This window comes from Falco cherrug, chromosome 1 (assembly GCF_023634085.1).
Source record: "Falco cherrug isolate bFalChe1 chromosome 1, bFalChe1.pri, whole genome shotgun sequence".
NCBI classification, from domain to species: Eukaryota; Metazoa; Chordata; class Aves; order Falconiformes; family Falconidae; genus Falco; species Falco cherrug.
Window position 1 is genome coordinate 35,872,054 of NC_073697.1, and position 72,089 is coordinate 35,944,142.

General features: G+C 37.5%; 1 protein-coding gene across 2 annotated transcripts; it reads left to right on the plus strand.

The window, feature by feature from the left end:
* The first annotated feature begins 7,276 nt into the window (after nt 1–7,276).
* HPGD (15-hydroxyprostaglandin dehydrogenase) lies at nt 7,277–33,926 on the plus strand. Of its 2 annotated transcripts, none has more exons than XM_055725264.1 (7): nt 7,277–7,441; nt 7,567–7,690; nt 11,795–11,901; nt 21,426–21,522; nt 29,616–29,692; nt 31,638–31,801; nt 32,902–33,926. In XM_055725264.1, exons 1-7 carry the CDS (start codon nt 7,349–7,351, stop codon nt 33,038–33,040), a joined length of 801 nt encoding a protein of 266 aa, XP_055581239.1. In that variant the 5' UTR covers nt 7,277–7,348; the 3' UTR covers nt 33,041–33,926. The 2 variants fall into 2 exon arrangements, with proteins under 2 accessions (XP_055581239.1, XP_055581242.1); XM_055725267.1 differs by having other exon boundaries at nt 7,297–7,427.
* Nucleotides 33,927–72,089: the final 38,163 nt, after the last annotated feature.

The window sequence follows — 72,089 nt, forward strand, 5'->3', positions numbered from 1 at the left end:
GATGATGCCTCCACATAGATTTGTACTAAATATTTTGTTTAGAGCTTTTAATATGGACAGAAGGATGAATGTGGCTGCGTTTATAAAAAATAAAGGCACTTATACAGCATGACATGATCCTTTTACCAAGCTGCATAGACAAGTTTCTTAAAACCCTGAATGTTCCTTTGTAAGTCAAAATTCATCTAAGGATCTCAACTAGAAAGCCCATAATACATCATTCTCAATTGACTAGCAAATGCAGTTTATTTTCTAGTTGTAAACATTTTAAATTCTCAGAAACATCCAGTAATTGACTGTGAATTTCTAATAGCTAAAATACTTCACAGATTACTGGCTTAAATTTTAAGTATTAGCTATGGTCTTCCCTCTGACCTAGAATAACTTTATTAAAATATTTAATAATTTTTTTTAATAACTGCTGTTATTTTTAAGATCTACATTTAAGGTTACATGGACCATTCCTGAAATAAAGATTTATGCATTGTTTTTCTTCTTCACCAACTAATATAAGCAGTTACATTTCCTTAAGAAACTGAGAACTTGATTCTGGTAGTTTTATATTTTTTTGTTCTTGTTCTTGTTACTCAGTTTCTCATTTAATTTAATAAAAAATAATTTAAAGGCATGAACTTATAAGCAAAAGTGTCATGGTGTTGACATTTGAAATTTTCAACTCATCTTAATTTCACCTTAACTGATAAGTGTCATTTCTAGTAAGTACATCACTCATCATTTCTTTTGCTTCCCTTTTCATACCTTTTCTTTGAGGTTTGGTTCACTTTTCCATATTATTTCTGAATGCCACCACAGCCTTCTTTTGACCAGGTGGTAATCTATAGTACATTATAAGCATTCTGTAGCACTTCCAGGTTTTTGCACACAAGATAATTATGGCAGTTCTCTGAATTCCCTGAAACATACATATGACAACCACTTGGCAGCAAAAAATACTCTGCCCCACCCCAAAAAGGCTCTGTATGTGATATTTTTTTTCTAAAACAGAACATCCAGAAACTAATCTACCTAGACAGTGATTAGGTGTAGAAGAAAAAAAAAAAAAAAAAAAAAAAAAAAAAAGAGGGAGCCAAAACATTAACCTGAAAGATAACTATCATTGTCAGACCCTACAGAAATTGAAGAGCAGAATAAGGAGGATCACTGTATTCATGTATCCCTGATAACTCCTTATTTTTCAAAGTCAGAATGAAGGTTTTCTGGGATTTCTCTCTCTCTCTCTCTCTCTTTCTAGGTTCTTACTTTTTAAAAGTTACAACATAATAAAAAAACATATTCCCTCTCTCTTCAACTGGATATTTGTCAAAGAAAGTACATTAGTAGTATTTATCAAAGAAGATCATTAATAAGATTCCAGCATTTCAACAAATATCAAAAAGCGTGAGTTTTATCTGTGTAGTTATAATCCTTTAAGGAAGTAGACAACAATTCAGTTGCACTAGAATTGTATGGTTCTAAGAAACACAAGTGACTTTACTTTTGGGTGTCTGGTCTCATTTTAACTGCTCACACCAGCTTTTAAGAAGCCTTTTACAGTTTGAGCGTAAGCCTACAACAATTTTTTCCAAAGGTATAGATATTTGTACTGCTTGATGAGTTGATAATCAAATGAATAGGGTAGACAGTCAGTCCTTCATATAGTGTCTTGCCAAAGTTGCAAGAGGCATGGGAGGGGTTCACATATTTTTGTTTTGTTTTTACTGCCAGCTGCCATACTGCTGTGGTGTTTAAAGACAGTGCCAAATACAGGGTTTTAAAGGTTCTCCTATAATTATATCAGATAGAGAGAAAGGGCAGGGCATGCTTTAACACTGAATCCTTCCTTATTCATTTAGAGCCTGGCTCAAGCCTTGGGAAGTTAAACACCTTGCAGAACTGCCTTCCTAGCAAGGCCTGTAGTGCCCTGGCTGTACACGTTCAAGCTCATGTTCTCATTCTTCCAGTAGACTATAACTTTTTAAAATGTGTTATTGGTTCTTAGGTATGGAATTAACCCCATATTCCCTAAATTATCTAGTGACTTTTAAAAAGTGATTTAAATAATAATACTCATATCATCATTGAGCACCCTGTTGCCTTAACTGCTTTTGGTTTGTTTTTTTCTTTAAAAGCATTAAGTATCTAAGATGAAACGCTAGCAGCTTATCGTTTCCCAGTTCTTTGACCTATATGCAGGACAATGGCTTGAAAAATTTACCATTGTGATGCCTAAGATACAGGCTGTGGTAATGTTCAGCACGACAGTAGGAATTTGATCAAGGAAAGGCATGCAGGAAAGCTAGAATGCCTCTCTGAACAGGTATCCAGGACTGGATTCCTAAATCCCCTTGTCTGTAACTCGCTAGGCAGCTATTTCCTACCCCTCTTCACTAGTTTTTTTTTTTTACTCCAAAACCTTTTTCTCAGTCATAGATGTTTCCAAAGTAGCAGAAAGCTCTCTCACTCTTGGCATTCCTTCTCTAATGCCAGCTAAAGGCAATCTAAAACCCAGTCATCACCTCTCTTACCTCCCATTTACTGTAACATCCTCCCACATGCTCTGACAAATCTTTTCACAAAAACTGCATACTTTCTAGGCATTCTTACAATTCAGGAAATTGCACCCTACAAGTTTCTAATTCCCTTTTTGAATGTCTCCAGTGACTTCCCTTTTCTACTTTATAAAGCAAAGTGATCTAGTCTTCACTTTTCGATCCTCCTTAAGCTACTAAACCAGGCCTTTTTATTCTGGTATACTGCTAAGGCATTAACTTCCAGTTCTATTCTGACATTACTACTAACTTCAATTGCGATTTCTCGTATTTTCAAAAAGCACATTATGCGTTCTCCTACCCTGCCTGCTATTTTTGAAAAGACAGGCAACCACAGGGCTGTTTGTTTTAATGGATTCCTCTAAATCTCACCATGGAAGTCTTGACATCTTGCACAACTCATATAGTATGAGTATGCTCTGATAATAGATTTTTTGTAACTATTTTCTTATACTCTGCTTTTAGGCATCCTGTGTTCTCTTATTTTCCCCAAGTACATGATATTTTTGTGCACGTACTGCTGGTGTCCTGGATGAGCAAAATAATCTAGCCACTGACCTAGCACAAGCTGATATGATGTTGTGCTGTAAAAATGCATTTTGGCAAATCTCAAGCCTGTTGTTCATTCAGTTTCTTGCCCTCTAAGTTAGTTTGACGTTTCTGGCAGCCAGTCTATCTGTCTTGAATTATTTTGTATACACAGCTAGGTATAATATCTGAAATAAAGCATAGCTGCATAACCTCATCTTCTTATGCAGTAATTGCTGTTTTTCTAACAGTGCATACAAAGAGATCACACAGAAATCACATTATGAAAAAAAATCCTGAACACAGAAGACTGTCTTGTATTTGCTGAACACTTAACTTTCTTACTAAGGAAGGTTGGGTCACACCACATTAACTATGTGACCTGAAATCTGTCTTTCAGCTACCCTACACAAAGCTAGGCATTTGGGGCATTTCTCTAGCTTTTTTTTCCTACTCATTCTTTCTCAGCAGAAGTTGGAGAAATACACTAAACTACATACCAAAGCATACGTGCTGCATAACTGTGTTTGGATGCTCTCCTAAATGCATTGCCTGATAATCCATTCACAGAGGTGATACAGTTTATTTAGGTTTCACAGTAACTTGAGTAACACCTTGCAGAATATGAAGAGATGATAACAAAAATGAGGCATGGGTTGCTTTTTGAAAAACTATTTTTGAACTAATAGGGTGACATATGTCTGAGAGAGATCATAGTCCTGTTTCCTTTTCAGAAACAGATTAAAACCATCTGGATCTCTTCATGCTTTGATGCCACTGTGGTCTATGCAGAACAGTGGAGCATAGGCTATGGGCCATGGAAAAGAATAAATGTAAGTAAATGGAGGGAAATGGAAGAGGAAGCACCACAGCCATAAAATGAAAGCAGAAAGACATTGTATCACTAGCCAAAAGATCTACTGGAAAACAGTAGATGAAATCACATTCTGCATACAAATAGCATGCAAATGTTAATATGTAGTCGGCATTGCACTGTTAGCAGGGGTGCGTATGAAAGTTTTACTCTGAACAGCCTCAGCATCTAAGGGTTTATTTAGTATAATGGTTATTTCTTAACTTTTAGCAGAATGTGCAGATTGCCTATATGGAATTACTTCTCTCTCAAAGCACCCAAATCAAACATGCGTGGACTCATTTAGTATCTTTTCATACCTTTGATTTTAGGTAGTAGTTTTTTGTCATATTTTTGACTCTAGCTAACATGTTGGATAACAATCCCCTAGGGTGAGTGTTAGTGCACCTTTCAGCGAAAAAAAATCATAAATATGATACGATTTGGTTTGACTCTACCATTGAATAATGCAACATCATTTTTAACTGTCTCACATTTTCTTAAATTAGTATATCAGCCTCTCTCACAGACAGAATAAGGTACCCAAAGCATATACTCAGTCTTCTGTAAGCTGACTACTTAGGAATATAGATCCTTTACAGTACGTTACTGCCTATTGTGACAGCTCTTCCAACTTTTTATGTGAAGTCAGGTACTGGTTTTTCTTAAGGATAGATTATCTGAAAAGATAGACCACCGAAACATTGAGAAGTGGAAGTCCTAACGCTTCTGTGAAAGCTTTAATGAAAATTGAAGGCAAGATTCAAAAACAGTCAATTTTGAATCACTAAGAAAAAATGTTTCATAACTACCCACCCAAGTGTCAGCAAGAAGACTGAGATGCTAACTCAGGATTTCTAACAAAGTAAATGTCTACAAAGACCTTTTTTATTATGGGCAACATTTTATCTTTTATGCGGTTGGTCATATTACAAGTCCAGGGTAGTAAAGGAAAATCCTGCAACAAATTTCTTCAGAGCACCTGTAGCGAGTTAGTAGCAAAGCCAGTGCGGATCGAAGTAGCAGAGCACACACACCCCTTACAGCCAAGCCATCTCTGCTGGCTCCAGGGGTAAATCACAGAACATTTCTATTACTTCCTCCTGGACCTGGAGGACTGACACATACTGTTCTAGTAGGAACACTGGCTCTAATTTCAAATATACTTCGCCAAAGTTATGGGTATTGACATGGAACCTTTCCTGCCATCTTGCAAGACTTGTCATTTAGGTGCTTGAATGGAATAATGGGAAGAGTCTATTCAGCCAACAAAACCAGAGTTAGAAACCCTGGGTTAGTTTATCACAATACTTTTAAACAATTTCAACCTATGATACCCAGGATTATATTCAACCAAGCTGATCTTTGGGACACAGACTTATAAGATTTGTTTTATGGAAACAGTGTGTGCACTCAGATCTTAAAGCATTCCAGCATCTCTGAAGAGTCCAGATTGTTCTTAACATTCATGCCAAGTTATCAACAGTTTAGAAAACAGTTGCCAAAGGTCATTCAAACTACAGCTGTTTGGAAATACAGAGGAGTTTATTGATCTTTTCCTTTGCATAACACTTTAAAACAATATTACTACATTTTGGAAATAAAGAAAGACCATGACAGATATTAATCACGGCTTGGCCGAAAGTTGGAGGGAGGGGGTGTTATGAGGGTTGGGTTGCGGGTGAAGGACTCCACTGCAATGCTATTGTTAGGTCTCTGCATGGTAATACTGTTCTCACAATGTGACTTTGACCTGGCAGCGCACTAGTCTCTCAAGAAATTAGGGAAGCTGGCTCAGCTGGTTGAGAAATAGCTCATTAGGCATGGGACTTTAGGTGGCACAAATTTCACAGCTCCAAAGCAATCTGGAGCCCTCCCAGAAGTACAGGTATCATACTCAGACAAATCACTAATCCCAGAGGCCAGCTCCAACTGCTTTTATGAAGTACTGTGAATCATGATCTTTAGGAAAACTAAATGGCTGCTATCCAATTTAGCAGCTGGATTATATTAGTTCACATTTTTAAGGACAAAGGTTATAATAACAAGATCTTGTGTTACTCAATTTACTCAATTAGGTAACATAGTTACCTTAATGGTTCTGTAACAGTTTGCTGGTGTTAGGAGCAATATAATTTGTTTCTTCTAGGTAATACAAAAGAAAGGAAGTCCGTACATGAAGGCAGCCTAGCAGAAAACCGACAGGGCAAGATAGGCACACTGTTGCTGAGAAGCAAGGAAAAATGACAACAGAAGTTAATGACAGAGATGAAGTCTGAGTCAGAGTACTTCAGGGCCTTGAAAACACAAGCAAAAAATTTAAACCTGGTATACTAGGCAAAAGAAAACAGAGAAGCCAAAAGACAAGCACGTGTGTTAAAACACACACGCACATACATGACGTACATACATTTATGGAGCTTAGAACTGGAACAACAGGGGTTTTCCCCACCTACCCAACACTCCACCACACTGTATTTCCAATGGGATAACATTTGTGATTCTTATAACAGACTAATGATCAAGAAAATCAATTTTGGCTTTTAGTCATTAAGGCTGCTCTTATTTCTACCGTATGGTGATATATATCTTAGTATTGATGAATTTTGGTTGCACATAATTCACATCATGTAGCAGAACTTGGCTTACGAGCTGTAAAAGTGGCTAAACATTTGTTTAAGATACAAGCTATGTTATCCACAGACCCAAAAATTTCTAGAAAGCACTTATCTTGATATGTCTAATATCCATAAAGTTTGACGGCTGGTTTTTCATACAGGTTCTACTGGATAAGGCAGAAGGAGAAGGCAGGTGGGGTATTTTGAAGTGTGAAAAAAAGGCCCCATGTTTGTTTTTTTCGAGGCTGAACTTTCTTTTCAGTTCCTCACCCTGCTGTTCGTGCAGCTCGGGCCAACCAAAACGCACACAGACTGAGGAGCTGCCAAGAGCCCTTATCAAAGCGTGTAGCCATTTCTCACGCGATTTATGGGGGCGCAAGGCTCTTCCCCGCTGCGAGGGGGCGAGCGCTGCCCCGGGACCCCCACCCCCCGCCCGGGGCCGCTCCTCGCTGGAGAGCCCGGAGGGCTGAGGGGATGGAGCCGGTCTCCTCTCCCGCCCTTGATCTCTGGGGTTCCTCCAGGCACCCGGGAGAGGGATTTAGTGACCTACTCCGCCCCTGCTCCCCCCGCCCAGGCAGCGCCGGGCGGCTGTCGGTCACACGAGAGGGGAGCGGGGCGGGGGGGAATGAGCCGCAGCAGCGGCAGGAGGAGGAGGAGGAGGGGAGGAGGGAGGGCAGGAGGGAGGGAGGGAGCGAGCGAGGGAGGGAAGGAGGGAGGGAGGGAGGAAATCGGGCAGGTGACACCGCACTAGGTTGCTCCGGCTCGGCGGGCGCGGGGCCGGCGGCAGCAGCGCGGCAGCCATGCATGTCAATGGCAAGGTGGCTCTGGTCACCGGCGGGGCGCAGGGCATCGGCCGGGCGTTCGTCCAGGCGCTGCTGGGTAAGGGCGCGAAGGTAAGGCCCGGCGAGCGCCCCCTCCCCTCCGCCTCCGCCCGCTGCCCTCCGGCCGGCAGCCCCTCGGCTCGGCTCGGCTCGGCTCGGCGGGCCCCCCCCGCCCAGCCTCCCTCGCTCCCGCACAGGTAGCCCTGCTGGACCGCAACGCCGAGGCCGGGCAGGAGAGCAAGGCGGCCCTGGACGAGCAGTTCGAAGCGCAGAGGACGGTGTTCATCCCGTGCGACGTTACGGACCAGGAGCAGCTGAGAGGTAAGGAGGAAACTGTCAGCGCTGCGCTCCGGCGAAACATGCAGCAACCTGAAGGAGCCCGGGCTGCTGCACCAGTAAGTGTGCCATTCAGGTTTCTGGAGGACAGCCTAATCCCAATCGCTCCTGACAGTGACTCAAAAAGGATTTGTTTCAGAACCTGCAGATGTGAAATATTACCATCAGCATGCGTGTGTTTCACCGTGTTACTTGGCACATCGTAAAGAAAAGCCAAAGAAATCATTTCCATTGAGTGCTGTGTGTGACATTTTTGCATGAAAGCCTCTGCAGAAGATAATTGTTATTTTATGAGTAATATATATATAAACTTTAAAGCAGAGACTAGCTTTTTATGAGGCTTCAGTACAGACTCCAAGCTGCATTCCCTCATCACAGGGGTAATAAATTCTGCTCTGGGTTGCAGTGCTCTTTCCGTACAGCACACTTACTGTGAACGTGTGCTGCTGTAGCTGAACGCACAACTGGCAAAAGCTGGTACATGGCTTTATCATGGTGTTAAACATGGGATGATAACATTTCACATACATTTTGCAGATACAGGGAGTGGCAAGGAGCTTCCCTTGTGTGATTTGCATTTGTGTCTTCACTTAGCGAACAAATTGTGCTCCCTAGTAAGTTCTTAAGAGTATTGTATAACGTTGATGTACCCTCCACAGTATTTCATAACAGGCACATCACTTCATCAAAGTTTCATTATTAAATGATACATTCATATGTACTGACTCAGATTCAGATTTTGACATCAGTTTTGTCAGTGCCTTTTTCCCAGATTCACTCGTGTCAAGCTAGATGTGAACGTTTTTAGTTCTGCTTTTATTCACTATGCTTCACTGGCTGCTTTCTCAACAGCGGGGATTGAGCATGTCCATTCCTCTTTCACAAAATATTGCAGCTAGTCCAGAATTCAGCAATATTGCTCACTGCTCCAAGCTAGCATGATCTAATTACAAAGCTTTATACCGTCTGTTTGTAAAATAGATGCTGGACTTCAAATTTGAGATATGCTGTCATCAGCAAACAAAGTTTATATCAGTCAGGCTGATTATTTTTTATTATTATTATTTGATTATGATTTTGATTCTTGACTTTTCCTTCAGGTGGGAGGAGTAACCTAGGAGGAAGAAAAAGCATCCTAGGGGTAGGAATAGCATGGGCTGCAGCATGGGTGTTACCCCAGTGTGTTTCTCTCCCTTGATTCCTCCTCTCTTTAGTGCCAGGCTAGTGCAGGACCAACAGGGTGTGCGCTGGGAACCACAGTGAGCGGGACGGGTCAGCGAGGGAGGTTTTGGAACCAAGTTAGTAGGAAAAAAGCAAACAGAGTAGGATCGGAATGGGCTCTCGCAAGGAGCGAGAGCAGGAACAGCCAGCTGCTGCTTCATACACATATCTGATACTGCATTATTCCTGCTGCGGGTTTTTTAGTGTAAATTTGCAATTATGTCTTACAATTCTTTGGGGCTTCTAGGGTATTTTTTAGTGGGTTTGTTTGTTGGTTGGTTTTGTGGGGGTTTTTTCCTGCTTTATTTTCCTATTTTTTCACTTGTAATTGCAAGCTACCACTTAAAAAACTTAGATTAATTTCACTCCTAGTGATTAAAGTTCTTGGTGGATGCATCAAGTTCTGTACTTGCTTTTTATGTTAAAGGTCATGTGTGTGTGTGAATAAAGTACCTTTTATTTTAACTTTAGCCCTTTTGGTATGAAACAAGTCATAGTACTAAGACTAGTATCTGTAGTTACATGAGGCTTATGGGTAGGAAGTCAGCTGCTTCCTCTACTCTCAAGTCTTGCCTGTGCTTTTTTCTCTGGTGGCTCTTTCATATAGACCCCTACAGAACTCTTCTATCTTGTCCCACTTTTGAAAAATCACTATATATTTATTTACTTTTGCTTTCCGTGAATATTTAAGAAGCTTATATAAAACTGCTGTTTGTACTTACTTTCCACTTTTTTCTTCCTTCTCCTTTAAAATCGATCCTCTTCTTAATTTTTAATTTTTCTTCATCTAATATTTTGCATGATCATCTGCTTTTATTTTTTATAATTCTAGAAGCACTAACTAGTGTGCAATGCAAACAGAGAATTATTCTACCTTTGAAAAGAGAACAACAAGTGATGGGTGATGAATGATGATACAGTAATGGGTGGCTGGTAACTTTATTGAGAACTTATAATGAAATCCTTCTTTTTGGGGATATGTAATAGATGGGACTACTGTAGACAAGTAAACTTTTACCAGAAATATTCCAAGTTTGGTAATCATTCCTTATTTTAACATAGATATGCAAACAGCTGAAAAAGATTTGGCTTTTTTCTCAATATGTAAACTAGAAAACTACAATTAGTCAAGACTGTGTGATTTTAATAAGTATCAATTGGCAAAAGTACCATTATCCATGGTATTTTTTGAAGGCAAAAGATTCTGTTAAGAATGAGGTTGATGAAAGATGCTATTTAGAGAAAGCTGAAAATTTCCAGAATTTGGGAACTAATTGAGGACCCGATTTGTATTTATTTTATTCATTGAAACTAAGTTAGATAACCAGTTCTGCTCCTAATAAAGCCAGAGGTTTCCAATTGCCCTTGCTGATACAGGACTGGAAAGATGGGAAGTGATTGAGGAGTTAAGATGAGACACCAGAGAATGCATTAGTAACAAACATAACAAAAGCCAAAAAGGCAGCCAGACAAAAATAGAGGCTTTAGTAATATTAAAATGGTCTAGTACAGAATAAGAATGTTAGAAAAATCTGTACATTAAAGGCAGATGGACAAATAAACAGCTGCCCAGCTCTTGTTTTGACGACAAGATGATGACTGTGATGGACCTCCAGCATTCAGGCAAAGAAAAGGCTGCAACAGTACTGACCATCTGGTGCAAGAGAAAAACTTTGTAAACCCTGCAACTGCTGCAAAAAAGACAAGTGTCTCAAAGCAGCTACTGTGCTACTGATTGACCCTAATAGCCAAAGACTAAAGATCAGAGAATTAAGATGGTCTTGGGATCACCTTTTAACTAAGTGGTTTCATTAAGGCCTGCCAAGCATAATTTCAGCATACCTGAAACAGTCTAGGTTTTTAATCAGTCACCAAATGCTATCTTTTTGTATCAGTATTGGAGTGGTAGTGTCTTGGTTTACATAATAATAAATATTTAGTGATGAGGAACAACATTTAGAGGGAAAAACAAACAAGTTATATATATATGTCAGACAATGTCTGCAGTCATGGAAAAAATCTTAGTCTGGAATGAACATCTGGAGGTCATCTCATCCAATTATCCTGTCAAAGCAGAGCCAGCCTAGATGAGTTTGCTCATCACTATGATATACATCATCATGTTTTTCCATACATGTTTTTTATCTTAGTTCAAACACTGTCACCTGGGAGAATACAATGTCACTGTGGAAGTTTCCCAGTCCTTTATTTTGAAATTATTTGGAAGACAGGTCACTGTTTTCACCAACAGAAGGAAGATTTGATTTTGAGAAACACATTATTAAAGTTACCTGACAAGTAGGATGTGTAACTACTTATTCATAAATCGATATATTTAAACAAGAATTATGATGAACTATTTGTAGTTGAAAGATTCATATTAGTTATATTACTAAGAATTGCATTCTTAGGTTAAATTCAGACTCAACCAAGAAAATTTTTACGAACACCTGATGCTTTTGTTTTTCATTTAAAATAGATGGCACCAAATCTTGAGTTCATTAACTATATCAAACTGTTACAAATCAAGCTATAAATGCTTAATTTATATAATCAGTGTGCCAAACTGATTGTATAAAGCCAAAATGTATGGGTGTTAGGAACTTTCTTTATCTCCTGTTACCAAGTCTTACAAAACTGAATGAAAAGGCAACTATGGTATCTTAAACCTTTCAGTTTTCCTGAGTATGTTTAATATTGGTGAGCAGTTAGATAAATAATTTAATTGAATGTTGTTCATTAGTGGTTAAGAAAACAGTGAAGAAATTTTGGTGGACTAACAAAGCATTAATTTGTATGCATGCATTATATTTTTATACCTTACTTTCTAGAAATACTAAGAAATTTCATCCTTGGATTTCACTATAGGTGCTTTCAAAAAAGTAATTGAACATTTTGGAAGGCTGGATATTGTGGTTAATAATGCTGGAGTGAACAATGAGAAGGACTGGGAAAGCACTATACAAATTAACTTGGTAAGCATTATCTCCTTTCACATGTTCATACTTCAGTATTTGATGCTGGAATACACTTAGCAGCCCCTGGCTTGTATGGAGCATGCCATATTACAGAACATTAATTATTTGATTGGCAAGCACAGCTATTGAAACAATAACCATGTAATTGCACATGTACTAACCAATAAAAGTGTGTGATGGGTCCTTTAAGTTGTCTACCCAAGATGTACAGCCCTGTGTACAGGTACTCAGGCTAACACCAGACAACATTCTTTTTCTATAAAACTCAGTGAAATCCCAGGTGTAACATATTAGGAAAAATTTCTTCACCAAAAGTGTCATCAAGGATTGGGACAGGCTGCCCAGGGAAGTGGTTGAGTCACCATCCCTGGAGGTGTTTAAAAGACCTGCAGATGTGGCACTTAGGGTCATGGTTTAGTGCTGGACTTGGCAGTGTCAGGTGTACGGTTGGATTCAATGATCTTAAAGGTCTTTTCCAACCTAAATAATTCTGTGGTTCTGTGATTCTGTTCTTTTTGTCTTATCACCAGTCACTAGGCTGAAGCAGACTGTACGTGGGTTTGAACCATCTCAAGTAGCAGAAAAACTGGAATTCAAGTCTTAGAAATCTATATGCTTAACTATCAAGCTACTGCCCCTAAAAATTAAAAAAGGGAAGTTTATATAGTGTATACATTATTGTACAGGTAAGTTCACCATAAATGTCCTAATGGCTTAATAGCTAAATGTTGAAAAATTTCATCAATACATGCTGGTGACTGGCATAAGAACATCTAAAATGGTCAAGCAGAGTAGAAGTAAAGCCATGTGGATTAAATCAAGGACCCTCTAAAGAGCCAAATATCCTAATTTATCTTTTAATTTAAATATTCTTCCCCTGTCTAACCCTGATTCAACTAACTAGCTTATTTCCATAGGGCATTTCTATCTAGTTATGGTAATTTCCATAAACCAAGATATAACATTTTGTACTTTTTACTTTTTAACCATGGAAGAATAACAGCTGCTGCATGTAATACATTATATTGATGGGTTCCATAAAATATTTTTTGCTTCTTGTACAGAAAGGAGCAAAATATATATGAAATACATGATTTTAAAATGTCTCTTTTGCCCCAACACTGGATATTTGAAGTATCCCTTGTATTGTCCTTAAGAACAGGAATAACTTCTATGGCCACACATTCTGATATACATTATGTGCATATTGTCTACTTTAGAAAAACGGACAAAAATCCTCTACATGCCAGTCTTCATCTTAGTGATATCACATATATTGATACAACAAATATTCCCTCCCCAGTTTAAAGTACAAAGTACAAAAGTAGAGCAGTTCAGAGCAAGATAAATCAGAACAAACACATATGGGGTGTGTTCTTTATGGCTAAAACAGTTCACAGAACCGGTTGGTCTCCAGGAATGTTTTTAAAGGAGTGTAAGGAAGTTCCCTGATAGTACTGCTTGAGAAAGCATGAAGAAGAGAAATGAAGAAGCAGGTTCAAAAAGTGAGACTTAATTTCAAAGGAGTAAGAGGGAAGAAAACACAATTTCTACTTTTATCCATTACAGTTTCCCGAGAGTGAGAAAAGATAGCTTGATAAAAATGGAGGGGAAAGAGTATCAACTACTAAAAAGATATTCCTGTTGCAGTGATTTTCACCGTTTTGCTATATTTTGTGCTAAACATCCACCTTTTCATTACTTCATATATATTTCTATTAACTTCTTTAGTGAAATATTCCAGCGATGCCATTCATTCCACACCTGAAAACTCCAAAGCTGATAGGGTTGACTTGATCAATGGCAGCTTCAACTACTCATATCCATACAAATATACACTCTTGTTATTATAGTACATAAAAAAAGATCTTGGCGACCATACAGGAATTCCATTTTAAATGGATATTACCAGCGCAGTTTCAACAGTCCATGACACACAGACCTCCATGCACAGAATAGCACAAGGACATATGACACACACATTCTTATGAAGAGTCCTACCTACAGTCCTCTAGCATGACAAGAACAGCGTTCCTTGCATTCAACATCATAAGAACTTCATAAGGAATCCAAAAATTTTATAGTCTAACTTTTTTCTCAAGCCCCTAAAGAAAGAAAAGTGCCCACATCTTTATGAGCCTTACACATATGTGTTAGTTAAACAGTTTGGTGTTCTAAGAAGCTTCCCTAATTTTATCTTGTGTTGATGATGTAGGCTTTCTGGAACCACTGTAATTATAGTGGCTGCTGTAATTACAGTATCTTTTCTGTTTACAGATGCACTTAGCACGTTTTATACTAAGACAATCCCAAAAATTATTTGCAGGTTCCTCTTATGCTTGTATCAGAGGTTTCTGCACACTGACATAGGTAGCAGTTAAATGCAGCAGTATGGGTATCACATATGCTTACATTTTAAATATTACCTGAATCAAAAGTACAGAAACACATTACATAACTTTTGACTATTGTTTTCTTATCTCAACAATTTAATTATTTTGTAGATATATTTAAATGGATTCCCCAAATGAAATTAGACTCGTGAAAGAATCTGACAGGAAAATCACGATTATCTTCTGTTTATGTGTTGATTTTGCATGTATTAACACATTATTCTGGCAAAACTTTAAATTGCAGGGCACAACTTGGGCATGCCGAAAAACCCCAGTCATATGGGATCCAATTATTTAGGCGTTGCCCAGAGAGAAGTAGAATTCAAATACACAGATAAAATTTGTTCAGGTGCATGACAATCTCATCCTTCATTGCCAGGCAAAACGTGGTAGGGCCCAACAATTCAAAGTTTTTACATTTTTCAAGGGTTTGCATAATTTAATTCCACAAATGACAAAGGTAACAAGTTTCTGTGAATTTAAAAAGAAAGTCCTTTTCTAAAAGCAAGTCTACCTAACTCAGGGTTTGTCCCTGCAAAATACTTAAATTGGTACTACAGAGAAGAGAATGCAACACCGTATATATACGGGTGGCTCTGTTCAATACAGCTTATGGTGAAGAAAAGGTTCCAGCAACTAGCAAACCTTGCAAAATCAATTCATTTGCTCATCAGTAAGGAACTATTCCTCAAAAGGCCAATTAATGTCTGAGCAGAAACCAGAAGGGTAACTAGGCAAACTTCAGAAGTGACTAATTTTATTTATTTGGGGGACAAAGACTTCATGATCATCACAAAGCTATTCCATCATGCAAGGCATAAAAGGGATCCCCTGGATGTTTGCTGCAACCTTCTTTGGGTCATACACCTTGCTCTCCTTTCCTAGTGTACCCAGAAAAATGACAAGGACTGAACTTCCAACCCTAAATAGTGTGAACAGTGTGCTGGATTCAGCAGCTGGGAATTACCATGAGGTCCCACAGTACAGACAGAGGCAAGCATCATTTCATAATGCTACCAACACAGAAACAAAACAAAACAAAGTGCTAACTGTAGAAGATAAAATGGCACAGGTAACTAGTTCACCAAGCTTGCATTCTAAGACAACCAGAAACACGGCAATTCTGTTGTTCAGTGGCCTAGTTGCTTATTCTTCAGCATAATTTGATGTCAGAAAGAGGACTAAGTGCCAAGGGAGAGATGTGGCCATCAAAAAGTGAGAAGTACCACTTACCTTGAAATCAGTGGCATGGGAGTCAATCCCCTAAGTGCATAAAGCAGCTTGTAAGTATAACTATTTTTGTTGTTCATATTACACTAGGAAGGACACAGACTTACCTCAATTGCACTGTAAGTCAATGAACTTCTTAGCTTACAGTTTTAATGTAAGTTTACAGTAACCAATATTGAAGTACAATGAAAAACAAATGTCTTTCAACTAACTACTTAAGCCCAGCTAGTCAAAATGTAATACTATTCCTCTGTCCTTCAGGAATTGGGGTGGGGGTGGGGGGGTGGGTTTATAAAGAAAGCCACATGGTAAAACACTAAAACAGTGTTTCGTTCCCATGTTGTATAAAAGCTACTGATTTCTAGTAAATAATCAAATCCTACTGCACATTCCTTTCTCCTTTCTGGTTCTCCCTCCCTAGGCTTCTTGTTTTCCACAGTTTGAGCTAGAAATTGAAATTCAAGAGCCTGCAATTTCATTTCATGTAGCAACTAACCTATACATAGGAATGCCAAGGGACTTGCATGCTTGCTATAACCTGTCTGCTTCCTAGAAAACCTACATTAAAGACAAACTCAGTCCCACCTTCCTGTCTAACAGCAAAATGCTAAACTTTTCCATGGATATCACTAACAGCACTTAGTTTCAGACTTTTCAAGTTTGTCTTACGCAGTTCATAAAGTACTTTGAAATGTTTCCTTATAGATAGCCATCAATTTACAACATCACAGTACGAAAGTCAAATGATCTTGGGTCAAATTCCAGCCTTGTGCTAACCTGCTTTATGAAACCACAAGTCAATGGCTCTTTCATTTGTTTTCTGTTCGGTATCCCTAGCACTGAACTGGATTAGCTCAGAAACTTACATAAAATATTAGGACTGATAACTGATTACCATTTTGTTCTCTCAAAGGAATTCATATTGCCTTATCACCTTAATAACTATAGTCATCTTCAGCACAGAAAGAATGCAGCTATAGTTTCTCAGCATAAAATATTAGCATGCATAACAAGACAGCAGAAGTATCAGACAAGATGTGGCAAGGTATATTAAATAGGTATAAGAAACAATGTCAGTTGGAAAACCTGCCTTGAAACACTAGGAAAAAAAGCACTGTGTACTAAATTACTTTCAAAACAATTGTCACTTGCAAAGGATGATGATTAACAATATTCTGGGCACCATCACTAAAGAACACACTTATATTTTGTAGATCAAGGTAAAATGAAACACAGAGTATGAAAATTGACTTACAGTTGGAATACAAGAACATTGTACAACACTTGGTAACATTGGTTCCTAACACCAGAAAAAATTAATTAGTTCTCTATTGAAGAATTGGAGTCTTACTAGAATCAGACTTTAAATACGTAATTTCTTTTAGAACAATACAATTAAAACTATCCAGCTGTGGGATACATAGAAATGATAAGAGTCGCAGATTTTTTTAAGGTTTGTTTCTGATTTTGATGTTTATACCTAAATTGCCATTTAACCATTTGTTAAATAAGTTACTGATTACTGGTATGATACTTCCAACAGCAATGGCAAACGATTTGAATATTTGCACCATTATTTTGCAAAGTTTACCATGCTGTCAGATACTAAGTTTTGGATTTATTATTGTATTTATTACTTGGTGCTTCAGAATGTCTGATCTCCTCTAATGTAAATCATTTATGGAAGCTGATACTAGGAGATATTCCTACACTCACTGTTATAACTTCATTAGAAAGAATCCTAAATTTTCTACGGACAATTGAATAGTAAAATTGCCTCTCCTGGGAGCACGTTCAGACTTGCAGTGCACCTTGATGATCCATATTCATTATGTGCTATAGTAAAACAATGTATTTTGTTAAGAAAACAAACAGCAGTATCACTAAGATCACAGGTTTTTCAACAGTGAGTAGGACAACCATTTAGATTATTTTCTGATTTTAATGACACTAGTTTACAGTAGCCAGGAGCAAAGAAACCTAGTTGAGAATCAGCTGTCCCAATTTTCCCTTTACCTGCATTTAATTGCAAATTTGACTACTTTCCTACTCTTTGTTCTTGACATGTTTATGGACAACATCCATGCAGCTAAATGCAGTTCTAAACAAAGGAATTGTAAAAAATTCAAGTCTAAAATGCAACACGCTTCCTTGTACAAAGTTAAGTATCCCAGCATATTTTCATCTTAAAACAAGTCAGACAACTTTTTTTAATTACGTAATCTTAAATTTAACTTTCCCAGAATTTCTGTTTGCAACAAACTATGAATTATTGTTGGCTATGAGTATGGGATTAAATTATTATTCTTAAAAGTATACATGGAGAACTACACAATCTGAAGACACCTTTAGTTTCTTTCCATTTATTGAAAGACAAATTACAGACATTTGTCATCATATCCCAAAATGAGGAAACTGGGCTGCACAGAACACACCATTCTTTGCCTGTCTTACTTCCTATTGTCTGTTTCATGGTATAGTGAAGTAACAGCTGACAACCTTTCTTCTAGAATTCAGACTCAGTATTCTGATGTCAATCAATAAGAATCCAAAGTCACATTTCGTATGAAAAGATGTCTGAGGCTGCAATTTAGGCACTTGCAAAGATGGATTTCTTAACAAAACTGAAAACTAATACGCTATTGTTCTTTGGAAAACAATAGTCTAAAGACTATTGTTCTTTGGTACACCTCTTTCCCATCTGAGGGTTTGGCACCCAGATATGACAGCCACACTTTATCATCTCAGGTGGATCAACAGGCTCGACCAGAAGGCATCACTAAGGCTTCTAAGCACACATTGTATGACTTCTGTACTACAGTGAATTCAGCCACAGCTGTTCTTCCCTGGATAACTATGGAGAGGACTCTCTCTCCTGGAGAGGGGAATTCTGGCAAGACAGTGGGAGATCTCTCACAGCACGCTTTTCATCTGAATTGCTATCTGCTGAGTGTGCAGACAGCTGGGCTCTTCCCACACTGTATATTTGGTTCAGAGTTTATCTCCAGAATAATTCTTCATGTTATCAGCCCAAACATCAGAAACAGCCACGTCACTGCAGATCAGCCACAAGATAAGGTTTTTTCAAGGGTAACAGCAGGTGTAAGGGCAATATCCAAATGAAAGTCTGCATTTGTTCTGAAGACAACCTCTCACAATACCTACGTAAAGGAGAAAGAAGGCTTCCCCAGACACCTGAAAAAATGCTAAGTTAATGGATTTAGAGAGAAAAAAGAACAGTACAGAGATTTTGATATAAGAGTCAAGCTACCCACTTTTTTTCTTGTCTTATAATTGTGGTTTGGCCAGGGACTCATCTAGCTCTATTATCTCTTTGAATTAGAAGGCTGGAGGAATAGAAAAATCTTCAAGGAGCCCCAAGCTACTTCCTTCTCTAGCTGATTTATTCCCTCTAATCACCTTAAGCGGAATTCTCTTTTTCTGTTCAGCAGGCTGAACCACTGCTCCAGGGTGTGATAGGACCTGCACCTGCTCTCCATAGACATCATTAACCCCTGCCTTTCTAAAATGTCTTGTGTACAGCCTATCATGTGTACATGTTAAAAACCGCCACCCGCCTTAAGTCCAAGTCTAATTTCAGTTGGGCTGCCAATGAGTTTATGTTCAGAATAAGTCTGCCTCACAGCAACAGTGCCCGGCATTAATGATCTTGTTTTTCAATACATTCTTTAAACTTACATGTGACAATCAACATTAACCAGCACTAGACTGCATGTATAAGGGCTCTGCTACTTTCCAGGACATGCAAGAGAAATCAGATTTAGCATGGCATTTGTCAAGCCATTGAAGACAGTTCTTTGGAAAGTTTCTTTTAAAACATTTCATGAGTAACTTTCTTTTGGATATTAATCAAAACATTATTAAAAACCATGTTGCCTGAAACAAAACTTTCCAGGAGAGAAACAAAAAAAGCTTTTTATGGGAGTTGTTGGGGATTTTTTTAAGTAAAAAAAAAAAATATTGTTTGAGAATTTTGAATTATTCATATTTTGTGATTTTTTACACTATTCCAGGAAATAGCTATACTGAAAATATATTAATAGTGAAAATATCATATAAAATGCTGCAACTATAGAAAATTTAAAAAGCTGATTCATTATCAAAATTCCAAAGCAAACTTGGCAACGAGGTCTCAAGTTGTTTTATCTCTGGCAATGGGCAGCTTAATTTGATGTTACTTGGAAAATGAACAAGCGACATTAATAAAGCAGGACATCCAGTCTTCCAAATCCGACTCCTATTAAAACCAACAAACATGAAGGACAACTGAAATTGAATTAGAAGATTTACTTTATGTGTTTTAACATGTATGTCTAAAAATATAAGCTACAAAAATAAAATGTAATACCCATCTTAAAATTATTTCCAATTTTACTTTGAGATTTTTAAATAATAGTACACAAATATTTAACATTCTGATTTTAAAATATCTTTTTTTTTTCCAATACAACTAGCCACTAGCCATTAGGTTTTAGGCATATACAGATTTTTCACTGTGCTTTTTTATTCCTTTAGGAAATTTTTGTCTCCACGGTTTACAGTTCTGTAGAGTTCCCTGGTGAAAAATAAAAAAAAATAATTATGCACAGATGTGGAAATACTTTTAGGGCCACTTCATCTTTTGAACATCTTCATTTATTTGGGACAAATAAATAGCACTAACGAGTAATAAATTATAAATGGAATTCTCGTTTAAAAGTGGAAATAATATTTCCTTAAGAATAAAAAGTGACTCAATGCATTTGTTCATTTTAAGTAAAAATTGTAAACCAAATGTGAACTGATTGCAGGGAGATCTAAAAATAAATAAATAGATCTGTAAATAATTATGACATTCACCACTAATGCAGTAACATTACAACATTTCACTGAAGCTAGTATCTTCCACAAGCAGCATCATCTGCTGCCTTTCTAGTATAACTTGTTAAAATCTCAGGGAAAGGGACTGACTTACTCTCTGGGAGAGACTCTCTCAATTCGTTCAGGAGGCTGAGAACCCCAGGCTTGGTGTATCTTTAGGCATCTCAGTTTAAATGTCTAAGGGTTGGTGAGAGGAATCCCAGCAGAATTTCTGAATGCAGTAGGGTTCAAACATATATTTTAAGGAATCATGGTTACACAGTTCTCAGTAAATTTCTTCCTCAAAGTTTTCTTTAAAAAAAAAACCCTAAAACAATACTTTTAAAAATCATGTTGCAGCTAATATTATCCTAACAACATTGTACATCTCTTAGAATGCTTTTTTACCTTATCTGTATTTGTCTGTTTGGGCTAACTTTCATTTGAAAGGAATGGTAAAACTCCAGTAACTTCACTCAGAAAAGAATACAAATTTTTAATATCCTGGGGCCAGAAATATATCACATAACTTAATCCTAAAAAGCGTAAATTTATCATGCCTTGAGCCAAACAGAGTTAGAAGTGTGTTATCTTCAGATTAAGTGTAGACTTCTATAATGCCGAGCAGTGCATCTAAACAAAAATGCTGGGATGTGGATCAGTTTATCCACCAATTTTATCCTTAGATAAAGTATGTGTTTCATCTGTAAATTATTTAGTTATTCTTTATTTCATTTTCTTTACAGCTTTTATTTCACATTGTAACTTTTTAGTACGACTATTGATTCTTAGTAAGAAAAATAATTAAGCTGCTATTATTTCTGTCCACTGTAATTGTGCTTCTGAAGTTAGAGTTGCATTACTGTGGAATGTATTCTGTGTTTATAATCTTCAAAGTATAAATAAGATCACTGGTAAAGCAATGCAGGTTCTAGGCACCACAATTAAAGCAAGTTTCAGTTTTTAGAAGCTCAAATATTGATAAATTTTAATATTGATATTTTGAATATAATTATCCCTTTCCCCCCCCCATATCAGACATCTGTGATTAGAGGAACATACCTCGGCCTAGAATACATGAGAAAAGGAAATGGAGGCAATGGAGGAGTAATCATTAATATCTCATCCTTAGCAGGTCAGAATATTTTCTGTATAAACACTTTCTACTCACTGGTTTGTTTCTGAAATAAATAAATCTTACTGATCCATCATACTTTTTCTTCTTTCTTATGGCTCTTCTCTGTTTATTCCAATTTTGATCTGCTTTTCATCATAGCAACAGAAGTAATATCAAAGGACCTCAACTTTCAATTGCTTTTATAAACCCAGTTCTATGAAAAATTCAGTAATTTTCTTAATATGTAAGTCTCATTTAATAATATTAAGTATAATGTAAACAGTTTATTTCAGGTTTCAATACTGTCATAGATTGAGGAAAACCTAACTAGCCTGAATTCATCATGCTTATTCAACACTTCAATATCACTGCTGAATTAAAAGATAATGTACACCACACTGTGTGTAAAAAGCAAAGTGTAACATATATAGACGTAATCTGACTTCTGGGTTACTGTAAATTTAATTATTTTTTATATTATAAAGTATTTACTGGGTGTCGAATATGGAAAATCAGATATCTTTTTCACAGAGAGTGACGAAACAGTAACAGGTCCTTCATTCAACTCCATAGTAGCACAGCTGTAGGAATATTTAAGATCAGACTGCATCTATATCTATTTTATTAAAAAAGATTGTCACACACCAATTCTATGTTCCAAGCCCCCTCAGATGTGATCTACCTCTACTTGAGAAGCCATAAAATTAACACTCATATTTCACTGAGCTTAAGCAAGCACATTCTTTGCTCACTACTTATCTATGCTATAACTGTATTTCAATTTCTTGGCATAAAAATAGAATTATACAGCTTCTAAGTCAGTCAGGGCTATTGCTGCTCAGTTGTGAGGCAAAATTCTGTACCCTTTCCTGTAGGTACGCTAAATGTTGCAGTAGCTGGGCTCACAGCAAAAAAGCACAACTGCAGAGGAAATGGTAAATGGAGAACGATGTCACCTGGCACCCTTCCTCAAAAATTGTGTGGGGAAATAATTGCATTCCCTCATGCTTGTTCGAAGAGTTTGTTCTCTCTTGCTACTGTCATACTGTCTGGGAAAAAGAATACATAGGCTAGCTTACACTTGGATTGTCAGTGCTTTCTTTGGTATCCATGCAGAATACCAAATGATAGCAATTTTACTCCAGTGTACTCCTATGTGTTTTAACAATGAAAAGCCAGTAAGACAGCAGCGGCCGTAGCTCCTGACCGTGGATAGGTATGCATGTTCTGAGTATTATTAAATTCTCTTCTAAACCTTTGCTTTTGTGCTGAGAAGTCCAGCTCACCCCGTTAACATAACGCATGTGGATCTTGAGGGTCTGACTTAATACATGCACCTATCTCATATGGGTGAGGGGTTCTTTATTAAAAGTCTCCATGTTCCTTTAAGTCAGCACTTGCAATACTGCCTAACACATTGCCTACTGCCACCAGTAAGTTTAGCTCCGTTGGCTCAAATAGACATTGTATGGGGACCAAATTAACCCAGAGGAAACTGCTATTGCAGTACGAGAGTTCATCAACACAAGTAAAAGATTAAACATTTTCACAGAAGTGCTGATGCCCATGCAGTGCCTTAAAGGCGGGCAGAGGTAGCAAGTAGTTTGATTCCTTTTCTAACTAGTCCCAAAGGAACACAAAATTTTGATTTTAAGACCTAACAGCTTGGCTCTTCTTGGTTTGTTAAGAGCTTGTAAGTGCCATTTTAATTATTTGATTAAAATTTGCATATATTTACTTACTTTTTAACATTAATATTGTGCCATAATGATCACGGGTCAAAACAAAAGTGTTCTTTGCTTTGTTTGTTTTTACAGGGCTTGTATTTAGTACTAGTTTCCAAGGTCATAAGGAACAACACATTATAAAAACTGACATACACTAATTTTTATTGTTTATTTATTTACTACTATTTGTGCTTTGTGACTCTAATTATCCTTTCCAGTCTGAAGGTCTAAGTCCTGCAGTTTATTCCATATATAAAAGACAAACTGCCATTGGCTTGCTTAAAATTCCATTTGAGTGTTTTCTTTTCTCAGATAGCTTCTGTTGATCATTAAACTTTTGAGTGGTTTTGATCCCCTCGTCCAAGTTCTCCACAATATTTTATCAGATACACTCTCCAGATTGCAAATATTCTTGTGTCTTGCTGAGTAGCAAGAGTTATATTTAGTGCTTATGTAATATTTAATACTATTTGCTTTACACGTTAATTAGCTTCCAGTTCACCATGGGACTTTTGCCAATGATTTGAACTAGGGACAGAATCAAGCCTTACTGTTTTGTATTTCCAAACACCTATGGAACTACTTCAATGATTCGTATGAAGTAGAAGCTTAAAGTGTTCAATCAGCTGGATAAAAGCCAGAGCGTCCACCCTGTCTTTCCCATATTGAATCTTCCTTTCTTTAGTGTCCCCACAAGACAGGACTAAGTAAGAAAGGGAGAGAAGTATGTAAGCACATGCAGCAAGCACCAAAATCCCAACCCATTTAAAGCTGTAAAACATTCTTAATTTTATGGGATTTGTGCATTCATATCAAAAGGATGTAATGCTGCTGAACAACTGAGATAATGGGAAATGTGGTTTACTGCCAACTTCGTCCCATAAAACATAATGCCAATGACTGCAGGTTTCTGCATTGTAATAAAGTTCATTTTAAAATAAAAAAATAAAATGTTCTAAAATTTCTTCTGTAGGAAGCTATGCATGTTAATTTTAATTTTAATTTTAACAGAACAGCTACAAGCACAGAAAAAGCATACAGAAACTCATGACATCATTTACATGATTAAATTTAGCATTCTCTCTTACCTTTTGGTGCCTGGTACCTGTACATTTTTAGTAAATAAAGGGGGAAGTCATGTATGTATGCACTTTTGTTTTGATAGCTTTCATACTTTCAAGAAGGTATTCTGTAAAATTGAATTTGTATCTGTCTGGATTCTGGCAGATAAAAAAATTAGTTATTCATAAAGAACTTAAAAAATGGTAAAATGTTTAGCATAAGATCATGCTAGATTTTTTTGAGAGGTTGTTCAATGTGTAGTGTATCTGGATACCTTTCCAAATAGCCATATTGACAGTTTGATTGCATTCAACTTCAAGCACTGAGGCTCTACAAGCAGCCAGTTTGTCCTCATATAGAAAGAAACCTTTAGCCAAAAGAAATACTTAAAGTAACCCTTCACAGCAAACAGATTTCTTTAGGACCTGATCCTATATATATTACAAGAACAAAGCTGAGCATATGGTTAACATCATTGAGTAATGGCAAGACTCTTTTTTTGATAGAGTGGAACAAAGGTGTGACAGGCTGTACAACTGGTGCTTTCAGTTCTGCGTCATGAAAATGCTTCTGGTCCCTCTCCTTTGTAAAAAGGAGGATGCTGAGCAGAATCCATAAGGATGAGGTTAGAAAATTTAGAAACTTCCCTTGGGACTTCGGTTCACTGTTAAAAACTTTCCTAGAAATGACACAGCTTAGATTTTTTTCTAGGATTTCTGTGTTTTCCTTGTTTTGACACAGATCACGTCAGTATAACGGACATAACAAATGTGACTGTGTAATTCTCCCTGTTCTTAAGAACAGGGTATTATATAACCCCTTTAATAAATTCTCTCATCACTCTGTAGGACCACCATGCCCCTAGCTCCTTTCCCTAGTTACATATCAGCTTCTTCAAAAGAAGCTTTGGCCTTCAAAAGAACGTTGTAAGCACATTCCATACGCTTTATCCAGACTTGCCTAAGGGCGACAAAGGAGATTTCTGTAATGTGGTTTGGAAAGACATTTCATTTCAGTAAATACAGCTAAATCTTGCAATGTTATTTATTTATAAGCATTCTGTGTTTTGCAATAGGCATTGCTAAGTATATTTTATAAAACAAACCTAATACAGAAAGGAAAACAAATTACTTTGGCAATATTTTCCAGCATAGAGAAGTACACTTTTGGTTCGCTTTTAAATACGTTCCATCCGCTTGCCAAAACTTACCTTTCAATGTTTCCACGTATCTGTTCCATAAACAAGGAAAATTTTAGAATTTTAGAATGCCACACAATACCGTGATTATCACATTAGAAAAAATGTGAATATTTTAATGGAATATTTAAATGTTTTAACAGTGAATATATTTGTCTACAGCATAACTGGGAATAGAGCTTGATCACTGCATAATCACAGCATAGCAGTAGTGCTTTCTGATGAACCCAAAGCTTCTGTGAGATCAACAGCTCTGGTAGAAACCAGACTGTGGTTCTTTATTCTGTGCCACGCTCATCCAAACATGAAGTACACGCTTGTAACAATTAATGAAACTTAAAGATATCATCAAACAGAAATTATATTTGCCTCTAGCCGCCTAACAGTGCACCCATGGAACAAACAGTGGGCAGAAAGGTCATCTAAAAGCTAGTAAATCTTGTTCAGAGAAAGAGACTCGTTCAAATCTCTGAGGGCAACATGTTCAGTGGTAAAGCACACCTGGGGAAAAATTACTTAATTCTATATTCATCAAAGCTCTTCAGGGGACTGAAGGGAAATACTGGTTTCAGCAATGCTTACTGATACAATTCAAGCTTATTTAAACTACCCTCTACCTCCAATACTAATTTCTCAAGATGTGGATACTGAAGCTATTGACCATGACAAATAACCCATTGTAGTGAGAAGCCTGACACTATGTTTCAAATGGTAGAGTGGTCTTGACACTGTAACAACAATGGGACTTGAGCATAACCAAGGGCAAGACCTGTCTCTTTCAGCCTGCCAGGAACTGAGAAAAATAAAAAAAGAATAATTAACACTGGCACACAGGATTACTACTTGTCTGCTTAAATTGGTTTTGGTAAACCAAAGAGCACCTTCAGTCATCATGAAAACATTTGCATTCAAAACCTAATTCTCAGTGAACATTGTTTGAGGGGAGAAGGAAGTTCCCCATCTTCTCCCTTGTAACAATTCAGTGATGCAGCAACATTCAGAGAGAGGAACATCTAGGCATAGTTGCCTCCCTTTGCTAAGAGAAACATAAAACCACAGGTACCACTTTCCGGCAATACACTGCCCCATCACCATCCATTAGAACATCCTCCCCTTCCTCCCCCTGTTATTTTGTGCACAATGTTCTCCAGTCTGTCACTTCCATTCCATTTTGCATAAGACAATTAAATATTCATGGTAGCAGCAAACAGAATCCAGATTTTTCTAACAAATGAATGCCCTAATATGCTATGAATTCATCTTTGCTCACTGGTTGAATAAATGCTCAAGCAGAGCAAGCTCAATGTCACACATTGTTTCATCCCAAGACACTTGCTAGCAGTGTCCCTAGGGCACACTGTTAGCAGATCGAGGTTCAGCTCTTACCAGGGCAGGGAAGTGGCTCAGAGCTGGAAATCCGACACCATAGTTCCAAGTACTGAACTCAGGAACAAAAATGAGACAGGACTGTCATAGTTTTGGTGAGTGATGCTAGGAGTTGTTTTCATTGTCACTGCTTTGGCTGAAAGTGAGGCAATTGCTTTCTTACTGGTTCTCCACTTTAGCAAAAATAATAATTTCAGTTAGAAAATAACTGGGTTTAATACTTCGATTAAAAAAAAATAAAATTGTTCCCCCCTTCCTGCCTAGTTATTCCTCCTGTCTTTTGACATTTAAGTCTTTGAATCTTATTCCACTTTATCATTGTGAGCTGTGCCCTTCCTTCGTTTATTTCTTGACTTTGTTTCTCTTCCCTCTCAAGTAACAAGTCATTTGTCTTACTGTGTTTAAAAAAAAAAAAAAGAAAAGAAAAGAAAAAAGACCTTTAAATTACTCCTCTGTATTTCCTAGTAGATTTCATCTTTTGTATGTCTGTTAGCTGCAGCCTCATTGGAACATTTTTTTCTCTTTAAAACATGTAAAACTACTCAGGAGTTGTTTTTTTTTAAAAAAAAAAGGATCACTTCTAACATGCTAATATTCCAATGTTGCCAATTATTTGAAGAATGGTGATGATCATCAAAAGTCACCAAACAGGAATATTAACCCTTCATTGTGACCACAACCCGCAGGAGACAACATAAAAGCCATTTTTCATAGTGAGCTTCACAATCAGAAGCATAACACATTAATCCAAGCTAAGATAAATACAAATTTAAGAGAACCACCACTAGGTTAAGTTCCTAATTTCCCACCACTGGATAGTGCTAATAACAGTGTTGCTTCCACTGGATCACCAATGTAGCTTGTATACCAAGATAAAACCTTGAAGCTGTCAGGATTGTAATTAGAGCTTTGGACCATCATAGAAAGTGTTTTCCTTCAGACAAAATGCATTCCAGAGCAAAGAGCCCATGCAAGTCTCTGGCATACATAATTTTTTCTGGCAAATCCCTACTTAAAGCTATCTCCACTGAGATAAGTCACACCCCTTCTTGATTATATCACTTAAAGAGATGAAATATGAAGAATGAAAAACATACTTGAGATATTAATTGGGATGACTTCCATTAGAATCAAACATCAACACACCAAAATCAGTATCCAGTTTTACAATACCACATTCAGGAACATTGGCAAATTTTATCCTCTAACTTCAGGACAAGCTGTGGTTTGCTATTCACAAAACCCTACCTTTCAGGTGGACTACAGCACCTATTGTGGTCCAGTTCAGCTGTCATTGTGTAGTGGAAATTGTTGGCATAATGGGCAGAAATGTATATACACTCATGGTCTCTCATGTCTCCTTGGCCAGCTTGTTGACATCAAACTCAGCCTTATTAGAACTGAGTTCTTAATTTTCCTCCAAAACCTGTTCTATTCTTTCTGTACTATAAATGATGATTTTATGCTCTCCTTCTCCCACCATAAAGGTTCAGCAGTCATTTTTTATTTTGCTTCTCAATTTCCTTACAGAAGATGGCAATGATATTACCCAGGATTGTTCTTTTTCCTGTTCCCTTCTAAAAATCTTCATCCTGGCTTTTCATTCCAGAACCCACTGTAGGAGGTACCATATCATTCAATCCTTTTCAGCCAATCTAATTCAGTCTAGAAAACACTTCAAAAAGCTTTCCTACCCACATCTCTGCTTTCATTTCTTTCTGCTCATTACCTGAGATCTTCTTACCGTTCCACTCCCAGTGTTTACTCACTTATCTCTACACTCTCTCTGCACTGAGATCTTACATTCACTTTTTAGTGCTTTTTCCATTTACTTATTGCAAAATGGCTGCCTTAATTCACTTAAATCTCTTTAAAAAACCTATCACCTATGAAATATTATCAGAGTAATATTCTAAAATAAATTTTACAATGCCTCAGATGGTGGATCAAGTCTGAATTACTTTGCTTCTTTGAGCAAAATGCACTATACAGAAGAGTATGCATACATTTGTTACATACGTTGTCAAACAAACAGGCAGGAAGAACATTGCGCGGGCAGATGTATTGGCTCACTGTGCTTCACTCAGCTGCGCAGCACGCTCGTTCCTACCTTTTGCATTAGGGCTATGGGAAAAGTTTTATCTGAGGCTGTTTTGTCACTATTCCACAGAAGCAACATAAGCAAGGGATTTAAGTAGACATTATGTTTTGATATATTACAAAGATAATAATTCAGTTACAGTAGTCAAAATGGATTTTACTATTTCCCTTACTTTTGCCCACACTTCCTCCCTAAAACCACTGTAAATGATTGCAGGTGGCTGGTTTACATACCAACAGCTGGAGTGTCAGCAATCAGAGTTTATCTAAAATACTTTACATAGTTTATATACTTTAACTACTTTACAGATTCATAGAAGGCTCAAAAGTCTCATCCTTGAGTGTTTTCTTCCAGATCCTGTCCTTCATTTTAAGTCATACTACACAGATACAACCTTTCCTCTTCAAAGTTACACTTTTTATTACTCTTCTTTTGCCTCCTCATGTTTTTATCCATCTCAATTTTTTTTCCCAGCCTATCTCAGATTACAAAATACAATTTGAAAATTTTTACTAATCTATACTGTTACAGCTCTATAAATCGATCACTTTTTACATTACAGACTTATATGTGTGTTTAAAGTAATCATAAATAGGAGTACCCAACATCCTTATTCAGCTACCTTTTTATTTTAAAGGACTCATGCCTGCTGCATTCCAACCTGTGTACTGTGCTACAAAGCATGGTGTAATTGGATTCACACGATCAATAGCAGTAAGTATGTGTTTTTGAAAATAGTTTCAGCAGCAACTTGGGAACATCCTAAGTTTCTCATGTTCCCTCTCTCTTATCACACAACTGGAACTAATTTTCTTAAAGAAAACAAAGTGTCTGAAGCAGTGGAAATTAAAGGGAATCCAAAGATGGAATAAGTAAGGCATGTGTGTGTTTATGACTGCTGTAAGGTTTTGGGAGCATGGAAGAATGATGTTGCAAAGTAATTTAAGGACAGTCAGAGGAGCCCAAAAGTTTTATCCAAGCATTAAAAATATTTTTCATAACTTTATCCCAGTCATCTAACATTTTGGCTTCCTTATTCATAACTCAGGTTGATGACTTTTATCATAAACAGGCACTAAAGTGTACAAAAAGTGATGAGCACAAAAATGTTTACCATTATTTGTTCTCACCAAGTCTTAATATGCTGAAAATATAAAATGACACATTGAGGATGGGACATGTTAGACGTCATATGACCACATAATAAGTCTTAGCCCCTGACTACGTAACTTTCTAGTTAAATTGAACAAGCAGTATGATAAAATAACTTGGAGGGAGCAAATATTATTACTTTCATAGGCTAAGCTTAAAGATAGACTACTCATATAAGATTTCCAATCTAATTTCCAGAATAAAGCACGAGAAATGATAATGTGGATAGTTTATCCATATTTTATGCCCCCAACCCCCACTCAAATAACTTCTCTTTTAGATTAACCTAAACAGATTAGTATAGATAAGTGTTGCATATAATATTAGCCACAGCATAAACCTGACACCTGCTTTTCCATTTTCTTTTTCTCATGATAACATAACCATCATCATGTAAGTTCAAAAATAAAGGGTCTGTTAGAAAATGGGAAGAAATGCTGTCTCTATGGAACATGAGAATACCAAGGAGAAAAAGAATAATAAACACAACGAATCACTCTGTGTACCAGAAAAGGCAGTACAGCCTAACATTGGGCCGGTATGATACAAAACATCTAGGACTGCCATTTCTTTTCTCCTCCAGACCAAAAGAGCAGGCTACCATATCATGAAGATGACACGTGATTTAAATAATACCAGAAAGGATTCCTGCTAAATGTTAAAATAAATAGAACTCATTGTTGAACAGTTATGGTTATTCTTGGATGTATCCCCTGTAGTTTCTAAGTTCTGTGCTATCGCTAAGTTCATCCAGCCTTCAACATACGCCTGGATGCTCATCAGACTCCTTTGCTGCACACATGCATCAGTAGCACCACAAGTGAAGAGTCCTACCATTCCCAGCACAATTTGTGCTGCCCGTTTTCATCATGCTACTGAACTGCTTCCTGAAAAAACTCCTGACTGTTTCCTGGAGTTCACAGGGGCTTTCCTGTGAAGATGCTCAGTGGCAGACTCATACCTTGGCAGGGACAATAGAGCAGCTGGAATGGAGTAGCATTACAGTTCTAGGGGTAGAGATCAAATCGTGTTTCTGTTGACGTGAGGGAGCTAAATACAATCCTCAAGTTAAATCTCCATTTGATTTCACATAGTTTTCTTTTAATAAGAAAGTTCGTATAAAATTGGAAGCATATATTTGGGAGATATTTTTTCATTTGGTTTTGCTTATGAAAGTTGCATCATCACCCTCAAATACTGTTAATGTACAGGCCAATAGCACTAATAAGAAAAATTTGGGGAAAAAACAGCTGCATGGAAAGAAGAGCGTTGATTTCTTGTAGAATTGTTCTCCCTGCAATGTTTCTTTTCTAGTAGTCTAGTACAATTACTAGAGAAAATGTGCTTCAAACCTAGTTGTTGAAACAAAACGATCAGTAGTAATAAAATTTGCTTGCTAGGTAAGGTTTAAGAGTACTCAGTGGCAAATCTCATTCTTTGAAAAATTACTTACACAATACACTTCTATAATGCTGATGACAAATGCCTAACTTTTTCTCTTTTCTAGTTAGCTGCTAATATGGAAAACTACGGTGTGAGACTCAACACAATTTGTCCAGGATTTGTGAACACACCAATTCTTCAGTCAATAGATAAAGAAGAGAATATGGGTCAATATTATTCATATAAGGATGAGATCAAACATATGATGCAGTTCTACGGCGTGATGGAGTAAGTCAAGTCAGATACAGAGGGTTTTCGCCATCTGTTAGTGAAGAACAAGCACGAACAACAGCACTTTCAGAAGAGTTACAATAAAAGGGAAATGCTGCCTCAGATAAAAGCCTATCAAATATGTCATCCTGCATACAAGGAACAAATGGCAGATATCTAAGGCTATTTTAAGACTATCACCTATATAGCAATATTTCCCTTTATGCATTCCTATTTCCCAAAGTGAAAATCAAATTCCCAAGTTAAAGGTGATGGGGTGTAGTTTTTAATAGCCCTTGGCATTCTTCCATAAATTTGTTTGATCAGGGTTATTGTGAAATACAGGGTATATAATTTGTACTGAACTTCCACAAAATTTGCAAGCGAACCAAGGTAAAAATCAGACCAAGAACTAACAAAACTGGTCTAAGCTCACAAGAGACCAGTAGCACCAATGATGGATCAGATCATTTACCTAGCCCATCACGGTATGGCCAACAAAGGCCAAAAGCAGACAGCTAGGAAAGAGTGTGAGAACAAGATAAGCATAAAGTGATATTTTCTTAACACTTTCTTGGCCTCTAACAATTAGCTGATTGGGTACTTCTCCACAAAGGAAATTGTATGACTGTGTTGTTTCACTTTTTCATATGTAAAATATATTGTACCTATTGACCACAGTAAACTGCATGTGACAAAATTCTCCTTAAGCTAATTGGTATGTCAGTCCTGCTACAGAAACAGGATAAATCAACAGCAAAGTGCTGCAGAGGATTGTGTAAGGATTCCTTCTGTCCATTGCCATGAGAGAGAAGAAAAAAAAAAAAAAAAAAAAAAAGGAAGCCCAGTGGCAGCTGGATGTCCACTGGGATTTAGCAGCAACTACAGCAAACAAACGATTTGCAAAGTTGCTGCTTTATGTTGTATGCCCTGATTGACGAGACTGGATTTCTCTCCTGAAGCACTCATACCACCTCTGCTTTTCTTGAAAATTAATTTGTTCAAATATCAGTTTGTTTCATTTTCAGGTACATAGATTTACATTGAGTTTCTTTACTTCTGTTTTCCACATGTTCTATTACACCATGATTCTGAAATAAAAACTTTTTTTTTTTCAGCCCATCGATAATTGCTGAGGGACTGATAACTATAATTGAAGATGATACTCTAAACGGAGAAGTTATGAAGATTACAGCATCCCAAGGGATTCATTTTCAACAATACAGCCAAACACCTTTTACATCATCAAAGAGATAAATAACTGGTTTATGCTAATTATTTTTTGCTTTTCTTAAATGTATAAAAAAAATTAAAGAATTATTTTTGGAAAAAAGGGTTCATATTGTATCTAGAGCAGTGGCAGTGTTCAAACATTTGCATCCTAATAACAAAGAGATGGACAAGAAAATCTGGTGTGGTAAAATGTTACCATCCTGGTTTGATTCTATTAGTACTAATAATAGTATTTATTCAGATAATTATTCAGTAGAATAAATACACTGCTCTGAAGATTTTTGATTATGTAGTAATAGGGGCCAGGGTTTTTTTTTTCCTTCTGGTACTTCTGATCTACATACTCCAAGCCTATTTTGGTGGACTTCATATAATTCTTTTCACTGTCGTAAGCGTCTACTTACCTACATCTTGAATTCTTCAGTACAAAAATTCAGTTCAGGAATCTAGAACACAAATACCCCTATAAGGAGTTAAGAATTTACTTTTTCTTAGGAAACATAACATAGAACAAGAGGCAAAATTCTCTTTCCTCACTTGTATATGCAATTGGATATGTTGCATATCACACAAGTACAGTTTTTTTTTATCTGCTTGGATTTTAGCTATTTATAAATTAGTTCAGAAATATTTTTGTTTTCTTTTATGGATATATATATATATGAATTTTTGCTCTCTGTATATACAAGGATGAATACTTTGGCATTGGTTGAAATGTCTATTTACTTATCGAATCTCATTTTCTAATCATTTAAATCTAATTTCTTGCCTTGGCTGATTGAAACCTCAATTAAATCCTGAATAATCTGATTTTTTTGTGTTTTATACATGTCCATTTTGGTATCACAATATATAACCTTAGATGGAGCATGTCATATAGCAGCAATGAAAATAAAAAATTAGCTTCCTACCTCCTGAGTGCCACCAGACCTCCTGAATCCAGGTCAATCCCCAGCTATATTTATGAAACAAACCTTGGTAGTCCATGGGTTACATGCCTGATAAAAATAAATTTTTACATGGCAATTTATTTATGCTTATAGCACAAGAAGTTTTAATAACTCCTGGGAAAGGCGGGAAAAGTTAATATTTACCCTTCCTAGGAGTACTGACATTAATTTCACTGATGTAAGCATTGGGGTTTTCAGCATTGTGACTGAAAGAGTGGAAACACTATTTACCTTGTAAGGAAGTCGGGGAGTAGTAAAACTGTAGAAAGAATAAAAGAAGCAGACACATGTACCTTGAATTACTCATCATTCTCCCACCACCTCCACTTTTCACTATGTTAACAGTATTTTTAAAGCCTATTTTTAATGCACACATGATGCTAGCCACACCATTAGCATCCCTGAAACCATCTGTGTATGCCTCTGGTCTAACAGTTACCATCTGATTTGATTGCATTAATTTCTACTTTGGTCTCATTACAATCAGAGCATTTCCTAACACACGACAGAGTAATGCAAAAAATGTGATGCAAACTTGAAGTCAGCATACTTCTTTAGTTAGGTCTTAACACTGATAATCATCCACCTCTGCTTCTCTCCTTGTTAAGCAGCAGTATTTCAATGTAGTTTATAAACAAGGGAAGGTTTAATGATAGTCTATGCTAACACCATGCTGTTAGATAGTGACACAGAAGCTTCTTCTAATAACATACTTCAACTAACGATAGGAATATTGTAAATGCCAATATGTATATTGATGATATATTGTTTCCTTGACTGCTTTTTTTCATCTCTACTCCTTGTTGCCCCAAAAGAAATATCTGTTAAATAGTGAGGGTTGTGTTTTGCAAGGGATCAACGAAAGAATATGTAAGAACGTTAGTAATAAGAGGCCAGAGGTCCAATATATGCCTCCTGGAGGAAGAGAAACAGAAAGAAATTTAAAGTTAATTAAAGCCAATCACTTCAGACATTGCACAATTAACTTGTGGTATTGCACAGGTACAAAATTTAATTCTGTGAATTGGCAGTACTCTAAAAATGGATTCCATGTATGTGGTGTATCAATAGTCACACAAGAATAAATTAGATATGTAATTAAACTCTAGGACACCTGGAAAATCTAAGCTTATAACTGGGAAAGATTTAAAGCCATATCTTTCTTCTATGTATAGGTCGCTTCTGGATTCTTCTTGTAACTCTTCTAGAAGAGATGTTTTCAAATCAAAGCCATACAGAAAACTTCATGAAAGGCAGATACTGCATTCACTTCCATCTGATAATTTGATAAGGAAGCCTCAGAATGCAATAGATGCTCATTTGATCAAATGTTTATACTAAGATAAATCTTAAATTATTAGCACATCTGGAACTCACTGAAAGAAACAAGGAAGTAACAACGAAGTAAAAACCCTTGACGCAAATTCTAATATGAAAAATAGAAAAATCAATTTTCTACCTTTTAATTAAAAAAAAATGCCCCAAACCAAACATTACAGTTTTCCAGTTTCAGTTAGTCTGTATTAAAACACATCTGAGGGTTTTATCGGTACAGGAAGAACAAGTCCTAAATATGTTTTGGAAGGGTTTCCTGTAAGACTTCCCCCTAACCTTTGGAAGTCTTCCAGAAAGCAAGAAAAAGAGCATGTTTGATTTACAGACAGAAACACCCAGAGAAGCAGTAAGTAGAAAGATGAGTTAAAGGAAGAAAGTGAGTTTCATTTTTGCACAAAGATTGTTTTGAAACTTCATCTTCAGTTAAAAGTCTTGACACAATTTCAAGACTTAATTTATTTTGCCTAGGAGATGATCGTTTTTAAGAAGAGTGTTCCAGTTTTGTAGGGAAACTCAGCCAAAAGGAAAAATAAATATTTTAAATGAGATACACTAATTACTAAGAACATAAAATGAGAAGTAATAATCTAGACTCATATAATAATCATTATTTGCAGTGAACATTTAATCCCATGTGACAAGAGTTTACTTTTCAGTGGGTCCTTACAGTTTCAAATAAGAATCTTTTAAGGGTAAAGAATAAATATTACTAGTGAGCTCCATTTTTTCAGTGCTTACAATACTAAATGAAAGCCCAAATCATAATGCATTTCAACTGCTTTGTGACACGACAGTGTTATTTTATTTGTATTATTTAATGTCTTGATTCAAGGTAATTTTTTTAAAAGGTACATAACCAGTCATCAACATAATTATGGGGGTAAGACATTATATTCTCTATAGTTCAGAAGGACCTGGAATCTACTTGTATTACATGTACCATAAAATTACATGTGTAATATTTTTATTATCAAGGGGATGATCCATGCAGTAACAAATCCTTCTTGTAGTTTCCTTAAATTAAGAAAGTTCTGATATGAGAGACTAGACCTCTTCCTCTTGCTTGGAGCATAAGCTTTACAAACAGCAAACCAAGATTAAACTTTCGTAACACCAGAATCTGGTTTCCACTGAAATCTTGAATATGAGCCCGATCTTTAAAGGAACAGCATCAGATACCTAATTCTATGGCTTTTGAGCAGGATGGGGCTCTTCTGACAGATAATGATTTCCTTCCTCCAGTGCTGAACTGCCATAAACTTTCTACAGGATGATTCTCCAGCTTGAACTTCCTTTTTAGCTAAGTCTATTTGCTTTGCATCAAGGGATGTTGACAGTTTTCAGCTCTAGCTCCAGAAGTCCAGATGGTTCAATGAAAGTGAAGGATAATACCATATGACTTAGATTACTCCCCTTTTTTTTTTTTTTTTCTTTTCCCTCCAGTACAAAAAGGAACAGCTTAATGTCAGGTCAAATTTGCAATTCAAACTGAGAGGGACAGTAAACAAGAAGAGTTACGCTCTTAGTCTGAAGGGACAGTAAGCAGGAAGACAACAGGTTGGGTAAAAACACATAAAATGCAAAAAGGCTAAACCTAAAGCATCTTTAAAATAAGTAACTTCACTGTTTATGTGGAAGGCCATTATTATGAACCGTGAACTAAATTTAAACTTGTACAGAGACAGTCTAACACACTATTCCCAGGGATTCAGAGGATAAAATGAGGATTTTCACAGTAAAAATTAACCTTAATAAAAAAAATAAATATATATTTCAAGCAATCATTCTTTAAGCAGTGAAGCATTCACAACAGTTACACATTCAGTTCTTTTTAGTTTTCTACAAGCTCTGTGCTAATTCACTGCTGGCATCTGCTGGGCAAACCTTACAGAGACCATTACCACTGCCAAGGCAGAATTAATTTCTTGCTACAGAATTGCACTTTTTCAGCATTGACTTTCATCAGAGGGTTCCTAGCCCTCCTGCTGTCAGCCAGAACAGAGGCCACGCAGGACAGTATGATCATCTGGTGACAAGATTCTGACCTCTTGTCCAGGATTTCTGGATGGTTTAAGGCTCTTAATTCAGCCTCATGAAGCACAGATTTATTGCAGTGACATCCAAGAAGAATGCAAAAGATCAATCACCCTGACCTTGCCACCGCCTTCCCTGCATGTTTCCATTGGATTACTTTAAACACAAGCATTTCAGCAGTGAACTGCGCTCCAGCTACACCAAAACACAACTGTTCCTCCTCTTCAGCAGTCACTGAGAACACACTCACTTAAGACATCACCCATTTCGCTGACTTCAGAAATGCTGTAAGGCCAGTTTATTAGCTCACATAGCGCTTCACTCCACAGAAGTGACCCAAGGTATCTCAGCAGCATTTTTCACTTTGTAATGTGAGCTTTCCTCAGCAGCCACCATCTTGAGAAACTAAAGAATAGGAAATAAGGCTCTCAGTTACGCAGCTTTGAACTTCTTACTATAGGACATGAGAATAAGCACACTTCTGCCTGCTTTCAGAAAAAAAAAAATGCACAAAGACAACTGTAAGTGCACTTTCCCACAGCTGCAAACAAAAGCCACAGAAGAGAAGACGAAATAAAGATATTTTTGGAACACAGGAATGTAAAACGCTTCAGAAAAATGGTTGTGTTTCAGCTCATCTAGCCATTCCTATTTACATAAATGACTAACACCTCAGAATCTTGTACAGCGTTTGACCTTGAAGACGCATTTCTGCAATTAAGACTACAAGCAGTTAACGCCATACACTCATGAATGCTGCCATTCTCAAAGACCCACAGACGGGCAGAGAATACTGTAATCTCTGCCACTCATTCTGGAGCAGCTCTTGCAAAAGTAAATCAGCTTCCTTGTACAAAATCCTTCTGGCAACTTCGCTTCAAACAGATATACTGTTCCTTTACAAAGCTTTTTTTTCTTCCCTGCATTCATAAGGCTGTTTAAATACACAGCCCTCAGCAATGCTTACAAATTAGCTGACACTTATCAAAGCCGTTGCTGCTGCTGTTTTGATTTAAGAGAGTTACTTTCTCTGGTATGTATTAATGCAACGCTAGAGAAAATGCAGTTAGGCATCCACACATGCCCCGTGCTACACCAGCCCTTCGTCTAATACTCATATTCTCCTAGAGGAAGAACACTAAATATTGACTTCATACAGGGACTACTACACATTCATTTTTACATACTCTATATGTGACTTTTTTTCCACACATATATGTATTTATATATATATCTACACACTCACAGAAAACACATAGAATGGAAATTATTTTTTGTTCTAGAGCAACACATACTACCTATGCATGTACCTGCAACTAGTAACTTTTATAAAAGTTGTAAAGCATTATTTTTCAAAGACACTCATCTGCCAGATCTGTTCTCTGAAGTTCATGGAATATGCTTAAATCTGTATAAACTACATTTCCTTGATCGGGTTTTACCTCATCTAAGTCTAATTTGCAATTTAATTTTTCTTCTCTGTTCCCAAGTACATAAAAATTAGATTTACTCTTTAAACATTCACACATTAGCTGACGTATAATCTTTGACTCAGTATGTATTCTAAGTGTCTACTTGCTGAGGCAAACCTATGGCCTTATCTGTTATAATTTCTTATATATTATTTTTATATATTATCATAGATAACTTTCCCAGTCACTGAAATGCTTGTGATTCTATGCATTGGACACTTCCCAAATATTTTGTGAGAGTCTTTAGAATCATAGAATCATTTAGGTTGGAAAAAAAGAGCTCTAAGATCACCGAATCCACCATTGTGGCAGAACAAATTTACTTTTTTCCATACAGGTCTTCCTCCTGCTGTTTGAGCTGCTAGCATTATTACTTTTTCCTTGCAGAACGGAAAAACAGAAGAAAAAAACCCCGAACTCCCAAAAGAACAACTCGCCTTCAAAAGCTATCCATCCAAAGAATAATGACAAGTCAAAAAAGGCACAAGAGAACATACATTGCATTTATTGAGCATAACTGTCTACAGAATGCAACAGTGAGTTCTGCTTAAAAAAAAAATAAGATGTTACAGCGTGGCCAAAACCAAAAATGTGATCAGGAGGTCCATCTCTGGGACTGTGTTCTTTGAAAAATCATCAAATATATCATCTGAGTAGCCTCCTTATTGTTTGTCATTCCTCATTATGTCTAATAATGTCAACCATTCAAAAAAACCCAAACAGAATAAAATGTTTCCATAAAGTACAAGCTGGACTGAAGATAAGTAGCTATTTCTTCCAGTATAGATATTTGTCTGTGACACGTACATGGTGCAAACTCTGTGGCTGAAAGAACAGGACTCGCTTGTATCAGCAACAAAGAGTCTGTATACATATTGTTATGAATAGTAAGGTTGCTTTTGGCCACTAATTTTCCCTCAATTTTTCATTAAACCATACTGCTGGAAAAAAAATATTTATACAGCTTAAGGAAGAAAAATGGTTCAGTAATTACTCTACATGCTGAAATGGCATCCAAACTTCATTTCCAAGGAGAGTTTCCTAGAACATTTGACCACAAAAATATGATTATTTTTATAAACATAAATTAAAATATTACAGGTTGCCAACAAAGATCTGTGGGGTCTGTTTAACAGACACAGGGACTAAAAACCTATTACACTTTGTTAATGGTATTTACAATTACTGATAGCTTGAAAAGCAATCATAATCATTTAAATAAACTAAACATGTTTAATTTCTGTAGATTTGGTAGAATTTAAATTCTGTAGACCTTGGTGCTGCATTTACAACAAAATATTTTTGTTCTCAAATTAAATGGAATGTCAGCACTGAAACATTAGTCATTTTGTAGAAACATCTGTATATAAGGCAGTATTTGAAAATGCACACTCAGCTTCAGGGAAATGCTTAGACCCCATCAATTTCAGTGAGACTGAAACCAGCATACAAGTCAACTGAATCAGTCTAGTTCTGTGCTATAGACAAAGAGTCATGAGTTAGCATATAGCAGTGAAGCATTAACTGCATACAGCTCCTGAAGGCACAGAGCTTTCCTTATGTGCCAAATCCTCTTGTAAGGACTAAGCATTTTGGACAGCGCTTGTAGTCAGAGAAGGCAAGAGCTATGCAAGAATCCCTCAAAGAAATTAGTTGGAATTTTCTGCCTCACTCCAACGCCTCCTGCACAACATTGCTCTCCACCTTCTGGAGAAAAGCCGTCTTCATTAGCTGTCTGGGTTGTAGTTAGCTCTTTGCTTCCAGCTTTCCTTAATTTCTAGATATTCAGATAAACATTCAGTTAAAAGCCATTTTTAGCCTATACCAGAAAACTAAAGTTCATCTCCATACGTATTGGGTCACAGCTTCTGAGCTGCACAATTCTAGAGAAAATGCAGAAGAAAGTGTTAATTTACATGGATTTGGGCACTAATTAACATTAAATGATGCTCCACAGAATGTGACAAACCACGAAGATTTGCTAACAGTAGTTGCAAAACTGCATAAACTGAGATTTCATGTTCAATTTCTAAATGAAATGCCAATGTCAAACCCTACTGGCCACACACACTCTTTCCCTCCTCTCCATGGACAGGTGACCAAGTCCCCAGTTCTGGAAATCGACAAACAACATTGGAAGAAATTAAAAGAGAAAGAAAGAGCTGACATAAGATGAGACTTTACAGTCACAGGTGCATATTAGCACAAATCTACCTATAAAGACTCTAGCACTATAGCGTAGTAAACATTCTAAATTTTCAGTATTTATAGGGATTTGCTTAACAGGGCTTGCTATCAATTAAGCAGGTAATTTTATGCTAGCAAAGGTATCCTCAACAAATATTAATACTTAACACTCATTGCCATTGAACTCTGGGGTATAAACACATTACACTTTTATAAACTGGCAAATAACAGCTAATAAGCAGCATGACTATTGTCTCTTGGAACTCAGCTACCTCTTTCATATTAGAACTTTGAGGAAAGATCTGACCTGCAGAATCATAGTTACTGGTTTCTAAATACTTACATTACTTTTTTTTTTGTCCTTGCATGCTGTTGGTTTTTTGTATATTTAAACCACTCAGAACATATGAACAGGCCTCTAATCATCTGCAAAGCAACCTGCAAATATCCTCAATGTTTGCCTGATATTCAAAAACAGTTTTTGCAGGTGATCAGCCATTATGACAGCGCTGCTTGGCCCAGGAGTTAGAGCCCCAAAGTAGAAGTGCAAACAGAGCAAGAGAATGCATTTTCATTTGCAAATCTTTGCTTTAGATTTTGCAGGTCTGATTAAAACTCAGAGACTGAAATACAACTATTACAATTGAATTTATAAATTTCTACTCTAATTTTTCAACTCATTAGCAACTTACGCATTTTGACCAAATTACACTCTCTAGTAATTCTTAAAGCATACTTTGAAAGTGAGCTGCATAAGAAGTTCTATGATTAGACAGATTCAAACCAATTCAGTAGCTTTGTTTATAGGGCAGCTGCCAAGACTTGAGTCACTAAGTCAGCCTGTGACATGCCCACTTGTATAACTTGTATTCTTTGGCAGCATTTGAGAGTTTTGTGTATCTGTTGTTGGATACACAATTCTACTCCCATATAAAAAAAAATCAGTGATAAATTTGTACAAAATTAGTTTTAAAACTGTACTCAAAGATCAGTGTATTTTTTTTTTCTACATCCTGCACCATACTCTTAGTTGGTGGCCAAAAGCTGGTAAAAAGCAAACCTCTTGCCACAAATCATACTTGTGATTAAAAGAACAGATTTTAAATCCACCAGGATACTGTATCTTCTCTGACAGGAGAACTTGGTGGACATACCAAATGTGCAAACTCAATCAATTCATCACAAGTAGCATCGACTTTAGCCTGCTGCATACTGATAGTGACCGCTATGGGGAGAGAGAAAGCACATTCTGTCTGCTTCTTTCTCTCTCCCCCCACCCTTAATCAAGTTAAGGAAAGAGTAGTAAACTGCAAGCACATTTGTCTGCTTTTTAAGCTAAAGTTGGATGTAATGCTGAAATAATGTTTCTCTTATCACTCAGAGAACTGTTCCATTACCTTCCTGCAGAGATTTCATACCTCCAGGAGTTGTTTCCTAAATAAATGGCTTGAGAACAACAAAACACAATAAATGTTTTGAGAAATTATTTGCTTTGCTTCCTCTAACATCTAGCAAACAGTTAGGCTTTCTAAACCATCAACTTTTAGTCCCAAAGACAGCATTGCAGTTCTGGATTAAGAGTTTCTAGTCACCAGCTGTTACTTTTTTCCTCCTAAACCAGAGGTTTTTTTAGTGGAACAACCAACTTCTATCAATTTGATGACTCTGGCATCCTCTTTAGGTGGTATAATATAATCCAATTCCATATCAGACCTTAAAGCTTGTCAGAGCTTGCTTAGCTGTTCCTATTTATCTTTCTCTGGAAAAGAAAGGAAATGTTTTGTTTGCTTTCTTGTCTCATTTTGCCTTTGAGGATTCCAGTGGGCCAGGTTGAAATCCAGAATATTAATTACCTTGTATACCATTACGTCAACATGATCTGGAGGAAACAGATTTTTCTGGGTTTCCTGTTCTAAATGGTGTGGGTTAGAGTCAGATAGAACATCTGATAGTTGAGGACTGGGGCCTCTCTATATGCAATCAGTTCTTCCTTATCTAGTAAAGCATTGTTTTTAATTTCTTGTTCTGTCAGTGCCAGACTGAAATGAAATTACACTGTTCTTTTTTGTATTTGACCTTTCTACACCTACAACTTCACAGTTTTACACTTTGAGATAGGGTGTCTGATGGTCAAGGATGAGAAGGTGCAGTGAAGGTAGTCATTAACAAAGTGAATCTGTAGAGCTGTAGAATCAGTGGACACTGAATCGGTGTTTCCCCGCATATTTAGAATCACATTAGTACCAGGTTAGTTTCACTTGAATTCTGGTGAAACACATTCACTAGATGGCTAAATAGAAAAGAACTTGAAGAGGAATTTGTTACCCACTGGCTGGAGATCAGCCCAGAGCCCGATGAATTTTCCAAATTCCTATGGGGAAAGAACATGAACCAGTGCCAGTGAAGAGAATAAAGGGTAAAGGAGACAGACAAGAATCCACCCAAGCTTCAGGAAAGCCTTGTTAGAGGCATCTGCTTCAGGACAGAGAACTTCATCTAGATGATCATAATCTCATCTAGGCTCCCTCTCCCATGAAAGGCTGGACCAGATGGTCTTTCAAGGTCCTTTCCAACCTGGTCTGCTCTATGGTTCTGCACATTACTTTTTTAATAGCCTCTACATGGGCCATACTATGGTGCTTCAGGAACTACTCATTTGCAGACCACCATAGCATTCCAATCTGTTGACAAATTGCTCGTGACAGATGGTGGCAAGTAATGGCATAAAAACCCACTTTACAGTGGACAGCTATGAATTTCCTTCCTAAAAAAAAGTCAGTTTTTAGGCTTTGGGTCAGAAGGAAGAGAAGGGAAAAATACTTTTTTGGATGCAAAGTTCTTGGTTTCTCTTGAAGTCACTGAGCATGGCTGCAAAGTTCCACTTCCCATGTCAGATCCAGTGGTTTAGAAATCACACATAGAAGAACGGGTTGCAGGATTTTATCTCATACCAACTGATAACAGCCGTGCTAACTGTAGTGTAATGGGGGGGGGGGGGGGGGGGGGGGGGGGAACAAACAAAAAAAACCCCACCAAAACACAACACAAAAACCTGAAACCAGTTGTGAGGTTGTCTGAAACAGTAGAAGTGCTGCTTCCATGTGCACATCCTGATGAAGGAAGGGAAACTTTTGTTTATGGTAGAAAAACCCCAGCACTACCAGCAGCATGAGGACACCATGTGCAATGCCTTCATTGTTTCCAAGTTACCATTAACGGACAGAAAGTAGACATTGAATTCAGTCTGAGAAAAGGAAGGGTTTTTTTTCCTAAGTTGGCCTGGAATCAGCTGTGAAAAGGAGGTATCTAACATTTCAAAGGGCTTCCTAGGCAGCCAGATGCTGCTACATTAAGGAAACTCCAGACTTGACAGACTGGAATGGAGTAGAATAATATGAATGCCTGTATATCCCTCCAGCATCAGCTCTGCCCAGGAGGAGGTCTGGGGACATAACTGTACCTGCCCTTCCTCCCCTGTTCTTGGCCCATGCACCAGCAAGAACTGATCAGCTGATACGGAGTATGCATCAAGTGCATCTTTGGCTGGTCCTAACTCCACAGCTTGCCAGCTTAGGAAAAAGCACAGCTGCCAGCTTAGGAAGGAAGCTGGCAAGAGGGACTGAAAGGCTAAGGAGGGGACTTACACTCATAGGCCCCTGCTGCAGCATTTACTGAGATATAGTATTTTTTGCCCTTGCAAAAGCAGACAGTTTTCAAGATGGAAGGCAAATTTAATGGGATTACTTTGGTAAGGCAGGCTTCCTCGCATAAAAATATCACATTCTTAATTAGTAAAATAGTCTCATACTTCTAATTTCCCTGTATACTCTTATTTCTCAGAAGACATCGTTGGCTGTGTTAGCATTATGTTCAAAAGGCTTTTAATATTTTCTAGCATTAAGGGGAAAGGTAGAAGTTTCATTTTATCCAAAAGATGAAAAATGCTTCACATAAAAATGTTATTGTCAGTGATAAACACAATCCTGAATTTGTTTGGTCTATTTGACACTAGGAGCATTAGATGCACTTAAGTTATTTTCCTTTGCAGGTAGTTTGAGCTCAGGGAAAAACACTTCTATTTCAAAGATAATGTATACTGTTACATCATAGAAAGTATTTCCAGCGTTACTGGCCTGAGCTCATATCATTTAGTCTCAAGAATCCATGACCTGTTTGGAACTGAAACTCACTTTGACCCTGCATAACTACGTACTGCAACTACCCTATTGTGTAGGGGTAGCAATTTTATTTTTTACCTAGTAATTGATATCCAAATATGATTTATATTTACTCACGAACACTAGCTGTCATATATTTATCATACTACATTGCAATAGATTACATAGATTAGACTTCTATGTACAATATATTTTAGAAGGAACGAAACTAATTGGGGAAAGAAATTAAATATTAATAGAAAGAAATGATCTTTCAAAACATCTACGTAGCAGAGCACACCATACCTTCCTTACTCTCTTGTAAACATTTGAAGTAGCCAGGCAGGTTTTTGAAGGTCACATTGCATTATTATGGATGAAGCTCCAGAAAAAAGGCTGAATTGCAATGTTTCTGATATCACATGTGGCAATATGTACTAACAAGCATGTGACCTGTACCACAGACTCTGTAATTCATAAGTTTTTGAAAAAACAAACATACTTTAGATAGCTCCAACTTACAGATAATCACTCTTACTACACAGGCTCCATGAGAAAAAAAATGGAACAAATGTATGCCACCTTCTGTATCTTGCATAAAACAAGAATAACACAAGTTTATTGAAAAGCCACGGTTTTGGAGTTTATGGTTACATACACAGGTAAGGCTGAAACGTAGGATGTCAGGTTAAAAAGGAAAAGAAAGTGGAATCAATAACCTGACTATACCCATGCTGCCCCTTGCTCCTTCACTGCCGGCCATTCATCCCATTTGGTCACGCTACAGGCCTTCTTAATGAGCTGTTCCTGTAAACAAGCCAGCTGCTGATAAAGTGGCACAAGGAATCCAAGAGCTTCTCTGCAGTCTTGTACCTCGCAATATGTGTAACTCAGCTTTCAGAAGGATGAACCAGTTCACACCACCAGGGAGCACCAGCATCAGCGCTAGTATGGGATCATGGAGGCATGAGAATGACTAGCAAGCCCAAAGCCCACATCCTGACCACACAGGAAGATGTTTTTAAGTACAGACCAGGCTTGCACATTCTGCTTTTCTTTCTTACACTTGGCCCAAGGAGGAAAGCCTACTGGATTAACTTTTAATAACATTTAATTTCAAAACTTCAGAGGGCACTTGCCAATGCAGAGATGCTGAAATTTTGGGGGAGTTAAATTACGCATTTATAATTTTCTCTATTTTGGTCTCAGGTTTTTTTCTCTGCCTTTTAGCTGTCTGCTGTTAGTTTGTTATCTTTTACTTCTCTGCACTTGTATGATTTCAGTCATAGGTTTCCATGTATCCTTGGTTTCCAAAAAAATTGTGATTTCTGGTATGCTATGAAACCATTCTTTACTACATATGAATGTCCTCTCTCTCACTAGAAACCTTGCACCAGCCAATGCTGCAGAAGAATATGAAAGGTCTGTGAGCCAAACATCAAGAGAAGATTGAGAAAAACATTGCAAGTAAAATGTCTTGTGAAATTCCTGCCTCCTGGGAGGGACATTTCCATGTGAAATTTGTTCTCAGCAGAAATAGTACAGTGTAAAATCAGTAGCCCTAATTTAAGTAAAAAAAATTTGCTGCAGAAAAATTACATTCATAAGTAAAGCCTGACTCCCTGCTACAAGAAGGTTTGCAGACAGAGTGTATATGGGGAAAAACAAGGAAAACTGATGAAGTACTAAGTGGTTGATAAGCAGGCCCTTTCTTTGTCTTCTCTCAGCAAGCTCTTTTCAGCAAAAGACAGAAAAAGAACATAAAAAATTACTTTATGCTTACAGGGGCAGATTAATTATGAACCTCATTTGTTCTCCTCTTGTTCTTCGCTAGACCACACTCTAGTGCCTCCTTCATCCAGAAGTCTGTTGCAGCTTCTTACTCTGTCCCTGGTTCTACCAAACCACTGACCTTGATCATAAACCTTTTTCTCAAACTGCCTATACTGAAGAGGAGGAACTTTCAAAAGTTAACAGTACCCAGCAGCTTCTGGCTGGGATTGGCAAAGGGATTTAAAAATGAGACTAGAAAACAAAGAGTGAATAATGATGGTCATAATAAATAAAAATGGAATTCCAAGTAACATAAAATGATACAATAGAAATGTTATACAATGTTTACTCTGAATCTCTTACTCAGCTTGTTTTGACAGAGCCCCTAAGCGTTTACATGACTAATAATAGCATAGCAAACCCAAAAATCTTTCTTAAAACACTTTACCAAGAACCTCTTTCTCAGAAGAATGACTTTTGCTGAATATGGGTTCTGTAAATGAGCCTCTTCTAAGAAAAGCAGCCTAAAGGAAAAAAAAACAAGACTTCACCAGAACTGTGATGAAACTTGCAGTGATGATTTTACTGTCCTATGGCAAGTTTCCCCAAAGGCAGCATCTTGGGCTACTTTTCAGAAGAGTCACCAATGCTTCCACAAGACCTTGAATATCTTAACTTTAAATTTACATTGCTATAGCTAGCGATAGTCAATCTTGACTTAAGGCTGTGTGGTAAACTACCTTATCTTCTTTTAACATTGAGACCTGGATTAAATTTTCCCTACAGAACTTGATAGGGGTAAAATGCCAGTATACTATCATTAAAATGCTTGTAAAATGTGCATGAATTTTGTGATATTTTGTCTTCGGAAAAATATTTATAAATTATGAAAAAAATATTGAAATTAAATGTTATAAATGTTAAGTTTTAGATTTGTTTAAAGGAAAAGGTTTTTTTTTATATGCTTCCACTGAATAGTAAGCATTTTGTTTCCCTTGAAACAAAAATTGTCAACTGTCACATTCTGTCTCTTTTTTTAAAATATTTTTTATATTTTTTTTACACTCTGATCAATTTCTATTCTGATAATTTCTAAGCACTAATGAAATGAAATATGCATTACTTAACTTGCTTGCATGCTTTCCTCTAGAGTCCACTGTATGATTTCTGGAATGCTGATTACTTCATATTTTTTCTCTGCACTATCATAATCCTGCTAGGGATCCAGACAGAGACAAATTTAAGCAAAATTAAGTAAGTTATAGAAAGCCCAGTCTTGCAACCACATTCTGCACTGCTCTCATGTGTTACTACATTTCCCATCCTCACATGAATGAAGCACGTTGGGTTTTTTGTATGCCTGGTTGTCCAGTAAAGAACAACTATGATCTACAGGGAAGAACCTGAAACTGAGACATTAAATCCTACCTTCAAAAAGTCTATGGGCTTTTACAGTTTTCTTTAATGGAGACAGTATTTTGTATATGGGTGCTTCATAGCTATGGGGCATTGAAACAAATTTCTGAGTAGCTCTCTAACCTCTTGACCTGTCCTTTTTATATAAACCAGTGCTACGCTTTGCTTCTAGCTAGCATTTAATTAGTGGAGGAGAGGAAAACAACACTTTCTCTGGGAAACACTAAGAAATGAAACAACCTGCAAGATTATTACCAACCCCAACGCCATTCCCAGCTACCACACAGATGACTATTTCACTCCAAGTGTTGTAATTTCATATTCTGATAACTTTGACTTGCAGATTGTATTTTAAAGGAAGAGTTCCTGTAATGTGCAAACTCTGTTCATCTCGCCAAAACTTCATTTTTGTTTGTTCTGGAAGCTGCTTGTCTGAATCTAAAACAAAAGCAATTGGTTTGCCCTCAAGGTTTAGTACAAACAAAGATTTTGAGAAGATTTAATTTAAATGTAGAATAAGTAGTGAAGGAAGAATATTCACAGATAAAATTTCATTTTTCAAAACATTCAGGAAAAATCAGTGGACTGCAGGAAATATGCAACTGGAAAATGAGATGGTCAGATAAGCAATAAGCTTTTTTTTGCTGAACATGATATCAGTTTCAATTTGCAAGAATTAACTGTGAAATACAACACGAAAAACGTGTGGTTGAGTCAAAAATCCAATAGCAAGATACTTAGCTAAACTTCAACACCAAAAAAAGTCCTTATGGAGAATATATTTATAGAAGGATTAAAGAGCATATGCATACTATAGAAACATAAATGTTAATAAAGTCTCCTGAGAAAGCAGTGAAAGTACTGTTGGTTGAACTGTAAATAAAACCTAAAAAAATACCTATTAATCATAGAAAATAACACATGCAGAGGTAAACGTACACACTGCACATGTAGAGGTAAACATACACGTTATTTGATCTGTACTAAAAAAGGAGGCAAAGTTCTGGAAATTAAATTGTGGTTTATTATCTCAGCAGGTTTAATTTGTTTCATATACATGGTTTGTCTGGGGCTTTTAATCAATCTAGACAGTTCTCCTGTTAATTATTAAAATGCCTAAAGCCTCTGCATGTACTTCTTGTAGTTGACATAATGGAAACAGAAGTGACAAGTTTTTCTAAGCAATTCTGTGAACATACTGTTCAGAGCATAAGAACAGGGACATCCTACCACATTATTTGACTGTTAAGAAAGGAAGTGCTGTTAAGTAGTTAAGTAATTCTGCCTCAGATGCTGGTGTATTACTGGTGACATCCTAAAAAAAAAATTAAGAGTTAACAACTCATATACATGCAAACAAAATTAATTCATCATTTCAAAAGCTTTTGTTGTGCCTAAATACGTGGGGATACCTGTATCCTATTGCCCAGACATTTACATGTACTTTCATGATCTTCCATGCATGTTACCTACAATCACCACACTTATTTTGTTCCTATATTTAAAAAGGATCCAGGAGGAAAATTACTTCCTGCGTTTATGGCCACAAGTCACAATAGCCCTGAGCAATGTTCGTAATGACATTCCTTATCTCTTGCAATCTTGGCTTCCTTTTGTTTGCTGGGCTTGTTGGGAACACTTTGTATAGTAGTTACTCTAATCTTGTTCTCTTTCCTAAAAAACTTCCACACAAAAAAACATATTTCAATGCAAGAGAATTAATTTACACTGTTAGAAACAAATCCAATTACCTAGGAACATCTATCGATTGCAGTCACTGTAAACAGGGCAGATCCTGAACCCCAGAACTGACTACAGTCGGGCAGATGACGTAAGTGGGAACTTTCAGTAGCTGGTCTATGCTGTTTGTTTTTTTGAACACAAAAACAAGGATCAAAATTGTTACGAAATCTCAAAAAGTGGGACAGCATAGTCTTTTCTGTTGTTCCTCCTACGGGGCAAGGAAAGGAAAATTAGTAAAGTTACACATCTGAAATGCATAGAGCTTCTCCTGCATCTTTTATGAAGTACTTCTCTGGCACACAGACTTTTCATTTAGTATTTTTGGATCTGTTTTCTCCATTAAAACTAAAAGCAATGTAGAGCAAAAGTATTTCCCTCTCCTTTATGCAAACAATGCACATATCTGAGGGTACACAGGAATTGTCAAACTTCCATATCCTGTCTCTGACAGCAGTCACTATCACTGTCAGAAGAAAGCAGGCAACAGTAACAAGATCCTTATCAACATGGAAAGCTGTACACACCATCTGAAATTGATTCATGCCTAGAAGATATCTATCCTCAAGATAACTAAAAAATACAAATAATCTTGTTACCTCTACAAAGTAGCAGACTGGTTTTTAGTCCTTTGGCTTTGACATTACACAAGAATTCTTGACCTTCTGGTGTATTTTCAAAAAAACATCTCATATCTCCATCACAGCACAAGATCCCATCTCCCACTCAGTTCTATTGCCTAATGATAGAAGACCATTTTTTTTCCCAGCTGAGACACATGAACTTCTAGTGCAGGACTGCCAACAGCAGCAGACAAACATATTGTACAAAGTTTCTACTCTACAACTACCCTCAAGTTGTATCAATAAGGTTCAAATTATGCAGTGGGTTTGGTCATCATTAAAATTCAGAATAAATTATTATGCAACTTTATACAGAAACGTACTAGTGATATCAAAGTACTTTCCCTTATATTCTCTACTTTATCAGTGACAATCTACAGGACTTTAGCGAACCTAGTGCTGCTTCTCAGCATCAGACAACATAATCTGGAAAGTCATTCTGACCTTCCTAAAACACCTCTAGTTTTTAAGGCATACTGTAAAACCAATCAAAAAGAACAATTTCATTTTTTCTACAGGTCTGGTACTCTGATTACCTGTAAGAAACCATGTCTTCTTCAAAGTCATCTCAAATGTGAACTGAAAAACAAAATTAGAAAAGGAGCTTTTTCAATGTGAGTGTTGAATATTCCCACTGGGAAAACTGCAAAGAAAATTCAGCATAAAGTAAGTTTAAATAAGCCTGATAAAAATAATGTCACTTGTAAACTCATTTAACTTCCTCCATCAAAAGCTTCAAAAATGTTATTCTCTGATATCTGAGGTCACATAAATACAATTTCTTGTGAAAGTCAGTTTTCAAAGATGATAATGAAAAGTCACAATTAAAACATGTTCTTGTATTGCATGGGAAATACATGTCCTTCTAGTGAAGGAATTAGATGAAACTTTGGAGTGAGTTTTCATTTTGCATTTCACCTTAATACTAATTTATTTTTAGAATGCTAGTATAGGATTTCAAAATTAACTTTTTTCTTTATCTTTTGCATCCAGTCTTTCTATGCTGTTAAAAAAAAAAATAAATGCTAGCCAGACCTGCTGGATTAGATCATCCAGCATATTTCAATACAGGCTGCTCCTCACAGACAGGATTTGGTGTAGTTTTTTCTACAAAAATCCACCATACTGGGATTTCCACAACTTCTATCAAATGTCCCTTTCTTCATAGATTTCAATCTTAAGAAGCTTTTACATATTCAAATCTTAATTTTATTTTACAGATTTCACCCTGTTGCATTGGCTTCTAGCTCAGTGGATTACAGTAAGTAATTCCTCTTATTCTTTGTATCTCTACATGCAAAAACATAAGTAACTACAGGTTGATTTTTGCTTTTTTCTTCCTTGTCTTTTTTCTGCCACATTTCTGAACTAATAATCGATACCAGGAAAGAAATGAAGGCCATGTTACAGCTGAGTGTGAAAGAAGAGGGACAGCAAAGAGAGAGGCCACAAAGTGCTCTTAAAGAAAAGGGAAATAGCTCACAGCTAATTAGTATGAGATACACTGGGAACCAGCACAGAGATGCAAACTTCCAAAATAACTTACACTGAGAACTATTCTGTTTAACAAATAATCAGTGACTAATCTACTTTCTTTTCCAAACTAAAAACAATGTGAAGAGGGGAAGTATAATGTTTACATTCTTTTCATGTAGCAGTATTTTTTTATGTACAGTGTGCATGTAGAATTAGTTGATTAAAACCAGCAGACCATATAAAAAAAAATTTGAACAAAACCCTTCAATCTTTTGGGATGTTGGATATCTGCATTATTTTCTCCGTAAGTATTTGATTAATTCAGGATCCCCACAAAGGAGAGCCTTACTATGAATCACCTCAAGTCTGGCTGGTTTTCGCAAGGCCACAGGAATGTTCCCACTCTGAAACGTACATTTAATTGGAAGGAATTAATCAACTGTTTAGAGTTGAAGAAAAATACAGTAGGCTCCATCTGCTTGGGAGCTCAATAGTGAATAATCTTGCAACTTTTTGATGGTTTCTCTAGCTTACTAAGAACTTGAAATATCTTTAGCATAAAGACAACCAGATTCTCATCTCTGTTTTCTGTTCTTCTTTCCTTTCTCTTCTCACTCCATGTTCAACAATGTGAACGTTGTTGTATATACAGATGGTGCTAACTATTGCCTAAGAAATACTTATCCAGGAACCCTAAAATGGTTACAGTTTTTCCCATTAAATTATTCAAGCTGCAAACTTTGCACAGAGGAAAGTTTCTACCCCTACACAACAGAAGTGTAGTGGTACCTGGCAAACCCCATTATTTCCAGAACATGAATGGATTAACATTTTAATGTGTTATGATGGAGGCCAGTACTGCAGAGGAATCTAGTCATCCCACAAAGGAAAGGTACACTACATTGCAACACAAAGGTCTCTGAACAGTCTGTACAATCGTCAGTCAATATCACGTCAATGCTAATTAAATAAAGCTGACAACTTTTGTAAGAAGGTATGGAGAAAGATGTCTCAACTTGGGAAAACTTGTGTAGTTTTCTTGAGTAACATTTGGGTTTAGTAAGTATCTGATTTATATAATGCTTACCAGTTCTACTGGGAAAGAGACAAATATGTTGTGTGTACTCAAATCTGAAAGGAAAGGAAAGTTAATCTGCTTGAATGCCATAGTAATGTAATACATAGCATGTAATAAACGGATAGCATGAGAAAGAAAAATGAAGTATTTGTACAAAGTAATTCCGTTTCCAGGGTAGAAAGATTCCTGGTGCCTTTGGTGGATGGAAATTCACTAAGATTACACGTTATGACAATAACACAACTCTTTTTTCATATGAGTTGCTAGATGGGACATAACTGGTCAGTTGCCTTATTGATTTAACAAAATTTGCAAAACAAATGCATTTAAGAAGATAGTAATCACTTCACTGATCACAAAAGTAACATTCTACATTTATTTTAAACAAAATGACATCTATATGCTTTCAATTCTATCTCTCTTTTAGATAATTCCATTGTGCTATCTTACGTGGTAACCACCCTCACAGTGTCATCTGAATGCTTTCAATATGAGCAGATTATTCACTTGAAGCCAAGGATTATCCACTTTTGAATAGGTAAGAAGGACAGATCAATAAAAGTCTTCACACACAGTACATACTCCAGAGTTCATTAGGAGAGAGGGGATAAGAAAAGTTTGGAGCAAGACAACTTACTGCCATGGATAGTAGGCAGCCAAGCCCCAGCCAGCCGCTCACACACCCCCCCCTGCAGTGGGATGGGGGAGACAAACTGAAGAGTAAAAGTGTGAAAACTTCAAGGCTGAGATAAAGACAGTTTAGTAGGTCAAACAAAAGCTGCATGCACAAGCAAAGCAAAATAGGGAATTCGGCTGTGTCCCCCCCCAGCTCCTTGTTTCCCCCAGCCTGCTCGCTGATGGGTGGGTGAGAGGCAGAAGAGGCCTCAGGTCTGGGCAAGCGCTGCTCAGTGATAATTAAAAGACCCCTGTATTACCAACACCGTTCTGGTCACAAATATAGCACCCTACAAGCTACTGTGAAGAAAATTAACTCTATCCCAGCCAAACCCAGTACACTCAGACACAGGGAAAAATAAAACCCTAATCAGAACAAACACAATACTTTAACAAGATATAGATCAAATACACCATCAGAGTCAGGTCAGCCCAATTTATAAGTCAGGCTGTTACAAGCTACAAAAAGAGAAAAAAAATCAAAATGGAGGGGTGGAGGCAGTCCCTCTGAAATCACCATCTACTCAACATTTTCCACTTAAGGAAAGCAAAACATTAAATGCAAAGGGTAGGTGTATACTTTACAGTCTTTTTTAAAAAATGATTTTTTCCTGTGAAAGCAGATGTATACAGACAACAAACAAAACTGCACTCTCAAGGTTTCAAGTCAAATGGGTTTTGGAGAGGAGGAATTTAGTGAGCATTTAATAGCATGCACATTGAATTTGAGATATTTAAGTGCTGGAAGGAGGACATATTGCAAAAATACTTCTGAGATCCCAGGCACAAAGGTGTTTTCCCCATGGCACAGGAGAATTCTGTTCAGAAAGACAAATAAGAAACCTGAAGTTGTTGTTGGACAGTTGTTTGTGTGAATGGTGCCTCAAAGCAAGTACAAGGTCAGTGAGAAAACAATAATGCAGAAGATGAATTGCAATGAAAATTGCAACATTTTTTCTTCTCCATAAAAAAAAAAAAAGAATGAAAAATACAGCTAAAGAGCATGTATGGAAAACATAAATTTTACAGTGATCTAGATGAGAGGAGTGTATGGGTGTTAAGAAAAGTGCTTGACAACATTTTTTCTGGAAATGTTTAGGAAGTAGGTCTTGGCCCACTTAAACACTTGACACTGGAAAATATGAATAATTTTCAAAAAAATCGACACAAACATGGTCAGTAAAGGTATGCCTGGGGCTTTCTTTCTCTGCCTCTGCTTCTGAAAGACACTTAAGTTATTAGTTTACACAATGAAACTATGTTGGCTGAACAAAGGAAGAGCAGTGGCCACCACAGTCAGAGGCACTGCACAGACAACAAAAGCAGCAGTTCTATGTGCATTAAATATACCAGGAAAAGATGACAGTTTGTGACACACCAGGCTAGCCTCCACTTTGAGCAATGTGTAGGGAGGAACAAAATCCCCAAGGGCAGGAAGCTCTGTATCACATTGGATACCAACTGGAGTATATCATAGTGGATAGAAATTGGAGTTTATCACGATACTCTCAAGTCTGGCTCTCATCTCTCTCTTTCCTTTGACCCGATAAAAAAACCCAAACATCTGCAGCAACTAGAAAGTGTAAAAGCTCTCTTACAAGTGGACACACCAGCAAGGAAGTCCAAGACATTGTCCGACAGCTGAGCAAAACAAGCTTCACACTGTTCCTCTGAAGCAAGCGAGTTCTCCATGACCTGGAAGCATGTGGGACAAGCAGGTACAGTTCAGCATTGAATTGTGAAGATGGCTTCAAGGCAGTAGGAATTCAGAGTAACTGTCACAGCAGGCAGAGTAGCATGAGGTCCCAGTTCAAATTATTTGGTGGATATGCAAAAACTACTGTAAGCTGGAGGAGCAAACACGTCTACTATGTGGACAGCAAATTCATTGTCCTGTCCAGTGAACATATTCAGAGTGGCTTTCCTGTTATCTGACTCATGTGCCACTTTAAATACTATAAATTAAATATATTTGTTGACAAAATGCACTTAACACACAGTAATTCAAGGAAATGCCCAGCAAATCTCAAAACAGCAGCACTAAGGACTGGGAAAAAAGTCAGCTGCTACAGTAGCAAAACCATTAAAGTTTATTGCTTTATCTTGGCACTAGAGAATGGCGACATCTCCAGCAGCAACAACCCTGCACATCTACTGTCATTGCTTACAAAGCTGCTGTTGGAATGACATTCGCAGTTCCTTGTGTTGCTTCCCCAGTATCTACACACAGCAAGTGCCGCAAACAAAACTGAAAATGTCTATTAATGTTTACTAGCAACTTCTCTTTATTTCAAAGGATGAATCATCCCTTGGCTCCCCGAAACTCTGAGTTAATCTTAGCCACTCCTGCATTGACTCATACTCACTATTATTATTATGGGGACTCCAGTGAGATACTCCAGTCCATACTACTAGTGCCATAACACATGTCTGATTCATCCCAAACAGCATATTGTCAGCAAGCACAGTATGATCCCAGGATGTATGGGACAATGGAAACATAAAATCAGAAATTTGAAATAAATTTGTTGAAGGATTAGCAACTGGACAAGGCACTTGATAGCTCCCAACAATATGTTGCTGTTCAGGTGATTTGCATCAAATTAGAAGGTACAAGAGCCTTGTGAAGCCCCAACGAAAATAAAGAAGGAAATCACTGACTTGTGGGCAGAGTGTCATCGACTAGGAGCTTCCTTATTTGTGCTCTTGCCTCAAGAAAAAGGGGAAAATGCACTCTGACCCCTAGTGACTATTTTCATCATTCAGGCTTCTCCGGAGCCTGCCAGAACCTATTGTAAATGTGCACATACCTGGTAATCTCTCCACTAAAGGATGTTGCTATAAGCCTACCACTATCATATATGACAAGTGCTTACAATAAGATCCAGAACAAGTCAGGATTGTCAGGGCTCCACACATGAGTCTTCACAACTCCAGAACTACCTTACTAGAAACATGTAATATAAAAAGTGCTATTCCTTAAACCTTTTAGTTAAATAACCATTTGCTAAGGATTTCAGAGACAGAAGAAGTAACAACGCAGTAGCATGACCCCTTAATGGACTTTTTAGCTTCAGGTTACAAATATCCTGCTGTGACTCCCATCAGTACAAAGTTTGTATCCAGGTCACAGATAACACAGTCACAACTCCTATCCAGCTCTACAGCACATCAATTATGTGGTCTACTCCCTCTGCTCTAAAGCAGCCTCCCACTCCTGTGGAGTTGATTTTTGGGTTTGGTGTTCAGTGGAGGGGCGGAGGGGTGAAATTTCCCTTTCCTGTTCCTCCCCTAGCTTTTCCCACAAGAAATCTGAATAGGAGAATAATCCACAGCTCCATCAATATACCAGCTGGGGAGGTCACCTGATTTAAAACCAACTCCAGAGCCTGCTTCGACTGTAATGCACAGACCCCTTGAAAGTGTTATTCTAATTGAAACAATCTGAATGTAAAAAAATAACAAAATAAAATGAAACAACTTCATTCTGTTTTTATTGGAATGGAGTTGGGAAGGATAATTCAGGGAGAAGAAATGATTTCTTGCTTTTAATCACAAAAATACATTTTTCCCTACTTATCTTACCTCCCTTTAGTAAATGAAACATCAAAACTTTGTTACTGAATTTAACATGGATTGTGAATACCAGATAGGATGGTTCACCTGCATCGTTGCATTCAGTATTCAGAGTTATCACAGAAGATAAACCTAATTACTAGTAATTAGCCCTCTTCCCTCTCACAATCAAACCCAGACATTTTACTCTAAGAAATAACCTTAATTGAGTCTGATGGTCTGTTCTGTGCAAGGATGACATGTAAACTCTGTCACACTCTGGATCACAGAATCATAGAATTGTTTCAGTTGGAAAAGACCTTTAAATATCAGAGTCCAACCACTAACTCAGGACTGCCAAGTCCACCACTAAGCCGTGTTCTTGAGCGCCCTATCTATGCGTGTTTTTGAATACCTTCAGGGTGGTGATTCCACCACCTCCCTGGGCAGCCTGTTCCAATATCTGACCACTCTTTCAGTAAAAACATTTTTCCTAATATCCAACCTAAACTTCCCCTGGCACAACTCGAGGCTGTTTCCTCTTGTCCTGTCGCTTGTTACCTGGGAGAAGAGATCCACCCCCACCTGCCTACAGCCTCCTTTCAGGCAGCTGTAGAGAGCAATAAGGTGTCCCCAGAGCCGCTTCCTCTCCAGGATAAACAACCCCAGTTCCCTCAGCTGATCCTTGCAAGACTTGTGCTCCAGACCCTTCACGAGCTTTGTTGCCCTTCTCTGGACGCACTCCAGCATCTCTACATCCCTTTTGAAGTGACGGGCCCCAAGTTGAACACAGGATCTGAGGTGCAGCCTCACCAGTGCTGAGTACAGGGGGACGATCACTGCCCTAGTCCTATGGCCACACTATTCCTGACACAAGACAGGATTCTTGGCCACCTGGGCACCCTGCTGGCTCATATTCAGCCAGCTGTTTACAGCACCCTCAGGTCCTTTTCCACCAGGCAGCTTTCCAAGCCACTCTTCCCCAAAGCCTGTAGCGTTGTGTGGGGTTGCTCTGACCCAAGTGCAGGACCTGCAAGTTCTCTGTTGAACTTCATACCGTGGCCTCAGACCACTGGTCCAGCCTGTCCAGATCCCTCTGCAGAGCCTTCCTGCCCTCAGCAGATCAACAGTCCCACTCAGCTTGGTGTCATCTGCAAACTTACCGAGGGTGCACTCAATCCCCCCATCCAGATCATCCATAAAGATATTAGACAGAACTGGGTCCAGTACTGAGCCCTGGGGAACACCACTTGTGACCAGCCACCAGCTCGATGTAACTCCATTCATTCACTACCACTCTTTGTGCTTGGCCATAGAGGTAGTTTTGTACCCAGCAAAGAGTACACCCATCCAAGCCATGAGCAGCCAGTTTCTCCAGCAGAATGCTATGGGAGACCACGTCAAAGTCTTTACTAAGGTCCAGGTGGACAACATCCACAGCCATTCCTTCATTCACTAAGTGGGTCATCTTGTCATAGAAGGAGATCAGGTTAGTCAAGCAAGACCTGCCTTTCATAACCCATGCTGTCTGGGCCTGATCCCCTGGATGTCCTGCACATGCCATGTGATGGCACTCAGGATGATCTGCTCCATAACCTTCTCCAGCACCGAGGTCAGGCTGATAGGCCTGTAGTTTCCCAGATCCTCCTTCCTGTCCTTCTTGTAGACAGGTGTCACACTGGCTAACCTCCAGTCTTCTGGGACCTCCCAGTTAGCCAGGACTGCTGATAAACGATGGAGAGCAGCTTAACAACCTCTTCTGCCAGCTCACTCAGCACCCTCAGGTGGATCCCATCTGGCCCCATAGACTTCCGCGTGTCAAGTGGAGCAGCAGGTCACTGACTGTGGTGACTTCATTCTGCTCCTCATCCCTGTCTTCCAGCACAGACGGCCAAGTACCCTGAGGGTAACCGGTCTGACTATTAAAGACTGAGGCAAAGAAGGCATAAAGTACCTCACCCATGATCAAAAATACCAAAATTCAGCTGGTGACCCAGAGCCAGGTATTGATCAGTGTGATCTTTCAATTACTTGCACCATCGTTCCCTGCAACTGGCAGAAGAAAACACTGCTTGAGCTCCTGATCCCTCAACCAGTTGCCACAAGACCCTGAGGTCTCTCTTGATTGCCCTCAGTTTTATTGTTGTTTGGACTTCATTGCTGCTCACCTGAAAAACTAGTAATGTATAATAACCAGAGGGCTGTACCAGACAAGGGAGTTTTCTAGTAACATCCCTTACCTGGGTGCCATGGGGGCAGCAGATTTCCCTGTAGGTTGGGTCCAGTCAGCATAATGAGCCGTCTATTCCTCTCAGAGTGGAGTCACCAACAACAATCACCCTTCTTTTTTTCTTGGCAGAGGCGGTGGCAATGTGTGGTGTTGACTGACTCACCAGCCTAGACAGCCCCTCCAACCCGGACAGACTTTCATACACATAATCATTTTCCTGGCCCTCAAGTTCCAGAGCCTCAAACCTATCGTACAGGGGTAGCTGGGAAGGTGAATTAGCCTGCCAAAAGCTAACCCAAACAGGAGAACTGTTTATGCAGACTTTTTGCACAGGGAATTTCACCTTAGAAAGCATATCAAAAAAACTACAATATAGAAAGGTTTAAGTTACTTTACAAGTTAGTAATCTACACAATAATTAACCAAGGTAAAATCCTGTTTAAAGCGGAAAGAATATTTTCATACTCTGAAGTGTTACTCATGAAGCCTCAGGACCTTGGCTTTTATATTATTATTTTTAAATCCTTCTTGGTTCCTATAACTTATCCATAAATGTCTCTGCCTTTCTGATAGTTCTAGCATGCCTCTTATCCTCAGCCCTTCCCCCCTACCACCATACACCATAGCTGCTTTTTTTAGAAAATACTTTCTAAGCCTTCTCTTCATTTTGCTCCACTGCCTACTTTTATTAAGTATTCGTATGGCTCTTCCTTCTACTTACCTGTTTTTATCTCCTTTTGCCCTTTTAAGTTCACCTCTTCAAAGCTCCCAATAACATCAGTCTTCTGGTTTTTAATCCAAAATTCTTTTTACAAGGGCTTGTGACTGGAAAGATTATTGCTTTTCTCCTTACAGCACACAGCTTCCACCTTCTGTTTTCTGACGAAGCTTTTTTCCATCTGAACACATGAGAACATACACAATGCTGTAGAATAAAAATGAAAAGGAACAAATGAAACAATGTAAACTCAGCCAAGTCTTGCAATAACGTAGCACATAAACGTGAATACAGTTCATACAGAAAAATTAAATAAGGAAATCATAACAATGTAAAAAAGGTGAGAGAATCCAGACCACACAGAAGTTGCATACAGAAAATCAAGATTTACTCAATCCATCTACCTCATCCATCTTTAAATTTGAAATTAAAGAAACAAATTATTTCTCGTGTTTTGTTTATCTTTGCCATATAACTGCACAAAGCCAAGATAAATCTGTTCAATAAAACTACACAAGAATTGCAGTGACCTTGACAATGGATCTGTAACAATTGTGCTGTATAGATAGCGATGGTTTTACTGACAAGACATTCAATTTATGTACAGTGATTCTCTTGTAAGTGATAAAAAACATCACTGTCACTGTTTGATGAGATAAGAAAGGACAGCTTTAAGTTTGACTAAAATTCAAGGGCCTATGTTAGCACACAACTACGTGGGACTTGCACTTGAATGCTCCATGAAGTACTGACACCAATGCGGTGAAGTAGCGCGCTCTGAAATTCAGCACAAAGCAGGCTGGCACTGAGCTTGCCAAGTAATTGACACACTTTGTGACTCAGCTTCAAGACTGTCATTGGGCTGCCATTGACCCAATAAACCAAATGAGACAAATTGCTTTCAAGGAAAAAAACAAAACAAAACAAAACCAAACCCAAAACAATTCTGAAGGCAGTCAGATAATTAGTTTCCCACAAAAAGTTCATATCTGTTCTTTCATCTTCAAAATGCTGAGGAATAATTGAAAATCTTCCAGGTTTAAACCCTATTTCCCTCACTCTGAATTTTATATACAATGCTGAAGCTCAACACTTTTTGGGCCACTTTTCTACATAAACAGTTTGCGCTGAAGAATAAAATAATCCTATCTCCAACTTTCATATTGGTTTTGAACATAAAAATCTACCCCTTTTAAAGCTTTCACTGGGCAAAGTAAATTACCTCATTTTCTACCCTATTCCTCCAGTCCTAATTCCAATTTAATTCCTCCTGTAATTATTTTAAATACTTGAATTATGTTCGCTGGCTCACTAATACTGGAATGCAAGGTATATGGTATCTGTCATGCCTGATGTGTCATGTTTGGCTTGGCTAACAGCTTTGAGCCAAGTAAATTCAATGCGGGTTTATCATCTTTATGTATCTTTGATTGCAAATTCCCCAGGGCAGTGACTGAGCCCTCAACAAGGTACTGAAATCTGCTAAACAAACATCAGTATTTAACCTGTACAGTAAGTTTCCATGACTTCACTGATGTCAAACACTTTTCAGTACAATAATTGCCAGCCAATTAGGAAAGTTCCTGAACATCGTTTAGAAGAGCATTTATGGTTCAACTTCCAAAACAAACTCTACAGTCACATATATTGCTTGACAAGTGTTTAACCTCCAGTCCCTTTGCCTCTCCACCTTCTTTGTTTTGAAGTGCTTTCAATATTTCTCTTAGAATACCATTAGTATAGACAGAACCAAGTTAATTCTACAAATGTAGTAAAAAATCCAACACACATGTATGGAATATTTGTAAATCACAGTTTCTATTATTTAAGAGCATAATCCTGCCTTGCTTCTAAACGTGCAACATGAACAGCAATTATTAACAACTAGAGGACTGAATGCATTATCAGGCCTCTAAGAACTGTGTACACACACAGATCAACAGGTATCCAGGGAAAGAACCACAGCTGTATATACACAGAAATTCTGATCCTACGATAATACACAGAAGTCTGTTTTCAAACATTTGTTGAGCCCAACTCAGACAAAAAGTAGCATTAACCATTCAGTTTGCAAAACTCTATTTTATCAGTCCAATAGTGATATTTTAAAGCTACAGTATTGCCCATTTTCCTCTTTTGTAAGACATGAAAACACAGCTGCTGACTGCTTATGATTAGTAGAAGTTCCCTTACTGTTTTTCAATGAACTGAGATAATGCAATTACATTTAATTTGCAGCCTTATATTGTCATAAATTGTCATTTTGACTGGAAGAATAATTTATTTTTTCTGTTCTAAAATACATCAACATGCTATTAGTATCAAATACACATTGTATTACAATAATTTATTATTTCATGATGTAGACGGCGAGCTAGAAAATTTCTTGAGTGCCTAAAGATGACAGTGTATCTAAATTTTAACTGATCATTTGCAAGACTTCAAGATATTCTACATACAAGTGCTTTCAGAGTTCTTAATTTTCTTTTGAATGTTTGCACCAGTTTTGTACAAATGAAAGCACTCAGATCTCATAAACAGACTAACAAGTAGATGAAACCACTGTTCCTTGGCCACAAGAAAACAGGATTATTCTTAATTTTCCCTACTGGACAGTCAAAAAAAAAAAAAAAGCAGTCTGCCAGAACATACATTAACATTTTACAATATTAAAAAAGTCACATGGGTCTGAAAAATAAAGTATTTGGATGCTTCTCAGCTCTGTTCAAAACAATACCTATCTGCATTGTGAAAACCCTTTTTGGGAATACCTAGATTAAATAATCTAACAGATAATCTGTCCAGCTCTTTCTGGAAAGCAGTGCTAACAGCTGTCTCCAGAAAGCCTCCCAGCTACACTTTCTAGTCCTTTGCAGATGCAGCAGTTGCTCCCGTATAAAATGCAAAGTTCTCAAGGGGCATCTGCTGGAGACACTCTAAAACAACATGTACAAAAAGCTGTAGTTTTGTCAAAGAGTAGTTCTGGGATCCTGGTATTCTCTAACAAATCTATATGAAGTACAGTCTTATCTAGTATTTCCTTATGAGATTTGTACTATATCTCCATGATCAAGAAGTTTTAAAAATCAGAATATGGATTTGTGGGTGCACATGAAACTCCACTCCCTGATGGGCCAGAGAGCAATTAGTCCTGCTGAATGGAATACGCTGCAGCAAAATTCACGCTGCTAAAACACTTCCAAAAAGCAAAATATTAAATTTATCAGACATTAGTTCAAACCCTCAATTAATTTCTAGGGGTGGCAGAGAAACACAACACACCACCATCCATCCCCACCCCCCTAAAAAAAAAACCAACAAAACTACCAGCCTCATCTTAAAAAAAATGTAGTGCAATTTAAAGCCAATAATACTGAGGATAGGAGGCATTTTGTTTCTCAACATCCAAGCAAAGCATTTTTTCCTCATAGAAACTTCTCCTCTATGTTTTGATGACAAACTTTAGCTGTAATTTTACCTTTGGGCTAAAAGATGCAAAAGTTGCTCATCATTTTTGGTGCTCCCTCACTGTACATAATCTAAACAGACACCTCATTGTTCAGAGTGTTCATGGCCTCTAACCACAAAACAAAGGGCAAGAAAGCAGTTACATCTATTTTAAATAAATTATACTAAATCCCAGCGGTAATAGAAGTTATTGAAGTTCTGTATCACTCAGGATTTGACTAAATGCAATAATAAAACACTTATCCATTTATAACTATAAAATAATTACTAAGTTAACACTTTTTTTTGCAGAACAATTTATTTTAGCTCAAACAAGTTAACAACTGCACCTACACCGCCACCTTGTGGAAGTTATCGCTTTTGCACTGCTTGGACAGGCTCAAACACAATTTTAAAAGGAAATTGCCTTTTCTTTCAGAATGCTGCTCTTACCTGTTAGACACGTCAACGTTTTCTTAATAAGGCAGTATCAGTTTAACTTGGACTCATTTTTCTACTTTATAACGTAAAAAGGAGAGATAAATCCTACACCAAACTCGCAGTTTAAAGTGCAACTCAGCTAAAACCAGTAACAGGAAAAATGCACCCTGAATGCATCTCAGCGACCAGTTGTTGAATGCCCTCACCTTCCAGAGCCAGCCTTGTAAAATCCCCCTTTCAAACACATCCTCTACCCTAAAATTTAATCTTTATATACTCAGCAGCTCCAGTAAGGCCCCCAATAACACCTGTACAAGATTTCTCACCCTCAGAGGAGCTGTCACTGAGCAGAATTCATGGCCAGACTGCGACCAGCTCGCAGCAAATACAAAGGAAGCACCTGTGTAAGAAGCTCTCCATCAGCCTTTACAGGTTAAGACATACTTCCTCCTCACTATACCCTGCAAAAACTACAACATATGCATTTTTCATTCAGGGATTGCCAAGTAACCTTTATTCATTTACAAATAGCATATCGTGTAGATTCAGCAAAAGGATAAGAACTTGTCTAATTTTCTGTTTACCTGAATTTCATTATACTATGATTGATAATGTTGAAGGAACTGCCAATAAAAGTTAAAAAAGCAAAATACCACACCACAGCACAAAACTTGGCAGCATAAACTATAACAACTGCAGCAAAACTACAGTTGGGATCAAGTCTGAAGTTTTGCAAATGCACTCTGAAGCCTCTTTTGTGGGCTGTCAGTTTGATATATTTAACAAATGTCATCAAGCCTTCCGCATTTTCACCTTGACCTACTCTACATTCATGTTAATCTCCCTAATTCTTCTCCCTTATCCCTGGCACTGTTCTATTAAAAATACGCTGTGTTTTTATCTTGCAGATATAAGGTCATCTTCCTGCATAACTTATTAAATCTGCCTGGTTTTGCACATCTGTTAAAATGGAGACATCAACAAGCTTTAAAAGACAGTGCAAAGGTAAAACTTCTGCTTCCACAGACAAGTACTATATGAAAGTTTTTAAAAACTGTGCGTACAAAACTGCTTACATATTTTTGATTATATGAAATAAATCTAAACATTTACTTATCTAAGGATATGAATTAGTTCCTACACATGCTGGCCTCCTCAGGCTCTTCAGGGACAGCAGCAGCACCACCACAGTCTTGGCCCAATTCAGAAACCCTCAGCTCTACCTGTCGCAGTTCCAATTGTGAGAAACAAGAACAAAATTAATTAGAAAGTTGTATGTAATTGTGGTGGTTTGACCTTGGCTGAATGCCAGCTGCTCACCACAGCTGCTCTGTCACTGCTCTCCTTCACCAGAGAGGGGAGAAAAAATACAATGAAAGGCTCTGTGGCAGAGACGACAGGGAGAGATCACTCGCCAATTACCGTCATTGGCAAAACAGACTCAACTCAGGGAAATATTAGTTCAATTTGTTACCATTCAAATCAAAGTAGGATAAAGAGAGATAAAACCAAAACATAAGAACACCTTTCCCACCCACCCCTCCCTTCTTCAAGCTCAACTTCCCTCCTGAATACCTCTTCTGCGCTACACGGTGCAGGCGGATGGGGAATGGCGGTTACGGTCAGTTCATCACACGCTGTCTCTGCCATTCCTTCCTCCCCATACTCTTCCCCTGCTCCAGCATGAGGTCCCACCCGACAGGAGACAGTCCTCCACAAACTTCTCCAATGTGCGTCCTTCCCACGGGCTGCAATTCCTCACACGCTGCTCCAGCCTGGGTCCCCCACAAGGTCACAGGTCGTCAGAAAACCTGCTCCAGAGTGGGCTCCTCTCTTCACAGGTCTTGCCAGGAGCCTGCTCCAGCACAGGCCACCCACAAGGTCACAGCCTCCTTCAGGCACCCACCTACTCCAGCATGAGGTCCTCCCCGGGCTGCAGGTGGGTGTATGCTCCACCATTAACCTCCCTGGGCTGCAGGGGCACAGCCTGCCTCACCATGGTCTTCACCACCAGCTGCAGGGGAATCTCTGCTCCAGCACCTGGAGCACCTTCTCCTCCTCTTTCTTCACTGACCTGGATGCCTGCAGAATTGTTGTTCTCACATACTCTCACTTGTCTCTCCCAGATGCAATTTTGTTGCACAGATAATTTTTTCCCTCCTTAAATACACTATCTCAGGGGAGCTGCCACCATCACTGATGGGCTCAGCCTTGGCCAGCGGTGGGTCCATCTCAGAGCCAGCTGGAGTTGGCTCCACCAGCCATAGGAGAAGCTTCCAGCAGCTTCTCAAAAAGGCCACCTCTGTAGCCCCGCCACTACCAAAACCTTGCCATGCAAACCCACTACAGTATAATAGGTTTGTTTTAAATAAATAAATATTATTCAATGAATAATACTTCTGATATTCTTCAGCTTCGCAAGACTGTGAAGTTACTTTCTCAGAGACTTTTTGGGGAATATGTACTGTTGTCCAGGTTAGGTTAATAATCATAATCAAAACTGCCTGGGATTTTTGGTGCAAGAAAGAAAAGGGGAAATAGAGTTTGGGGGAGTTTCAAATTAAGATAGAATGAACCCAGGTGAAAGTGTGAGAAACTCTGAAAACACCCATTTAATAAATTTCAATAAATGATTAAAAAATGAGAACACTTAATAGAAGCATTCAATCTTTTCAAACATGTACACAAAAATGTATATGCACACTGACTGTGGCAGGTCTAAGACCAAATATACATTCTGTACCTTAATATGCCAGCTATATCTGTATCTGTCTTGACTAACACATAACATGCTTTAATAGTGTACATAAGTAAATCTTCAGCAGATCACATCCCCTTCAAACACAGAACTTAGCACAATGTAAGTAAGGTTGGCAAAGGCTGCAGTTTCCTGAACACAACATATATTGGATGCTTGCTTGTCAAATAACTCTAGCAAGCACATCATGCCTGTGCGGACAGACTGGGATACCTCAGGCATTTGCAGAACGTTGTCGTGAGCTAATTTTATTTTTATGATATAAATTAAACAAATACACATTGTCATATGTTATATTTTCTCATTGCATTATCACAAAATAAATTACATTTTAAGGCTGTTCCAAAGCCTACTGGTGAAGTTATAAAATATTGTGCTAGTATTTTTGTCACAGTTATAGTCTTTAAAAAATAGGTATCTATCATGGGAGGAAGGACTGGATTAAAGTGCTCAGAAGACCAAGATCCTCACAGGTGAAATCCAAGGACAAATAACCAAAACATAAAATGCATTAATTTTAATAAATCTAGAAGGGAATCAACTCAATTCTCAATAAAATTAGACCGGTAACAGAGAGATTATCAGTTAACTGTTTTACATGGTGACTTATTCTTTGAATTAGTTTTCTTTATAAGATGTAATTATTTTAGCAGAGCCAAGTATGTGTGTGCACATGTCTGTATTACTGTAGCAATAAACAGATAGATACATAATATGTGTACAGAATTAATCTTGCCAAACATTCCATACTAATTCTCAGTACCAAGAGACCGATATCTAGTCATACTAATGGATGTCCAGCTTTGTGAAGAGATATTAAGCAGTTTCACATGCTTTAGGGCCATTTGGTCATTTCTTTCAGTGTCAAATATATAGAAATATTTTAGAAGAATTCCGTATGTTGATGGTAAATATGCTGCGAAGTAATTATCACGTGGCATATCCAGGCAGCAGATCAAATATCAACTGCGCCTCACCAACCGGGCTGAAAGTAAATTATAACTATATAATGCTACTGTGAAATGTGTCACAATGAAAAAAGTCAAAGAAAAAAATCAAACCTGTTCTCAGAATTCAGTTAAACCCAAAGAAATTCTGTCTTGAATTTGGCTCAGACAAATTGAAGATGCTCAGAATACATCATATGCTGTATGTATAAATACATATGGTGCTTCTTTATGTATTTGATAGGAAGCATATGACTGGAATCTTTCAAACCTTAGGGACAGGCATAAACTTAAATCCATGCATGAGGTATCAAAGGTACTTCGCGTAACTAAAAAAAACCCTTCAAAAAACAAAACCAAAAAACCACCAAACCATAGGGCTCTGTTATTTGTTAGGCAGATTCTGCAGTAAAAATCACAATACAGCAGAACACCATAAGAATTAATTTCTACCTGTCTAATTATATGTGAAATCCCCAACGGCTGTACTTAATCACTTCCCTTGAAAACTGATTCTAAATGAAGACAGGATTTTTCTCCTTACATATCATGAAATTAATTGGTTTGCTGTCTTTTCCAGTACATAACTCTTTTTACTGTTGGATCTCCCTGTCTCAGGGAGTATGTATAATTCCACCATAGAGTACTGCAAAAACTGTTATATAGGTGTCACACAGGGGTATAGACTAATTTACTAATTTAACACAAATTACCAGCAATTACTAGGAAAAAGACAATCTGATCTGTAGATGACCATATATTACATATATATATGACTATCTGCCTTTCTTACATGTTAAATTATTTTACCTGTTTAACTGCAGATGGAAGTACTCCATTCTGATTAGTGCAATCCAGTATCTCATCACTCATTTGCTGATATGAGTAGATTTGCCTCTCGCTTTACAGAATAAATTGGTAAAGTTGTTCTATACATGCTAACGCCAAATATCCTAGATGCTTTGATTTGGAGTTCCCAGGCACTAAAAGGAAACCAACATCCTGGAAAATCAGAGCAATGGGACAAATTCACCAAAAGTGACTCCACTGTCAATTCTTTTCTGGTGTTCAATATGAAATTAATGGTGATGCATTGAATAGCAGAAACTGTTTTCTGGCTTCAACATAGCGTTGTTGATTTTATGTCAGCTTGACTGCAGAGATTTAGAACCAACCAAAGAAATATTTTGAGATGATAGTTTAACTCTTGTTGCAATCATACTTTCTACTTACTTAGGTAATATAGTTACTGCATGAATTGGAATTTATAGAGCCCTAAATAATGAATCATTTGTAGGACATCTCTAAGGGCTCTGCTGTGCTCTGTAAGATACTCTCAAGTCTATCAAATAGCTTCCTTGGCTTCAGAGAATAACAAATTTTTTTTCAGGGATCACACTCTTCTGTAGTTACCCACAAATTTTTTTCATGTTAAAAAGTAGGTGAGAAGTTACATGTTCCTACTTTTATTTTCTAACATTTCTGTCAGACTATAAACTGGAATGTTGATATTATGTAATGAATGCAAGCTGAAGATTAAGTGTCCTTCAAAAATCTTGTTTCTTGCCTTTTTTAGAAGGAAATTAAAAAAAAAAAAAACAAAAAACACAAACAAACAAAAAAAAATCCAAAAAACAAAACCCAAGGTAGAAGTATAAACAAACAGCACACTTCAAGATTTTGACAAAACCACTTCCAATTCAAAGAATGTTTCTGTAACCTCACACTATTTTATTTTTTTATTCATCATTTATTCATGCAGAGATAACAAGGTGGGTTTGCCATGGAAGAAATCCACTCTTGAAAAATAATTTTAAAAATTGCAGGTCTGTCTAGGTAACTACATTGCCTTTCTTCCAAAGACATGTAAGTCAAGAATCAATATCCAAGAATAATGCCACCTGTTATGACAGGTCTTTCTTTTTCCTACTTTCAGAACTACTTCAGGACACCTTTAATGTTTTCCTTTAATTCAGAACAGAATTAAGTTGCTGTGCCACAAAAAGCAAACAGTAACAGCTGATTGCAATGCAATCCCACAAGACAAGTCCCGACTGCCATGCTTGTACTTGGCACTGAGGGAGGCTACTCAGAGGCCAGATGAACAAGAGCTTTTGTTATGCAGCCTCAGTGGTCTCAAAACCGCAGACAGAAACATATGGGTAGCATATCAGCACTGAAAATGACAGGTCTGCAAATGTGCAGCATCCTCCTGATGGCCATTATTATTCTATAAGCCCAGTTTTCATACATAAAAATCTGAAGATCTATTTTTATTGCCTTAGAGCTGAACATCAGAAATCACTTTAATATTTTAGAGCTATCAACTCAGTGTCTGAAAACACCACGGCTTCATGTTCTGTTCAATAAGGATTTGATATTGCTTCACAATTTCCCTGTCTCATTTAAACAATCACCTCTAGGGGATTTTGTGCCCCTTTTCCCCACACTATACTTTCACAATTTCTCTGATTCTTGGGAACTCACAGAAGTTTTACACATGTGTATCAAGATGAGAATAGCCACTTTCAGTTAAGTAAAAGTAGGATCTATTCCAAAAAGCTGCAGACATCAAGAGAGCAAAGTATTACTGGACTGGTTTAGGGCCTTGACTTTCATTTATTCATGTTTATCTCAGGAAAATTCCTGCTTTCTACATGTTGCTTATATTAATGGCCCAATGGCACAGTCTCAGAATTCCTTCAGTCCTATACTCTTGGACATCAAACAGTTTTTCAGGATGCAGAAACCAGGGACCTTCTTTAAAAGATGTATTTTTAAAGCACTCCTCCTAAAAGTTATGATTTTGTTGTGCTCAGGTCCATATACATAGCTTGAGCCTCCAAATTCTCCTAAATCTGAAATGATTGTGGTGCTCTTTTAAAGAGAAACTGTGTAGTTTATACAGAGAGTCAGCAATTACTGCACAAGATAGTACTGCCACATACTCGAGTGGTGCAGTATAAGGTCTTTCAAGAGCAGTCATTCCTGTCTTTTCTGTGACTTATAAATTCAAATTATTTTACTGGAAGTTTTTTCACAGGAGTCTCATTTTTGCACATTACAGAATGTTTTAAATGTTCAAAGCATTCATAAATATAGTAATTAAGTATATCCTACAATGTTAATTTATTTAGGCACTATTTAAAAGACATAAGAGCACACAGTATTTCATGCTCAATGCATACTTAAACTGTCTATCCAAAACAAAAGTTTTTATAGACTGAAGTGATTATTCTACTCATATATTATTCTTTATTCTTTCTACATATGCAAACCTATTTAGCTATTTATCTATGTCCTTTTCAGTGCAGCTTGAAACAACACAAGAAGCTGTGAATAGATAGACAAGAATAGCCCAAACAGCAGCATATAAATCTGAATCATGATCAACACCCCTGAAACAAGTTTTCCCTGCATCCCCCTCCCCACCTTGCTGTTGAATGTTGGTTACAGTTTCTGCAGGTGGCAAAAAAAAAAAAAAGCATCCCACTGAACACTTGTACATCTGCCATACCTGAAAGAAATTATAAACATGCTCACTGTCTTGCTAATGCTCTTCCTTTGGCCCAAGGATATTCTCATGCAATAGTGATACATACATCAAACAATAAGATTAAATAAAAAAAAAAAAGTAAATTAGTTGAATGAAGTACTGTACAAGAGCTCCAAGACTTTAAAGAAAATCCAACCAGCCATTTCTTCAAATAACAAAGCTTTTAATATACTTTAGGTACTGTTCATTTACTGTGCAATGAATGACCTGCCGTAGACCTCTTTACACATAATAAAAGAAAGAGTTGGACTTGTGAGTATCGGTACTTAAACAACCTTATAAACTTGTGCAAGACTGATATAGCCATAAAAATTTTGTTCATCACTAATAAATCACTCTCTCTATTTTAATAGCACTACCATAAATCCAAATTATAATAGTTACTGTCTAGACTTACAGTGATGTAACTGAGGTCAGCACTTGGATCCATATGTTTTAGCACATGGGTTATTTCTATACATATTTAAAACTCTGGAACCATACAGAACTAATGAGGCCACAAAGG

Excerpts from the sequence above, each read along its gene's own strand:
- HPGD (XM_055725264.1), top strand. The coding sequence starts at position 7,349 with ATGCATGTCAATGGCAAGGTGGCTCTGGTCACCGGCGGGGCGCAGGGC. Across the intron at positions 7,691-11,794 it reads GGACCAGGAGCAGCTGAGAG|GTGCTTTCAAAAAAGTAATT; the intron begins GTAAGGAGGAAA and ends ATTTCACTATAG. Across the intron at positions 11,902-21,425 it reads GCACTATACAAATTAACTTG|ACATCTGTGATTAGAGGAAC; the intron begins GTAAGCATTATC and ends CCCCCATATCAG.